Source organism: Meles meles, chromosome 10 (assembly GCF_922984935.1).
Source record: "Meles meles chromosome 10, mMelMel3.1 paternal haplotype, whole genome shotgun sequence".
NCBI classification, from domain to species: domain Eukaryota; kingdom Metazoa; phylum Chordata; class Mammalia; order Carnivora; family Mustelidae; genus Meles; species Meles meles.
Genome location: NC_060075.1, coordinates 90,846,672 through 90,918,226, shown reverse-complemented (window position 1 = coordinate 90,918,226; position 71,555 = coordinate 90,846,672). Strand labels below are relative to the sequence as shown.

The 71,555-nt window shown below is 44.5% G+C and overlaps 1 protein-coding gene and 1 pseudogene across 5 annotated transcripts; one reads left to right on the top strand and one right to left on the bottom strand.

Moving 5' to 3' along the window:
• Positions 1-23,671: 23,671 nt before the first annotated feature.
• PIK3CG (phosphatidylinositol-4,5-bisphosphate 3-kinase catalytic subunit gamma) lies at positions 23,672-56,162 on the bottom strand. Of its 5 annotated transcripts, XR_006820535.1 has the most exons (12): positions 55,880-56,046; positions 52,034-54,040; positions 48,920-48,985; positions 48,588-48,813; positions 46,707-46,810; positions 43,540-43,686; positions 42,296-42,386; positions 41,348-41,478; positions 40,251-40,362; positions 38,850-39,007; positions 26,420-26,897; positions 23,672-24,613 (listed from the first exon to the last, which is right to left on the bottom strand). XR_006820535.1 is itself a non-coding variant. In XM_046021061.1 (11 exons), exons 2-11 carry the CDS (start codon positions 54,026-54,028, stop codon positions 26,619-26,621), a joined length of 3,309 nt encoding a protein of 1,102 aa, XP_045877017.1. In that variant the 5' UTR covers positions 54,029-54,040; positions 56,075-56,162; the 3' UTR covers positions 23,672-26,618. The 5 variants fall into 5 exon arrangements, 4 of the variants coding, with proteins under 4 accessions (XP_045877017.1, XP_045877016.1, XP_045877018.1 ...); XM_046021061.1 differs by lacking the exon at positions 55,880-56,046 and adding an exon at positions 56,075-56,162 and having other exon boundaries at positions 23,672-26,897; XM_046021060.1 differs by having other exon boundaries at positions 23,672-26,897.
• A 6,737-nt stretch (positions 56,163-62,899) lies between these two features.
• Positions 62,900-64,915, top strand: LOC123952117 (annotated as a pseudogene).
• Positions 64,916-71,555: the final 6,640 nt, after the last annotated feature.

Sequence of the window (71,555 nt, the reverse complement as noted above, 5' to 3'; positions counted from 1 at the left end):
GATCATTCTTTCCACCCCAACTGTGGGGGAGGGATGATTAGCTCAGTTTTGACAAAGTGAGTTTGCAAGTGCTAGTGGAAATATTCCGTAGACCTTCCGGTATGCGCCTCCTCCTGAATTTAGGAAAACTACCTGGCTGGAGGCAGATATTTGGGAAGCATCAGCTTGTAAATAGTACTTAAAACTGTGGGAGTAGATGAGGTCACTCAGGAAGAGTAGGTAGCCTGAAAATTGAAGATGGAGGAGCTGGGGGAAGGTGAGTAGCCCACACAGGTGAGGCGCTAGAGATAGTAGAAGAAGATCAAGGGGTAAGAGAGTGAAGGGACCGAGCATGGAATCTGGGGGAGCAGGAAAGAGTGATGGGAGCACAAGAGGGGTTTGACAGGATGGAGAGAGTGGGTGGGATACAGAACTAGACGTGCCAGTCTGGTTGAGTGGTAGCTAAGTTGTGGTGATTGGAAGAACAGGATGCGGTCAGGGGGTGGGTATTTGAGTCTAAGATGTCAGAGATGGAGTAATTCTAGGGAGCAATTAAACTTCAGGTGTGGTCTTGAAAGGTCAAGGTGCTATGAGACTGGTGTTTTATGGATGTTTTCTGCACGGAGATGGAAGTTCTCTGGAAGGGAGCCATGCCACAAGGGCCCGAGTTTGAGGTGAAGGTATAGTGAGGTCAGAGGTGAGAATGACAGGGCCTGGGAAGTGTTAATGACCTGGAAGTGCAAATGGGAGAATTCTGCCCAGAAGCTGAGCTTGAAAATACGGAGCAGCTTTTTTTCAGGTGAGTTCAGAAAAAGGGTCATCCCTGGGAGAGCAGAATTTCCCTCTGTGCAAGAAAGCAGATGATACAGAGGATAAAGAAGGCAGGGAACCTCTCTGACTAGGCTAAGAACAATGAAGGCGTGGTTTTATTTTGTTTTGTTTTACCATCAACTAGGGCATGGCAGGTTAGCAGTAAGAGCTATGAAGGAGGAGAATCGTGGGAAATTGGATCTGAGGAGTGGAACAGAAAGGGGAGAGGTGACCAGAGGAGTCACCTCTGGCATGTTGATGCTGGCCAGAGAGGTTGGTGGATTCTTAGAAGTGGAAGGGAGCCCGGTTTCACATTGGTTCTTTAGGCCCGGTGGTCACCACCCCCTTCCCATGGTGCCCTTCCCACTCTTTGGCCTTCCATGGGCAAAAGTCACCTGGGATGTGGGAAACTCTGGGACTTGTGTTTCTTCCCAAAGGAGTCATTTCCCACTCTAAGCTGGAGAAGAAACTCTCTCTCTAACAGGAATACCCACCGAGAGGTAGTAAGTGTTAACTGGAAGTGTTGATACCATGAATATTTTAAACCTTAAGCACTTCTCACCTGTTTGCTTTTGCCATGCTCTGTTAGCTGACATCACATACAAATGTACTTCTGTGAGGATGGTTTTCTGAAGTTTTTATCAGTTATAATTTTATTTTATTTATTTTAAAGATTTTATTTATTTTATTAGAGAGAGAGAGGAAGTGAAAGTGGGGGGCGGGGAGGGGCAGAGGGAGAGAGAGAATCTCAAGTGGACTCTGTGCTGAGCACAGAGCCTGACATGGAGCTCCCCATCTCATGACCCTGAGCCAAAACCAAGGGTTGGAGGCTTAACTGACTGAGCCACCCAGGGGCCTCTCAATTATAATTTTAAAAAGTGTATTAAGAGCATGTTTTTTCTCTAAGAAGATACACTTAGTGGTCCCATAACAAGGAGTAAGAATTCTGTCAGTGTGAACATAGGGTCTATCTGGCCCAAGTTGGCACATCAGCAAAGAATGTTCTTCGTTGCTAAATGATTAGGAAAGACTAAAAATAGTTACCAAATGGTCAAGTCAGGGACATTTTTGTGCAATATACAAAAGGTTCGTTAGCTACCCACAATGGTTTGACATGTCTTATTCTTTGTCATCTGGACCTTTTATCACCAAGTGAAGAGAAGTCAAAAATCCTCTGGGGAAAACCCCACTTCTCTTGCAACAGGTAAGAGGTTAGTCTCCAGAGGGCTAGAGCTGAAGGCTGAAGGCTTTTGAGCTAATAAGGAAGCCTGAGGCCACTTCTAGTTTGTGAATTCTGACCCCTGGGGGTTGGTTTCTGCAAGTGCACCTGCGCTTTGGGGCGAGACACACAGGAGTTTGGCTTGCACTGCCTTTAAAAAGCACCATCTTGGAACTGGAGGGAGAAGGTGGGGCCATGTATTACCAAAAGGAAGAGAAAGGAGGTATTAACAAGGCACCTGAATGCAAAAGTGAACTCATTTAAAAAATAAAACAAAGAACTTGGGATTTTACCGGCAATTCTAATTACCCAGGAAAGGGTTTACAAAAGTGATTTACCAAATCGTGAAAATGTCATTGTGTGTCACTTTTCTTCATAAAGGACAAAATGATAAACAACAGTACTTCCTTAAAGATTCATTAAGTATTGAATGTGTGCCTTGTATATTCAAAAATATTGTCAAATGTAACATGGGGAAGAAGGATGGTGTTATTAGCTCTGGAGAACATCATACTGGTAATTGGTGGAATTAGCCAATGTCGAAATCTTAACTTCTGATTTTTTTTTTTTTTAACAAGGCAAGTTAAGTGGGAATGAAAAACAGATTCAGAATATGGGCTTAAGCTTCAAAAAATTCAGTGTTTTTCTCATTTCTTGGAAAACCTGATAATGGAATGTATGGCCTCAGAAGCTAATTCTTTACACCCCATCTTAGCCAAAAGGCTGAGGAGAAGCTAAATCTTTAGCTCTTTGAAAGAATGGGAGTTGAATTGCTACTAATGCCATGTCTCCCACATACAATTAAAATTTGAAATTAACAAAATTAATTTGAAATCGCCTTCAGCAATCAGATTGTGTGAAAGAGGATTTTGGTTCAGGAGCATCTTCTCCAACTCATTTCAGCCATTGGTTGACAGAACCGTCCCATCCCGGCCACAGCATAGAACTCTTCCTAAGCAGTGGTATTTGATGAACAGGGTTTCATCTGTGCAAAGAGAGTAGTGGGAGGGGAAACCTTCCAGTCCGAATACAACTGTGAGAAGTAGGAAACTCCTAGTATCGCTGTCAGGGAATTTTCCATTTTCTGGCTTGACCCCCGTAACTAGTGGACAACCCAGAAGACCACCATCGAAACTATGAAGCCAAGTTTATCTGTGGCTCATTCAGCAACAATTTTTAAACTTTGTTTTTCAGTGAGTACCTGACATAAGCAGACGAAGATTTTAGGGATACATGGCCCAAACCCTAATGAACCTCAAAGTCTAAAGAGGGGATCAAATAGATGACTATAAATTTTAATGAACGCATTGAAGGAAACAAGTAAGGGGGAGAGAAAAATAGGAAACATTGAAGCCGAGATCTGAAGATGAGAAGGAGCTTCAGTTTGGAAAGATCTTGGTGGGTCCAAGAATCTGAGAAAGGCCCGTGAAGCCAGAGCTTTCCAAGCTAGAGGGAGAGAAAGTTAGATGAGTGTGGAAAGAGACAGAATTGGTATCGTTCTTCCAATGATTTTCATTCCTCCCCCTGCCTTTCATGACTGAAGCAAAGGTCATTTTCATTCATTTATTTATTCATCTAACAGATAGGTCCTATAGCTCAGACTATGACAGGAGACCAAAGAGACAAAATTCCTGTTCACGTGGCTTTCAGAGCAAAGGGAGAAGGGCAGGGAGTAGATCCAAGGGCAGACAGATGAATTACCAATGAGGGGCTGAGTGGGGCAAAAAAGGAAGACAAGGCAATTCTGACTATAGAAGATGAGGCTGAAAAGAAAAGTATGTTAGAAATAAATCATGGATGGGCTCATTGGTTAAGCCTCTGCCTTCAGCTCGGGTCATGATCCCGAGCTGGGATCCTGGGATCATGAGCCCATTGCATTGGGCTCCCTGCTTAGTGGCGAAACTGCTTCTTCCTCTCCCTCCAGTCCTCCCTGCTGTCCCCCACTCATGCTCACATGTACCCACTCTCTCTCTCAAATAAATAAAATAAAATCTTAACCAGAAAAAGAGAAATAAATCATGGCAGCCTTTGGTGTGCTAAGGAGTTTGAGCTTTATTTTTGGCCACAGGGAGTCATAGCTAGATTTTTTTTTTTTTTAAGATTATATTTATTTATTTGAGAGAGAGAGAGAGAGCATGAGAGGTGGGAGGGTCAAAGGGAGAAGCAGATTCCCTGCTGAGCAGGGAGCCAGATGCAGGAATCCATCCTGGATTGTGATCTGAGCCCGAGGCAGTCGCTTAACCAACTGAACCATCCAGGAGCTCGGATTTTTTTTTAAAGATTTTATTTATTTATTTGACACACAGAGATCACAAGTAGGTAGAGAGGCAGGCAGAGAGAGAGGGGGAAGCAGGCTCCCTCCTGAGCAGAGAGCCCAATGAAGGGTTGAATCCTAGGACCCTGAGATCATGACCTGAGCCAAAGGCAGAGGCCTAACCCACTGAGCCACCCAGGCACCCCAGGAATTTTTTTTTTTAAAGGAATTAATTTCAGGGCACCTGGGTGGCTCAGTCAGTTGAGCATCTGCCTTCAGCTCAAGTCATGATCTGAAATTAATTTCTATGAGCTTTTAAAATCATAAAAATAATATATACATTCTAAAAATAATTTAACAGCACAGAAATATGTAATATAAGAACAAAAAGTATTCATTACTTTCATTTTGTAGCTTATTACACATGTATTACTATGTGTGCATTCTCATGGAAGGTGTTTGAACAGAAGACAACTACTCAAAATGAAGACGATTGAGGCAGTGATGCATTTATGGCTTGCTTGTTATTATGCCAGATCTTGTTCTAAGTGCTTTAATAGAACTGATTAATTTCCATTATGTTGTAAATGCTTTTATTACTGTTCCCATTATGGACAAGAGAAACAGAGAGTAAGGTGCTTATTCCCTTTTCCTCTCAATATTTCTTAGTTTAAATTTCCAAGAGAAAGACTCATCAACTTTCTATACCAGGACCCACCCTAGGTCACTAACCAAGCTATGGATTGGCTGGGATTCAGCTCTAGTCCTGTGAAGTCACGGTCCCTTAGAACAAAGCAGAGAGCTCCGTAGTCGGGACTGTGGGTGGGACAGGCACCACGGCTGATATATTTGGTGCATCCTCCCAGTGATATCTGTGTGCGTGCTTTCTCAGGTTCCTCTGATATTTGCTCTGGACAAGAAACCCATGTCTCTTTGGGGTTCGGAATAGGAGCAAACAAATGCTAACAAAACTTCTTCTTCTTCTTTTTCTTTTTTTCTTAATTTTACTTATTTATTTGACAGAGAGAAAGAGATCACAAGTAGGCAGAGAGGCAGGCAGAGGGAGAAAGGGAAGCAGACTCCCTGCTGAGCGGAGCCCGATGTGGGGCTCGATCCCAGGACCCCGAGATCATGACCTGAGCTGAAGGCAGAGGCTTAACCCACAGAGCCACCCAGGCGCCCCTCAACAAAACTTCTTGAGGATAGAATCAATCTGCCATCAGGGACACAGATGAATTCATATGGGTTCAGGGATTTTTTTTGCCAGACCTGGGCAACTAAAAAATATTTAAGAGGTTCACTAGATTTGCTTGGCTTTACCAGCATGCTTTGTCTGGTTGGCCTATCAAAGACTAAACTTTCAGGCTGAATAATGGGTTTGCTACTTAGGGGTAAGTAGCTGAAGCATTAGAGGAAGGTGAGAAAATATAACGGACAGGACCTATGCGGCACATAGGTGGCATGCACACCCAGAGGACGAAGAGTCTGTAGAACCTTCTTTCCTCCCATCCCCCACTTACCCATCTCCTAAAAGGAAATGTTTTTCTGTAACTCCGCCAGGGAGAAACCTCCTTGTTTGTTTTAAGAGAACACTCCATTAGTCCTGCTGTGTGGAAAGGGAGCTGGGCATTTTGCATTTGTCCATGAATGTCTCCAATATTTATGCATAACACTGGCGAATTTTAAGATGTGAGTGTTACTTGTGTTTTTGTGAGAGGTGTCTCCAGGAACGTTCACCTGTTGACGGAATCTAAAAACATCTGGCTCTTTTCAGATCCTAAAGAATTAAGTAGTTTTCCGTCGGAGTCTTTCCGGCTTACTTTTGAAAGCTTCCTCTGCTTTTCAGCCTTATCATCATCCTTTCTTTTATAGGAGGTAAATCTCCCAATGAAGAGAGACCTAAATGCTAGAGCATTGGAAGCCTTGAGTGTTGTTCTTACCAGGAAATCAAACTGGAGGAAAAAGACATATAACCGTGAATAGAAGACTTCATATTTACACAGTTGTTTATTATTTGCATTTTATTCAAATTCTCAGGAGCTCTTGAAACTAAACTAAACACAGGAGGAGAGCTTTGGGGAAGCAGGAACTAAACACCCATGCTGGTGGGTGACATTTGACTTGCTCCCCTCTGTATCCGAGTTATTTGTGCCCTTTCTCAACTCATTAGACTCCAAGATCCTTGAGAGTTGTGTCTACGTTACGTTATGAACCCCCACGGTGCTTCGTAGAGTATTTAGTAATCACTGTGCTGAAATGGACTTTCATTTAAATACAAAAATTTCCCCTCTTGGAAAAATTAGGATATTCTCAGCAGGGACTCTGAAAGGAGCACATTGTAAATACAGTGTAACTGGGGCAAAAGGCTCTCACAGGGTGACAAGCTCTTACTGCATTAAAGTAATATATATTAAAATAATATACAATTATTCCATTATGGAACTTTTGAGATGAAGATAGTTCAGCCAGAACTCTCTAGGACAGCTTCAGAGACCATCTACAGAGAGTATAAACTAAGGGCAGGTTACTGTCTAACTACGTTGGGTAGAAGAGAGAAAAACTGGCAGAACCTCACATTAAAAACCTCGTTACTTTTTCCCTTCACTTGGAGAGCTCTTTGTCGCTGTCTTTGTAGCTCTTTTTCACACACTCTCCAGCTGCTGGTTTCAGATTTTCATAAGGTTGTGGTATATTTAAAAACCTGCTGATACTAACATACTTAAAGCATCAGGCAAAGAGAAGGTAAGAACCTTAAACCAAGGCCCTTAAAAGCACACTTGGGAGAAGAAAAAGGACTTTTTGATTTGGGAAAATTATAAAATAGTAACCAGGGTCTTACCATTTTTTAAAAAATGATGCTATTGTTATTGGGTCATAATTTTCTTTTTGTGTATAAGCTCAGTTATCACATAGTAGCCCATGAAATTGATGGGCATGAAAGCAGGGAGAAAGTAACCCATTTGTGCAGTGTCTCTCTTACCCTAAATTAAGATGGGAGACTTCCACTCAGTTTTTGCAGGAAGGAACCAAACCTGAGATAAGACCAGTAGAGCAGAGGCATAATAGATTAGTACCAGGCTCTTGTTTCTAGACTAGAAACACCCAGAAAAATAGGAAACACAGTAATTACTGTATTAATCTTTTCTCCTCAAGGGAGATTAATCTTAGCCTAAAATCTGACATGCAGTTGGTCTTAGAAAAGACTCTTGTTTGTTGATTCCTGGAGTTGTTGTCACAACTGGAATGGTTTGTTGAAGTGCCTGATGGATGCTCCTTTACTTGAGGGCCTAAAAACAACAGATTTTCATCTAGTGTTATGATACAGAGGTTGTACGTAAAAGCAAGGTAGATAAGCTGACCTACGAAATTCTGGTTGGGACTTCTGGATGGCTCGCTTGGCTAAATATCTGACTCTTGATTTCAGCTCAGGTCATGATCTCAGGGTTGTGGAATGGGTCTGTGCTGGGTGGGAAGTCTGCTTGAGATTCTCTCTCCCTCTCCCTCTGCCTCTCCCTGCTCGTGCCCTTGCCCTCTCTCAAATAAATAAATAAATAAATAAATAAATAAATAATTCTTGTTGACTCTTCTGATCTTCTGGACCATCAAAGCTTCCTGGTATTGTCTCTGGCTTTTTTTTTTTTTTAATAAAAAAAAGTATAAAAGTTTTATTGAGATATAATTCATATACCGTACAATGGTATGTACACATGCCATTTAATGTGTACAACTGCAATATAGTGACAGAGTTGTATAACTGTCATCACAATCAATTTTAGTACATTTTCATCACCTCAAAAAGAAATTCCATGACCATTAATACCATTAATAGTCACCCTCTGTTTTGCACCCCCAACCACTCCTCCTGCATCCTTGCTAACCACTAATCTACTTTGTCTCTATAGATTTGCCAGATTTGGACATTTAATGTAAATGAAATAATACAATATGTGGTCTTTTGTGACTGGCTTCTTTCACATGAATTTAGGGTACTGTTGGCAGTATTCATCCCTGCGGTAGCATGTATCAATATGTATCAATACTTCATTCTTTTTTGTTGTTGTTGTTGCTGAGTAACATTCCATTGTACATTGTAATTCATTCATCAAGTAGTGAGTCTTGGGAGGGTTTCTAATTTTTGCCCATTACAAATAATGCTGCCAAGAACATTGTATACTGGTTTTCATGTAGATGTGGGTTTTCATTTCTTTAACCTAAGTGTTGAATTGCTGGGTCATATGGTAACTGGGTGTTCAGTCTTTTGAGGAAGCGCCAGACTGTTTTCCAAAGTGGCTGTGCCATTTTCCATTCGCACCAGCAGTGTATGAGGGTTCCAATTTCTCCACCTTCTCTCCAGCCTCTTTATTCTCTTTTTGATTATTGCCATCCTAGTGGGTAGGAAGTGGTATTTCATTGTGGCTTGATTTAGGCTAATGATATTGAGCATTTTTAGTGAGCTTATTGACTATTTAATATTTTCTTTGGAGAAATGTCTGTTCAGATCCTATGTCCATTTCCTCACTGGGTTCTCAGTTCTACTCCATTGATCGATATGTAGTCAGTTTAGTAATTGGGAAATGTGAGTCCTCCAACCTTGTTCTTCCTTTTTGAAATTGTTTTATTTATTCTGGGTTCCTTGCATGTCCATTTTAGGATCAGTTTGTCAATTTCTACAACAAAGCCAGCTGGGGTTTTGAGGAAGACTGTGTTGATTCTGCGATCCATTTAGGGAGTATTGTTATCTAACAATATCATCTTCTGATCTAGGAATATGGATGCTTCAATGTTTATTTGTTTATTTATTAAAGACTTTATTTATTTATTTATTTTTCAGAGAGAGAGAGTGAGCAAAAGCAGGGGGAGTGGCAGGCAAAGGGTGATGCAGGCTCCTCACTGACCAGGGAGCCTGATGTGGGGCTCGATCCCAGGACCCTGAGATTATAACCTGAGCTGAAGGCAAACACTTAACCGACTGAGCCACCCAGGCATCTGTTATGTTTATTTAGATCTCCTTTAACATTTTTCAACAACGTTTTCTAGTTTTCAGAGTATAAGTTTTGCACATCATTATTAAATTTATTCTTTGGCGTTTTATTCTTTCATGTGTTATTGCAAATGGATTTTTTTTATTTGTTTATTTACAGCATAACAGTGTTCATTGTTTTGGCATCACACCCAGTGCTCCATGCAGTACGTGCCTTCCCTATTACCCACCACCTGGTTCCTCAACCTCCCAACCCCCCGCCTCTTCAAAACCCTCTGGTTGTTTTTCAGAGTCCATAGTCTCTCATGGTTCATCTCCCCTTCCAGTTTCCCTCAACTCCCTCTCCTCTCCATCTCCCCATGTCCCCCATGTTATTTGTTATGCTCCACAAATAAGTGAGACCATATGATACTTGACTCTCTCTGCTTGACTTATTTCGCTCAGCATAATTTCTTCCAGTCCTGTCCATGTTGCTACAAAAGGAGGCATAATACTCCATTGTGTATATGTACCACATCTTCCTTATCCATTCATCCGTTGAAGGGCATCTTGGTTCTTTCTACAGTTTGGCGACCGTAGCCATTGCTGCAATAAACATTGGGGTACAGATGGCCCTTCTTTTCACTACATCTGTATCTTTGGGGTAAATACCCAGCAGTGCAATTGCAGGGTCATAGGGAAGCTCTATTCTTAATTTCTTCAGGAATCTCCACACTGTTCTCCAAAGTGGCTGCACCAACTTGCATTCCCACCAACAGTGTAAGAGGGTTCCCCTTTCTCCACATCCTCTCCAACACATGTTGTTTCCTGTCTTGCTAATTTTGGCCATTCTAACTGGTGTCAGGTGGTATCTCAATGTGGTTTTAATTTGAATCTCCCTGATGGCTAGTGGTGATGAACATTTTTTCATGTGTCTGATAGCCATTTGTATGTCTTCGTTGGAGAAGTGTCTGTTCATATCTTCTGCCCATTTTTTGATATGATTATCTGTTTTGTGTGTGTTGAGTTTGAGAAGTTCTTTATAGATCCTGGATATCAACCCTTTGTCTGTACTGTCATTTGCAAATATCTTCTCCCATTCCGTGGGTTGCCTTTTTGTTTTGTTGACTGTTTCCTTTGCTGTGCAGAAGCTTTTGATCTTGATGAAGTCCCAAAAGTTTATTTTTGCTTTTGTTTCCTTGGCCTTTGGAGACATATCTTGAAAGAAGTTGCTGTGGCTGATATCGAAGAGGTTACTGCCTATGTTCTCCTCTAGGATTCTGATAGATTCCTGTCTCACGCTGAGGTCTTTTATCCAGCAAATGGATTTTTTTTTCCTTTATTTCATTTTCAGATTGTTTCTTGCAAGTGTACAGAAATGCAATTGAATTTTGTACGATTGATTCACTTGTATTCTAAGGTAACACTTAACGCTGGTAACAGAAAATATCCACAAGAAATACGGTTCATTATAAATAGATTATGCTAATGAATAACACATTATAGCCAAGCAGTGGCTCTGTTTCATCCTAAGGACTGAAATAACTCATAGAAAAGCAGATGCATAATTCAAAGTCATTTAAATTATCATATACGTCCCATCGAGACCTTTTGATTCTTAAGTATCTCCTGGAACAGGTAAATAGCATTGTTTATTTCTATTTGGACTTAATTTTCTCCAGCAACAGCTAATAATTAAGTACTGGCATCCCGATTCTCTCTTCCTTCTAATTTTGACTCCGATGTCAACTCCTCAGAAGTTTCTTCCTGACCCATCTAAGTATGGTAGTCCTTCTGCATTTACTTGGTAATACATTACCAAGTTTATTGCCTTAATCACACCCATTGAAATCTGTAATTATCTCATTTGTTTATTGTCTGTCTATCCTACACAGTGTAAGTCCATGAGAACAGAGATTTTACATGTATTTGCTTGCTACAGAATTTCCAATGACTAACACACACTAATTTTTGGTGCAGTAGGGAATAAATGGATTTTCCAACTACAAAAGCATAGCATCAATAACTACTAAACAGGCAAAGCAATAAACAACTGGCATTGACATTGCACTTGTGAATACTTTTATGTACACACTGAAGAATTGTGGAGATACGAATAAGATGGGTCAGAAAGACTCACTCATTAGCTAAGTGCCTCAACTCCTCACATGAGCCTCAAAGCTTGGGTTCAAAGTTGGCTTCCTACAAAAAATGACCTTTGGAGTTGCCCTTCAGTAGCTGAACTCTTGGATATTAGATTTGCAAGTGTCCATGATATATTTTGTGGCTGTCTGGGTAAAGTCCACGAGAGGATTTTCTTTTAATCTGAGAATTTTGGGTTCTAGCAATTCTAGTTGTCACAATATTATTCATTTGATTAAGTCTAGTTAGAGGTCTCGAAATCTTTTATTCTCTTCTGCAGTTTCTATATCCATCCAGATTTGTATAACTTCAAAATATTCTCAAGTCAATTGACATGCTTGGTGAAGACAAAATATTACAAGAATCCAAAATGTGCCTTACATATTTCTTTAAGATAAATATAATATTTTAAGAGAGATCCAGGAAATTTGAGGAAAAGGAAATGTAGATTTAGTTATCAGTCAACAGCATACTTCATGTTATTTGCAGAAACCGAGGGTCAAATTTAGAGGGTAGGGCCACTAACAATGATGAGCCTTTATTGAGCTTTGCAGGTAAGCAGATGGTAGTTCTTACTCATACAAATCCTTCAGTTAGTTTGGATTTCTGGCTCCATTTTCCTTGTGAGAAGAGCAAAGGCCAGGAAGGATAAGAATCATTCATCTGTGATAAACATTTAAAGAATTTGAGCTCTTATGTTTTAGAAATTTAGAAAGCCAGTTGATTTGAGAAAGTTTTTCCTATCTAATATTGTATAATGATGAATTAAGGAACATTATTTGTCCCTAAATATGAACCAGAAAAAAATACAGGTCGGAGACTTAATGACTCTTTCTCTGAAGGAATTGTGTGTTATGAATTCTGAATTCCAAAGATTTCACGGGGTACCTGGCATATAAATGTTTGATAATCACAATGAAAAAGAAAGAACATTATCTTAAAAGTAGATTGGGGTCCTTTCAGTCTTGACCTCATGCAATCTTAAGTGCTGAGGATGACTTCAAGTGGAAATGGGGACACTGTTTTTGAGGCTTTGCTAGTACGGGAATCTGGAGTGAGTGTTGTTCTGGCTAACATTGCTTTTTCTTGCCTATACAAGGCTAGTCAATATTAAAATTGTATTGCCTGTCCTGATCTATTAAAAGGAATCATGCAGTCTCTTCCATATCTTTCCCAATGTGATTTGCTGGATTTGTGTCTTCTCTATTGATGTTGGGTGTGGGGGAGGATGTTGAAACCAAGATATTGACCTGATGCCTTAAAATGGGAAGAGTTCCCAAAGAAGAAATAAAGTAGACCTCCCAAGTTAAGCATCCTAAATTAGAGACAAAAGTCAAAGAAGCAGGCTGATTTCTTTCTGATAACAACCCTGGTTGTTATGGAGATGGGAGGGGGAGGAAACAGGAGGATTGTGAAATGTGCAGTGGAAGAAGGGGTTACTTATATAAGCTGGTGGCTCATAATATTCCTTTAAGCTAGGTAGGAATCATTCTCAACCTGGCTCCCATGGCACTTTGGGAATCAAGGTATCAATAATTTCCAGAAAATTCTGCAAATCCGATAGGTTTTTTTTTTTTTTTTTTTTTTTTTTGGTAACCTTACCCCCAAACTCTTAAAGACCAAAGCTATTGAAAAAGGCCCTGAACCTGATACTGATCTCCACTGCTCTTCCCCAGGTCATTTTAATTCGAATCTGAACATGACTGCATTGAGAATTCAGATTCAAATCACTTATAATAGTTGGTGAACTATCTCCTCTCACTCCCTGACAAATCCCTATCACCCATTCTGATATACACGATGGGACTTCCTCCACTTCCCTCGGATAAGCCAGGACTTGGAAATGTTTTTAAAGATGCCAAAAGCCACCGGAGCTTGTTTTTCTCCTAAAAGCAGGTAGTGAAGAGAGACTTGATACTAAGTAACTCTAAGTAAAACAACGTCAGCCGTTGCTCCTGCAGCTCCAGCCAGCAGAGCCTTGGCCTTGACCTTTAGTGAACTGCCCCGGTGGGGAAGAATCCTGCTTGTGGAGAAGGTGCTTGTGTGAGTTTCTTCAGAAAGCGGTTTCCAGGGAAACCATATAACTCCTATTCTTTTTTCTTAAATGTATTAAGCACTGAACGTGCCTGCTCGTGCTTGGAGTTCTCATTTGAAGTCAGGAGCTGCTGAAGAAGAGTGTTTGCATGAAACACACCTACATAGCCAGAAATCATTTTTATGCTTCCTTCACTAAAATGTCAGCTGCATACTCAGCTGGGGAGAATTAAGTGACCTGGGTTCATCTCTGGGGTGAAAGATAGGGAAGATTAACTCCAGTTGCTTGAATTGCTTTTCTTCTCTGTTAGTATGATGGGTACTAAGAAATGATAGTCATGTTCGGATTCAGCAGCTGTGTCTTCGCAGTTAGATCCTCTGTACATTAGACTATGTAGACAACAGAATGTCTTTCTGTATATTGTCTAATACACAAAGAAAAATTTAAGCAAGGAAAAAAATTACAGAAAACTTGGCCGAAGTGTTTCTACACCTACAAATCCTCTTTCGTGGCCAAAGATCTTCAGGAACTCGGTGTACTACCTTGCCCAGGTTTCCAGGGTAGTGGGGGGTAGGTCCTGGCAGCCATGTTTCCACCACATGGCCCCGCCTCCCTGGTCGCAACTGATTGGCCTAGAGGTGGACAAGCTGAGCCAATCATAACCTTCAGTGTAGTTTAATTGGAACATAAAGATGCTGGAGGTTTAAATTAGATGTTCCAACCAGAGGAGGGCTGAGATGTGATCATGCTTCACTACCTGCTCAACCAAGGAGAGGAGAGGGGGTCCGCAGGGAGAGAGGAAGGCACAAGCACACAGAGGAGAAAAGGTAAGGACGAGGGAGCGAGGGAAAGAGATGGGAAAGTCTTTTTGATGCTTCTTAGTTCTCATTTTTTTGGGAAGCTTGGATGTACTTCTTGATCCAAGGTTTTATGAGACAGATTTATATCCTTAAAATAAATCCCACTTTGTTCTTAAGTTAGAGTGGTTTTCTGTTCCTTGCAATTAGAAGGCCTCTCATAAAACACTCCGCTTTTCTAGAATCAACTTTTACCACATGTCTCTCCCTGGTCCGGGTTTTGGGTCTTGTCATTTCTGACAGCCTGGGTGCTGTGATAGTTGTCCTTTGTGTGGTACTGCAGGGACGCTGACCTCCTCCACTGGCCATCTGAGCGGTGGGTGTGTGGCTTTAGTCATGCGCTTACACGGGGTGTGGCTGGGTGATCCGCACAGAAATGTTGCTTCATGCCCACGTGATGGGCTCTGGTGGAAGTGTCAGTGAGGCTTTTTATAGAACTTCCACCCAGCAGGCTGATCAGAAAAGGTCTAGCGTTGAGGAGATTCAGAATTGTCCCCAGGAGGGAGCCTTATGGGTGTAGGGGAACTTTCTGGTTCAAAACAAAACAAAACAAAACAAAACAAAACAAAACAACACAGCAGAGTAGGTGGAGAAGGAACCTTATGCAGAATCCAGCTCTAACTTTTCTTTGTCCAGATGAGAATCCTGACCCCTAGAGGGGCTGATTGCTTTGCCCTGGGGTGGAATAAGGACCCCCCCCATCCCCCAGCCCCATGTTCTTTCCCCAACCCCACTCTGCCTCTAGCACTTTCTTCATGAAAATCATATTTAGATTCCTGGGTAGGGAAGGAAAAACATTCTCTGCCCTCTGAGTGTCTCCAGCTGGGCCTCGGAATTACAATGACATAAGACAGACTAACAGGTGAGAAGCATCCAAGTTTTATTAAATTTTCACAGATACGGGGAGAATGAGGACCCAAAGAAGTGACCAGAACAGAAAGCTTTTAGATCTTTTAGATAACGAAACGATACATTTGGGAAGAAACGGCAAGATGAAGGGGTTTGGGTTAAGGGCAGTACATTGTGGGGAGGTTACTAAGAGATACATTGGTGAGGGAAGCTAGTGGAAGAGAAGAGTTATTTTCGTGTATTCGTCCAGATCCATTTGGTGGTAATTCCAAGTCTCTGGTGATAAGAATGTACTTTTCTTCCTGATGCAGGGAAGACAAGCACCTCTCTCATGAAATCTTTTATAGAAAAGGGGAGCTCAGAGCGTTCTTGCATCTGCTGGTTCTTAAGTGCTTTCAGTTAAAAATAATCAGTATGCCAAAGTGGCATATTTTGGGGTGCACGTGTGAGCTCCTTCACCCGAGATCTTGTCTTCTGCACTGTTTTGTTTTTTTTATTTGAATGTATCTAATAAAGTACTTACACCACATATATGGCTAGGGATTTTTATGGTGCTTGTAATGTAATTAGATAATTATTTTAATTTTTAAAGCAAATTGAAGAAAAATATGAGTCCACAGGTAATGTGAACAAGTAATTTTTTTTCCCAAAGTAGGCTTGTATGTATGGTGTTTGTCTAACTTCAAACTAAGTTATCTTAGCCTCTGTTTGTTCTGACAACAAATAAGCCACGATAACCTGAACTCATTTCACATGGGTAGAAACACAATAAAATCTAAGTTTTGTCTTTGTACCGTAGGACCCCTTAAATCACATTGATTACACACATGATTTCCAGATTCACTTAAGACGTTTCTCTCTGGACCCATCAGTACTCTGTGTGAGGTTATGAGCCACTGTTTTATTCCTGTCTTGCCTGTGCTGTTGTGTCCTGGTTCACACCATTGTCTTGCCTGGTCTGTTGCAGAGGCTTTCTGGCCTCGGGGTGGCGTGGGGGGGACCCCTGTATTGCATTTTCTCCAAAAGACTGTCTCTAGAATTCCTCTTTTATTTTGCAATGGACATGGTATTGGTTTTCAAGTTGTTGTGTTTTTTTTGTTTGTGGTTTTTTTTTTTTTTTTTTTTTTTTGGTCAGCTTTACACTTATTTCTCTTTCTTTTGAAAACAGCTCTTGGATATTCCTGAGGATCCAGCCCCCTTCAGTGAATAGAGTTTGGATAGGGCCGACCCTCCCCCACCCACTCCGTCTCCAAAGATGGACACTACATTCCCCTGGCCTAGCATTTACGTTGGTAATGGGTGATGCTGATTATCCAGAAAGATTCAGCTCCCAGACCTTTGAAGGAAGGGTTGGGGAAGAAGGGCTCTCTTTGCACAGAGGACCCTACGCCACTGGGAAGCAGGTGTTAAGCTGTTGACCACCATCTTTGCGGCAGTGTGGACAGACTCCCCGCGAGAAAGAAGTCAAGAAGGGGGAAGTAGTACTGAGAGGTGGTATCACTTATTCTTTGGCACCAGCTGAGCCTGAAGGCAGATGGACCTCTTCACTTTCCAGTCCAGTGAACCAATACACTCTTTTGCTTAAGCCCGTTTGAATTGGTTTCAGTCACTTGCAGCCCAAAGCATACAGGCTAATGTGTGGCCAAATTCCTACTGTCCTTAAACGGTATTCATGCTTTCCTGTTACATGCAGGATAAATCCAGCCTCTTTCCTCCGGGCTTTAAATGATCCTTCCCATTTTAGCCTTTGCTTCCCACTCTGCTGCCATACAGCTGATAGTCCCATGGTGACGCTGTCGTCGGCATTTCTTGACGTACCTCCTATTTTCCCACCTCACTGCCTTTGTCTGGGCCGCACCTACCCTCACCCCATCTGGAATACTGTTACCCACGTGGTAAGATCCTATTTATTCCTCAAAACCACATGCACATGTTACTTTCATTAAGTAGCCTTTCCTGGGCCCTGAGTCAGAATTAACTTTGGGCATCTTTGTATTTTCTTGACTGTTTGCACCTCTATTACAGCACTGCCACAACCCGTCTTGGCTCTCAAGAGGTCAGCCTGACCTCCCTGCCCCTACCCCCAAGCCTGCGGAGGAGCCAGCGCAGTAGATGATGCTCCGCCCCGCCCCCCCCCCCCCCCCCCCCCGGTTTCCTGGATGGTCAAGCGTGACTGTGCCTGTTCCCATCCACCAGATGGCGCTTTACCTATTTTTGTTTCCCGGGATCACGGAGGGGTGAATGCCAGGCTCACACGGAGGTCACTGAATAAAGGTCTATGAAACAGGGTGGACTTGGTCTCCCTCTGAAATGCTCTCACACGTTTCACAGTGATTTTCATCATATAGTTTTGAGCTTCCAGTTCTGGTGAAGGGCTCTGACGGCTGTTGGAGTGTAGGTTCTGGACCTGGACTGACTTCCCGCACGTGGTTCTGAAGAGTTTCCGTTGGCTGGACGGTCACTGCTGAACTTGCGTCTTTCAATCAACTAGAAGCTAGGAGGGAGAGGAGAGAGAAAAAAAAAAGAGAAAAAAAGTGGGAATGCCACCCGGTGCCCATGGTTTGGTGGGCGCTCCCCTTCTCTCCTCCTCTTCTAGAACGAAATTCTGTTCTAGAAGGTCTCTAGAGTCTCTGATGACCTCTGATGTCCCTGTGCCCCCTTCTCTCCTCTTCCTCCCTGCTGGGGTACGTAAGCACGCCCCTATGATCCATGAAACAAGCTTATCGTACTGCATAAATATGTAAAACACACGTGGCATGAGTTTTGTCTTTGTATTTATTTACAGGGATGCGTCCAACTTCTGGACGTATCCTGCAGGTTCCCTGACAAGGCTGAAAGTAGCAGAATTTATACCCATGGATTATTCTTAGATTAGTGGCTGCTGCTGCTGTTTACAGATCCTGGTGATGTTTATGATGCTGCTGTTTTTAGAGTCAACAAACATTGCCAAGCAGATACTCTGTGCCAGGCACTGTGCTAAGTTCTTTCACTTACATTAATTCTTTTGTCCTTTTTATCTTTGAAACAACTCTGAAATGTATTAATCTAGTGCCACATGATAAATTACTCAAACGTTATGGCTTGAAGCCATAACATTTATTATCTCACCGGTGTCCGTGGATCAGGAATGTAGGCACAGGTTAACTGGGTCCTCTGGCTCTGGATCTCTCACAGGCTTGACTTGCAAAGACCCCTCTCCCAGCTCATTTAGGGGGTTGCTGGCAGAATTCACAGCATCTCACACTGTGGGCCAGAGGCCTCCCTCGGTTCGTTACCACATAGACCTCTCTGGAGAGCGACTAGCAACATGGCAGGTGGCTTCATTGAGCTGAACAGGTAGGAAAGAGTGAGCTAGAGAATGCTGGCAAGATGAAACTCACAGGCTTTTGCAGCCTCGTCTTGAAAGTGATGTCGCATCATCTTTGCTCTGTTTTATTTGTTAGAGGCAGGTTTCTAGGCCCAGTTTGTACTCAAGGGCAGGGGATCACACAAGAGAATGATGCCAGGAGTCAAAGATCACTGGAGACTGTACTGGAGGTTTACTTAGTTTAATAAGTAAATAGTTTAACGCCCATTTTACAGATGAGAAAATTGAGATGCCATTAGAAAAAACAGAGATGATTGATGATGTATATATATATGTATTGATGAAAAATCATGTCTCTGAGCTGTATTTCTTGAGCGTAGGTTGGTACGTGTTTTCAGCCTCCTTATAGCTTTGACTTTCCCCGCCAGCCCACAGAATCTGCCTCTGGGACCTTGCTATGTGAAGTGTGGTTTGGGGCCAAGCAGCATTAGCTATCCCTGGGAGCTTGCTGGAAGTGAAGACCCTCCAGTCTTGTCCCAGACCTGTGGAATCAGAATCAGCATGCCTGGTGAACCGCATGCACAAGAACATTGGAGAAATGTTGCTCTAGAAGGTCCCTTTTCTAGACTGTCTGGTGACCTCAGTGTTCCCACACTCCTCTGTCTGCTGGCGCTGCTCCTTGCTTGCCCCTCAGCAGTAGTGGGGAATATTACCATCTATCACTGGCAAAGAAGCCCTTGAAATAAAGGCTTCTTGTCACCTACTGTCTTGTATTACCAATAAGGGAAGAGGAATGAAGGGTCTCTGTCTGTAATTGAAGGTAGAACAGGAACCACCGGCATGCATTGTCAAAGATGGTGGACGAACGTGAAAGTTGGTGTTTGGCTCTGGGGTGAACTAGTGTGAATCTGTCCAGCAAGTGAGCCTTCTTAAATTTAGGCAACCTAGATGAATTTCCAAAGCATTATGCTATGTGAGAGTAGCCTGGCAGAAAAGACCACTTATAGCATGGTTCCTTTTTTTTTTTTTAAGATTTTATTTATTTGACAGAGACGCAGTGAGAGAGGGAACACAAGCAGGGGGCGTGGGAGAGGGAGAAGCAGGCCCCCCACCGAGCAGGGAGCCCGACGCTGGGCTCGATCCCAGGACCCCAGGATCATGACCCGAGCTGAAGGCAGACGCCTAACGACTGAGCCACCCAGGCGCCCCTGGCATGGTTCCATTTTTGTGCAGTGCTAGGAAAAGCAAAACTGCAGTGACCCAAAGCATTTTAGTGGAGACAAGGGCTGAAACTTACTGCATGGAGGCCTGACAGAACTTTTTGGGGCCGCGACCAGACAGCCTCTTGACTGTGGTAGTAGATACTGCGTGTGTACATTTGTCAAACTCATCACATTATATATTTAAATGGCTGAATTTTATACAAATTAACTTTCTGTAAAGTTGATGGGGAGAAAATGTTAAGTAGGAATTAGTAGCCTTTGGGTCCTTGTTCCTGGGTCCTGGGATTAGGACCCTCATGGGGCTCCCAGGGAGCCTCCTTCTCCCTTTCTCTCTGCCACTCCCCCTGCTTGTGTACTCTCTCTCTGTGTGTCAAATAAATAAGTAAAATCTTTTAAAAAATAAATAAAATTTGCTTTAAACAACAACAAAAAGAGTTAGGAGTCTTCTGAATTGATTCTGGGTCCTCTAGCTTTCTGTAGGCCCAGAGCACTGATTAGACTAACTCGTCAGAGTAGGATGTTATTTAAAAGATATCCTTGGTATCTGACATTGACCTAGAGTGGAAGTTATTTCTCCTTTGAAGTCCTTCTGGGAAGACGTCATATTGAGAACGTTGTTCAGCTTTCCATCAGTTAGTTAAAGAACTCTGAGAAGTCACATTTCAAGTGTGTTGCCTTCGAACTTTGTGTTTTGATTTCTGGAGCTTCTTCAGCCTTCCTTGAGAAGGAGCATGGAAACGATGGCTTTCATTCATTGAACAATGACTTCAGACATTCTAGCTTCACTTCGATGATTTCATTTAATCCGCATGGCAGTTCTGTGAATGAGGCACTATTGTCTGTCTTCCCAGTTTACGGAGGAGAGCGCTAAAGCTTAGCGAGATTAGACAAGTCTTTCAAGTGGAAGGCTGTACCGAATCTGGAATGATCCAATGCTGTGTTCACTGCCTCGCCTCATCTAAACTGCTCCTATGGCATCTGGCCTAGACTCTGATGTGGGTTACCTTACATCTCCGGCTTCCAGTCCAACTCTGCATCTACAGCCACACGCATACTTACCTGCATTTCCATCAGGTTATCTCAGGTCTCAGACTCCTTTCAATCTCTGTAAATGAAAGGAGTCCAACTCCTGCAGAATGTGCTTTGTCACAATGAGCGATTATTAAGCAACGAGTTGCTGCAAAACTGAGGAATTCTCTCCTCTGGTTTCCAGAACCATGGACTGAGGAGAGCACAGCCAGGGAGAGGTCAGGGATTTGGCAGTGGTTTGTGGCCATGGGATTTTCCCAGTGGAGGCCCAGGCTGGTTTATAGAACAGGTGTTTGGTGATGATGCAAAAAAAAAAAAAAAAAAAGACATGGGGATGCTGGGGACCATTGTGGCTTTGGCTGCCACACACATCTGGTAATGGGAGGTGCTGTTCAGCCACAACCTTGCACGTGGCTGGAAATGCCAGGGGTAATCGGGGGTGGGGGTGTGCATCTCTGACGAGAGGAGGGACCCGTTTCAACACATAAGTGTAATCCAAAGAATTCTGAGGTTGAATCTCTGAGTATAAAACTTCTTAGTGGACTGTCCTTCTGCCGTGAGGTCAGAGAAGTGTCGCTGGGGGGCTGCCGATGGATTCTGTATTCCTGGCCGTGTCCCTGTCCCTGTTATATCCTCCCGATCAGGTGACCTGTGCATTCTGAACCCAGACCCGGAGGCTGGGTCCTAGAAGGAAAAAGTCCTACAAAGGAGCAGGCAGGGAGATTTGACTTGTACTAATGAGTGCATGTATAGAAAAAAATTTGACACTCCGGAGAAGAAAATGAGGCGGTTTGCACCTCCAAGGGGACCTCACGTGTGAGCTAGAGAGTTCGGTGTGGGCAAAGGGGCAAAAGATCACAGTGAGGTAGGAAACCTTGACAGAGTCGTTTATATGCCAGAAGGTTCTGACAACAGCTCGGACGTCACCACTCGATAATTATTGATTTCACATGATTTTTTTTTTCTTTTAAGAACATTTTCTGAGCTTTTAGTGAGGCTTGGTATAAGCGAAAAGTCAGGATTATTATGCAGGTAGTATTGTTTTTCCAAAATTAAAAGACTTTTCCTCCCCCATTTTTAAAAATTCAGGGGCACCTGGGTGGCTCAGTGGGTTAAAGCCTCTGCCTTCCACTCGGGTCATGATCCCAGGGTCCTGGGATCGAGCCCTGCATCGGGCTCTCTGCTTGGCGAGGAGCCTGCTTCCTCCTCTCTCTCTCTCTGCCTGCCTCTCTGCCTACTTGTGATCTCTGTCTTTCAAATAAACAAATAAAATCTTTAAAAAAAGTTAAAAACTCAAATACTATCAAGTCACGCTCAAGAGAAAAAGAAAAAAAAAAAACACAAGGTTAAAAAAAAAATCCATGATTGACAGTTTGGTGTGAATATATTCTCCCAGCCTTTTAATGTTGCTACAAACTTTCATTTTTACTTGATTAGGACTGTACCGTAGTACTGGCCTATAACCACCTTGTTTCATTCCTCAGTAGGTCACAGACCTACATGGACATCAATACATTTTCATCTATCTTATCTTTTCAGGATCTTCACTGTAGTCCATTATATGAATGTGACTTAATTATCCAATCCCCTATTGAGAGACTTTCAGGCTGTTTCCAATTTGGGGTTGTATTACAGAGAAGGCTGGTAACTAGTTCTGCCTCTAAGTCTTTACACATTTGTCCAATAATTGCTAAAGGATAACTTCTTGGATGTGGACTTGATGGGCCAGAGAATAGATAACTTCTTAATTTTGATAAAATTTGACAAAATGCCATGCATAAATTTATCAACTTGCTCTGCTTTCAACGTGTGATAGAGCTTTCTTTCTCCCCAAGTATCACCAACTCTGGACTTTGCCGATCTTTGTTAATCTGATGGTGAAAAGAAGCTCTAGTTATCTTAATTTGCATTTGTTTAATCCACAGTGATTTGGGGTCCACAGTCATATGCTAATTGGCCACATGTATTTTTTTGGTGAATTCGATATTTTTTCTGATAAGTTGCTTATTTTTTACTTATTGAATTATTAGCGCTTTTTATATATTAAGTATATTCGCACTTTGTCACGTATTTTGCCTGAAGTTGAATCTTTTTGGTAACAGCAAAAAATATCAAATATCAAGTTTACTTACATGAACTGTCTCTATTTCCCTGGCCCCCAAAAAAGAAACCCCCACAAAACTGATGATTGTTGATACTCTGTTAGTTTCCTAGGAATGTCATAACAAAATATCACCAATTGAATGACTCCAAACAGTAGAAGTTTATTCTCTCATAGTTCTAGAGGCTAGAAAGGTGAAGTCAAGGGGTTGGCAGGGTCGTGTTCCCTTGGAAGCTTCTAGAGAAGGGCCCTTTGTTTCTGTTCTCGTCTCTTCCAGCTTCCGGTAGCTTCAGGTGTTCTTTGGCTTAAGACACTGTGATCTCTACCTCTGTTACAGTCTCTCTTAAGTGTACCAGTCCTGTTGGGTCAGGGCCCACCGTTATAACCGTAACTTTACTACATCTGTAGAACCTATTTCCAAATAAAATTGCATTCACAGATACCAGAGGTTCGGACTTCATATCTTTTGGGGGGACACATTTCAACCCACAAGAGGACCCCCCCATTTTGAAGTGTCTGCTATTGCCAGCAAACTATAGACCCTGGAAGGACTGAGGCTGGGTTGATTTTGTTCTATATTCAAATTCCCAGTTCTTAGCACAGAGACTAGTATATTGTGGGAACATCATGGGTTTCTTAAAGAATTTAACTTTCAGGAATCTCTGGCCTTTCAGAAATTTAAAAGATGTGTACAGAGAACACAAGATGTCAATTCTTTCATTTGAATTTACATTCAACAATTAAGATGCAAATACAAGTGGGGAGACCTAGACCATCTGGAAGAGGGAATGTTCTCAACTTTCTGAATGAGTGTGTTTGCCAAGGAGCATGCTCTAGGTTTGCCCAGCATCTGTCCTAAAAATGAGTCCTTGCAAATATGCAGACAAGTATGCAGACAAGAACACAGACTAGAACCACTTTTATTGACCGGAATTATTAGGTTGGGTTAAACAGAAATAAGATAACAGAACCCTTAAAAATCACCCCATTTTTTTCTTTGTATCATAAAACACAATTGACAGTTTCTTTCATGGCCGTGGCAAACAGAGCCTAGGTTTACCAAATGCCAGAATTTGCTCCAGGAATTTACTTTCTCAATCATTTTTGGCTCATTTCCAAAAATATGTTCCATTTACAAAGGACTCACAGCTTCTAAATTTTCCTGCAAATTTCCTATATCTAATCTTTCTTTAAAAAAATAATTCATTTCCTGTAAAATATATACTTAATATTTTTTTAAAAGTCAAGAGTTTTCTCTCGGGGTTTCCATACTTTATCTATGATGTCTCCACTCACTCACACATTCACCAAAGCTATCAAATACAGTCCTACAGGGCTAGGGCTCGAACACCTGCTTTGTGCTACTTTTAGTGGCCATGGTTCCAGTCCAAAACAATGGGCCAGTGTTTGAAGTCCTAATATACAGCCATAGAGATGAGGTATTTTAATTAGAACAGAAATAACATTTTCATCTGGGCACTTTATCAGAACTCGCACATAGTCCAAATGGAAAAGTGAGCACCAAAGCCATCATTCAGATATATACAGTTTCAGCTTCATGGGCTTGTGACCAGTCTAGTCCTGGGCTTGTTTCCATGCTCTCTTGCCGTCTTGAACTTCTTAACAATTTTGGAATGGCAGGCCCCCACGTTTTCATTTTACACTGGGCTCTGCAAATTATGTAGCCAGTCCCAGACTCACACAAAAGCTGCTTTGGCCAGAATCCTCTGACTTATAATCTCTGTTTTCATCTGGCAGGAAGATTGAGTGGTGGGTAGTTCCCAGGAGGAGATGGCCCTCGTTCTAGAATGTTTTCAAAGATCTAAAAGTTGTGGATCGTGTGATTCCCTGGGAGGAACGAAGCAAGGAAACACATAAAGGTGATTTTTATCGGCAAGTCTGAAGAGTTCAAGTTCGACCCTCAGTGAAATACGGAGGAGTCAAGCCCAAGGTGATGTGTACCAGCATAAGAACCTGTTCGTTTGATGTGAAAATAGGTGTGCCCACGTGCCAGTAAGCTAAATATAAACACATTCCTCTGTGATTCTTCTATCAAAGACGATTATTTCAGCAATTCAAATAAAAAGCAGAATCTGTGGCAAGGCCAAGTTTGTCTGTTCTTTATAAGAATAATGAATACAGCCTCTTCTGATTAGAAAGCATCATTCTTCCTATTCTTCTTCAAAAGAATGGTGGGGAATCGTTGTTGGGAAAATGCCATAAAACATCTATCTTCCATTAAGACAGAGGATTAAACATTTCATTACAGGGCATGGTCCTCTCTACAGGAGGATAGAGTGTGACTTTAAAAGGATAACTTGTCAAGGAAGAGATCTTTCTAGACCCCTCATGAGCTGGGCAAAGGCTCAGCGGGCAAGGGAGCGTGTTACCTATACCTTCTAAGGGCTTTTGCATATACAAAAAGAAAAGTTTGGGCTACACTGAAGTCAAAGAGGCATCTATTCAGAAAAATTTTAAATTAAATATCTATTTAGATGTGATCATGTGACAATGTAGGCACTGTGACCAGAGTTATTTCTAGGTAAAGTACCAACTATAGGTAGTTTTAAAATATTTTATAAATAATTTAACGATCTTTCTCTATGGGTAAACGCTTCCAGTACAGAATATTTAGGAGATGAAAATAGTTTTTAGAGAAGACATTTCAGCTTCTAGGAAATCTGAAGAAAACGTCAGAGTTTCCAAGTCCTCTAAACTGAGAGATGGCCAGAGCACGTAGTGTTTCCTAACTGGATGTATTGTTTAGAGCTCAAAGACCTTCTTCCATTGAAAGAGAAGAAAAAAAAAAACTGCTTAGGCTAAAATTTAAAATTAAGGCATTTGGAAACGAACCCCTATTTCCTAGAATGTCCTCTTTAATAATATACTTTAAAAAAAACAAAACAAAACAAAACTCCAAACATTTCTACAAAGAAGTACCTAAAATTTCAGTAACCCTAGAGGAGAAATTGTTTTTCAACTACTGTTTGAATTCTAGGGTAGATATGTTCTGAGGATTTCACAACTTGGGTAACAAGTTGTGGGAGGGTTTAGCCATTAAGGAAGAAGGGAGGCAGGGAGGAAGATAAAAAGGTTTAAGAAAATTGAGGGGGTCCCTTTAGTTTCCTCCTGTTTCTACTAGTGAAGGCTGGAGTAACTGTACTTGACCGTTGACTCCTGGGTGGAGTTGAAACGAAGGGTCTTATCTCTGCTATTCTCTTCGTAACCCTGCAGCCAGACCCACAGGGGAGGGCCAGGGTCCAACCGTTCAGGTTTTCCAGAGTGTGTCCGTTTGTTCATCTCCATTGTATGCTATAAGAGACCCTAATTACAAAAGACCCTGAAAAGGCTAACTTGCCTTTGCTTTCAGCAAATCACTAACCTCTACAGACAAGGAGGGGGTGTTTGGAAGTGTCCTTTGGGGAATGAGAGAAAGGTTACAGTGATAACATCGTTTTCTCTCAAGGGCTTGAGGAACTCAAGAATAACCAAAATTGAGGGTAAACTCAGATGAAAAGACATGTCACCAATTATTCTCGAGAAGTACTCAATGACAAGATAATCAAATCAGCAGGCACCACAAGGAAGTAATTAGTTTGTTTAAACTTAGACTGTTCTCTGACATCACTGAGGCGAATGAGAGAAAAAACAAACCTGGGCATAAGCCTAAAACCTTAGGCAATCTGACATGCCAGTATTTTCCTCCAGCAAAGAGTCCAGCTAGGAACAGGGCTGTCTTTCTGAAATGCCAACCTTCACGATGTCCTGTTACCTTTCAGATCCGAGTTTGATGACGGACGTGCTGACCTAAAGCTCTAGGACCCGAACTGGTTTTGCGTTCTAGCCTGGAGAATTAGGCAGAATGCTTCTCTCCTTGTTTGATGCCCAGAACAAGATGCAGGAACCAGTTAAACTGCACCGTCCATCCTTTGTCTCTGCAAACTTCGATCTGATCCAGGAAATACTTCTTAGCTTCCTCCTCGTTCTTCCCCACTGTTAGGGCGTCCCGAATATATTCGATATCTTCTTTGCTGGTTAACTGTGGCATTCCCGTCATCAGCATCATGGAGAACAGGATGATCAGCAGGTTGGTGTGGTGACGAAGGGCGAGGTAAGCCTTGACACACACGTCCTGCATAAAGGGAAAAGGGAAAGACAGTGCTGTTAGCATTGTTGTGGTAACTGAGTGGGCGGAAAGCCACGGGGCTGTCCTGGAATTTACGCGGCCTTATCCTGTCTTCTCGGATGAAAGCTGTCACAAAGAGGGCAGGTCCCCCACCTCAGATGGAAGCCTTGATGAGAATGTAGGACTGTGTTTTTACCCTCTGAAGCATGTTGGTGTCGTCACCCAGGTTCCGGCTGGGCTCCAGAAAAACTAACTGATACGCTACGTTTCATCTTTTTTTCTTACTCTACCTTTTACATCCATTTCTGTCCTTGGACATTGAGGGTAGAAATGTCTGTAGGCTCTGCATGGGGGTGAGTCAGTTTTTGAACACCACACTAGAAGCAGTAAACTTGAGGTAAGCCTAGGTGTTTGCCAGCGGCTCACGGAATCCCGAGAAACGATGGCAATGTGGTGTTGGGAGATTTTTGTTTTCATCTTGATTTTACAATTTGTCCTGGTCTAAGAAAACAGATGTATTAGCGTTTTGCTGACGCTCAAACTGTTGAATAAATGTGGGAATTTTAGTACAAATGCTGGATACTGAGTGAGAGAGAGGACCTTAAGCCAATGCTTTGGCTGGACCTCCTCCAAAAGCCTTCGAGCAGATGAGATAGGTGAGTTAGGTCCACTTGGGAAGCAAGGCTAAGGGCTTATGCCAATTAAATGGTTCCAAAGTAGAGAAGAAATTGCAAGGTTCTCAATGTTGCAGTATGAGAACCACCCAGCACTAATATCGTAACTTGGCAAAGATAGCGTGTTAAAGAAAACGGGATTTAATGATTACAGATAGAAATATTTCAAATAAAATACAGAGTAAATGCTAAAAGAATAATACACATCTCCAAAGACTATTTATTCCCAAATTGCAAGGATCATCATGAGGTATTGTATTAAAACCCACTTCTGATTTTTTTTTAAGATTTTTCTTTTCAAGTAATCTCTAACACCCAACGTGGGGCTCAAATTCACAACCCCGAGATCGAGAATGGCATGCTCGACTGACTGAGCCAGCCGGGTGACCTCTGCTTCTGATTTCTTAAAATTAACATGTCACTTAATATGTAACTAAAATGTAACGTGAAAGGTAAACTTGTTAGTATTTACAAATAACTTCACTGTCTCCTGGGAACACTGAGGGGAAAAAGCAAAAATACCATAGTAACTAGTTTTTATCAAAATAGCTTTTGAGGGGCACCTGAGTGGCTCAGTGCATTAAACCTCTGCCTTCGGCTCGAGTCATGATCTCAGGATTCTGGGATCAAGCCCCACATTGGGCTCTCTGCTCAGCGGGAAGCCTGCTTCCCCCTCCCTCTCTGCCTGCTTCTTTGCCTGCCTCTCTGCCTACTTGTGATCTCTGCCTGTCAAAGAAATAAATAAAATCATTAAAAAATAGCTTTTGAGGGGCATCTGGGTGGCTCAGTGGGTTAAGCCTCTGCCTTCGGATCAGGTCATGATCTCAGGGTCCTGGGATTGAGCCCTGCATCAGGCTCTCTGCTTAGCAGAGAGCCTGCTTCCCCCCCTCTGCCTGTCTCTCTGCCTGCTTGTGATCTCTCTCCGTCAAATAAATAAAATCTTGAAAAAAAGAAAAAATAGCTTTTGATAAAATTAATACATAGGATGCTATAAATTGGAGCCACCAGTTAGAAAGTAGAGTGAAAAGATAAACGCTGTGAATAACGGCAACAAAACCACCCCCCACCCTATGACTCCTGGGATAAATGCATACACAAAACCTGCAGAGCCTGTTGTTTTTAAAGATGTGAAAGTTTACTGAGAAATAGAACACTTGAACACGTGGAGTGATGTAGCATGACCCTCAGAGAGAAGACTCCTTATTATAAAGACGCAAATTCTTCTCAAGTTCATCTACGATGAAATTTCAACAAAAATTCCTATTGGATATTAAAACCTAGATATGGTTTTAAGTTTGTCTGGAACCATTAGGCCCAGAGAGAACATTTTGAACGAGGATGTTAATGAAAACCAGTCCTTGGCATGCCAGATACTAAAACATATTCTAAAACTATGGTATTTAAAACTGTGGGAAATAGCGACTATTCTTTTCCTCCGAAAAAGAGAAGACATTGTGTAGACGAGAATGGAAAAGTTCAGCACACGGATCTGACGAAATGTCCGTGTAATATATATCAAGGTGATTTCTCCAGTTAGTGAGGAGAAGATCTATTATTGGATAAATGGGGCTGGTACAATCAGCTCAACATTTGGGTGACAAACTAAGCTCCCCCTGTGTGATATGCGAAGAGAAATTCCCGATGCGTTAAAGATTAAATATGCTACATTTCATCTTTTTTCTTACTCTACCTTTTAGGTCAATTTCTTTCCTAGGAAATTGGCAAACATTTAAATAATCACGGAGTGGGAAAGGCCTTTATGAAGATCACTTTCCAACATGCAGGCTCTAAGGCAAAGGTGGCGAGATTATGGAAATGTTACTGGGGGGGGGGGGAAGCTATAGTCAACAACAGAAAAAACAAACAGCAAGAGAAGACACATTTGCAACACGACACATCACTTCTTCCGTTACCGGCCCTCAACAGCTCTTATAAATAGGTAAGAAAGAGTGGAATTAAGTAGTTGGCAGACACATAAGCCAATGATATAAATGCGAATTCACACTACAAGACATAAAACCAGAGAATAAACACAAAAAAATACACCATCTTGTTAGTAATCAAATAAATGTAAGGAAACAAGATGGAAACATTCACCTACCAAATTGGGAAATCTTAAATTTTTTTCTTTAAAGAATAAAATTCAGTGTTCACTTTCTATGGGCTGACAGAAGGTGGGAATAGGTGTAAATTTACTAGCGAACAATTTGATAACATGCATCAAAAGCTTTAAATTACTAATAAGTGTTACAGAACATCACTGCAGCGGTGGTCAAGTGACTGATGCCATTCATCCAAAATCAAAGAAGTGTACACGTGAAAAGGCCCAGCTCTGCTGTAGGTGAATTATGCCTCAATAAACTGGACTTTAAAAATGTGTCTATCCTTTTACCCAGCAATTTCCATGCTAGAAATTTACCTTTAAAAAAAAAATCGCATCACTTTTGCGGTGCTTGGTCTACAAGAATATTCAGCAGAACGTTATTTAAAAACACAGGAGCTTGGGGTGCCTGGATGGCTCAGTGGGTTAAAGCCTCTGCCTTCGGCTCGGGTCATGATCCCAGGGTTCTGGGATCAAGCCCCACATCGGGCTGTCTGCTCAGTGGGGAGCCTGCTTCCTCCTCTCTCTCTGCCTGCCTCTCTGCTCACTTGTGATCTCTGTCTGTCAAATAGATAAATAAAATCTTAAAAAAAAAAACCAAAAAAAAAAAACAAAACCACAGGAGCTTAAAGGGGACCTAGACATCCTACAAGTGCGGGTTGATAAAAAGGGTGGATGGGAGTCCCTCCAGCTGTGTGCTCTGTAAGTGCTGGACTGAGAGAGACAGGAATGCGGAACGACCATGTAACAGCGTCTGACTTAAAAAAAGCGGGCATCGGACAATACATGCAGCGTAAGCCCGTGTTGGTAAACGGACAGAAAATATTTATAGAGAAAAAAGACTAAGGTTAACAGGCCAAAATGTTAAGGTAGTGAGTTTCCTTTTTTGCTCTTGGATGATCTTAACTGTGTCACTCGCACGTGGCTGGCTGAGAGCCACGGTAATGGCGGTCACGCCTGTGTCATTCTGTACAGCAAGACTGGACCATGGACACATCACCCCGTCTAAGCAGAAAAGCCCATGGATGATTCTGGCATTAGGCAAGAAAATATATATAAAATGCCCGGTCCGGGGGGCGGTACACAGCGCTCCTTCAGTGAATGTTCCTCACCTCCTGTCCCTGTCCGGAGGGGCCATCACTCTGTGTCTCCTGCCTGCCTGCTTGCCCTGGAGCTGGAAGCTCCCAGACCCAAGAGCCTGGGCTGTTCTGCCTCGGCCGCGGTGCTTTAGCCCTCTTGCGTCCTTCGTGACTCCACTCATGGCCGGAAATCACTACCTTCTGCTCATTCAGAGGACCCACCGATGTCACCCTCATTTCTTGGTAATTACACAGGTGGAGGGCAGACTTCACCCCAGGCAACTGGCTCATTAATTTGTCAGCTCACACGATTTTCACAAGGGCATCGATGGGGATGCCTTTTGGTTTTGGAGTATATTCTGATTTTTAATTATTTCCCAGCCTTCTGTACACGGGGGGCTGCAGGCACACCCCTTGCTGTCGGAGCTCACTGTGCGGTCCAACTCCTTAGTAGAAAATCTTTGAGAAGGAAAATGAGCGTGGGGCCAAGGTATTTGAACACCAGTCCATAGGTGCTGCGTATGTTTTAAAGCGGCAGCCCCCAGGGTCACTCCTCACTGTGGCACACAGAAAAGGGGTAAAGGAAAAGAACTGTCCTGTGTCTGTCTGTCTGTCTCCCTCTCTGGCCAGCTCCTCTACATGAGGCATCTCCACTGGCTTGAGTTTACTCAGTTCTGATTGTCACTGTGTGCGAAGGGTCACGTCTGTGAGGAAGAACTCTCACCTCCCCGTTGCATGCCCCATATGGGGCAGACATGGTGTCTACGCTCTGACTGGCGGAGCAGACACCCAACTTTGGTTAGAGATTTAATGGCCTTTGGCTTAGCGACCGTGCGGAGTAGGGGTTAGACGTGTGGTCGCGCTTCACAGCCTGGACTCAAAGTTGGCTTGATTACAGACAAACTCTTTGTCATGGGAGAAATCACTTAACCTCCCCAGAGCTCAGTTTCCTCATCTGTAGCATAAGAAGAGGAATACCCAGACCCATTTCATAGGGTTGTGGTGAGATTTAAGGGCAGTGTGGGTGGTTGGCGATTATTATTAACAGAACGCCAAGCTGCACTCTTGAACGTCCACTTCTCCACGCGGAGGTGAGGAGCCAGTCGGAAGCAGTGGCCTGGCAGCTCCTGCAGGGGGTTCTCGGTGGGGAAGGGGCTTAGGAGGGCACTAGCCCCACCCCCTCAAGTCCCAGAAGTTTCAGTTCTGCTCTTGTACTCAGCCACCGGGTGCGTGTGAGAGAACCCTGGCTATGGGCTGCCCTGGGCCGGAGGCCTGTGGTTTGAGGGACTGAGGATGTGGCCTAGGGAGCTGGGGGGAAACACAGAACACAGAAGTGACTGGCTGGAGCAGCAGAATTTTCCCTTCCTCCCAGGCTGCTTGGCACGACCTCAGACATCCTCATTCTCTCCTTCTCAGCTGCCTGGCGAAGGCTGTATGATACTGAGTGGGGAAGAAGGGGTAAAGAAAGAATCTGATTTGGGGAACTTGGTGTGATGCACTTGTTAATGAGCACGAGTGTGGGGAACGCTGTAGTATTGTTACTGTGAGCCGGCACACCATCCGGGAGCCGTTAACAGATAGACCGAGCCTACACGGCACCTCAGCTCCTAATTTCATAGTTGATTCAAGTGCCTTAATTATAGCATCTAGTACCAAAGGAAAGGCTTGTTTTTACAAAGCTACCACTCTCGGAAGCCTTGGGAACAAAGGACTTCATTACCCTTTCAGGGTTAAGACTTAGAGTCATTTTGCTAACTGGGCCCAAACTCGTTCATTAAACCGAAAGCTTTCTGTATACAGTCTACTAATTTCTTCCTTTTTTTTTTTTTAAGATTTTATTTGACATGGAGAGAGAACATGCCGGAGCGAGCTCAAGCATGAGCTGGGGGAGGGGCAAAGGGAGAGGGAGAAGCAGGCTCCCTGCTGAGCAGAGAGCCTGATGCTGGGCTCCATCCCAGGACCCCGGATCATGACCTGAGCCTACAGCCTTAACCGACTCAGTGCCCCAGTCTACTAATTTTTTAACCACCAATGGGCTCTGGCTGCTTTAGGCTGTCCAAGGTCATTGGGAATAGGCCTCCTTTTTCTTAAAACAAACTCCTCCATTTTCCTCTAAAACAAAGTGGAAGTGAACTAGTACTGCACACACATACTGACGAAAATGAGGAAGCGAGCCCAGGCCTACAAAACCGGAACTACAGGGTCGAGAGGCGAGAGAGGAGAAAACCTCACAAAGATTCATCAATGAAAAGCAATGTCCGCACCCACTGACTTTTTCTAAATAGTAAGGCTGCCTCCGTCCCCTAGAGGAAGGAGACGGTGGAGAGAAAAATATTCCTGTCAGAGAGGATTTTATTTTGTTTTGTATCAAAAAAAAAAAAAAAAAATCTATGAATTGGCCAGGCTATGCTTTTAGAAGTTATTTTGGCAAAACGGAGAGACACCGGTTCGCAGACCTAATAACGCAGGAGGATGCACTTTCTGGGAAATCTGAAGGGAGAGTGTGTCTGACACTTGGCTGTGCATTTGTTGAGTTTGAATTAGGAATCTTCTCTCTAAAATGAATCTCAGGCCAGCTCCGTCTACCAGACGAAGGACTGTGTTGCCAGGTTCTCAAATACTTAGAAGCTCGTTAGAAACCCACCGGTCACAATTACACTGTCTTGCATTATTAGTCAGATATTCTAAATGGACTGTATGTAGGGGTATGTGTGTGTGTTCTAGCCTGTTCCAGAAGGGACTGAGGTCGGATTATCTGGGTATGCAGAAGTCAAAATAACATTAATTTGAAGTGAGCAGAAAAAGGAAAGGAAGGACAAAGGACACGATCACAGGGGGTTGGGACAAAGACCAGTTCAAGGCCATACATCACAAATGCTATGTACTTGCCGTGGGCCATCTTCAAATGTATCTATCTGTAGCCAAAGGGAAAATCAAACCCCTTACTTTACCCGAAGGTCAGAAGATTTTAAGAAACTCTTTGTGTAGGAGAAACACAGCCTGTCTGGAGACTATGACCTAACAGAGATTTTGCAAGACTAGATGTTTAAAAGTCACGGGGGTCCAAAATCCATGCCCATGAATCCAAAAGCCTACAGATGACTGACGCAGGACCCTTCTCTGAGGCTGTCTTCCAGTGGGTAGTACAGAACTGAGCACCTTCAGGCCGGGAGAGAACAGGCTGAGCTTGACCTCGTTACGGTCCAGGGTGCAGATCCCAGGAGGGAAACCTTTCTCAACTCAGTGTGTTCTGGGCCGTTTGACAGACAAGCTTGTCGTCTCCCTATTGGCCTATAATAGGCGTCTATTACAGGAATGTGTGGTTCATTAATGAAGCTCCAAGTGACTCCTTTGCTTTGCTCTCTAACCCCCCACCCCCAATACACCTCTGGCACCGCTTCAAACTAGATGCAGATTTCTTTCCTTGACCCAAATTTCACCCCACATTCCCGTCTATACCTGTGTGGCTTTGATACCGGATGCCTGTACTTTTTGTTCCTAAATATGGATATTAAATACGGACTTCAGGCCCCGGCTAATGCTATTCTTTCTGCCTGGATGTTCCTTCCCTCCCTGTATCTGCCCCGCAGAGTGCAATGGATCTTATCCATCAGGGCCTGGTGACCACGACAGGGTGGCGCAGGAGGCTGAGAAGGTGCAGGCTGGCAGCTCGTAAGTACTGCGAGTTCTCAGTATAGACAAATGCCGGGTTACCACACGGGGAAGGGTGTTCAGAGAGCAGGAATGGGGAATACCGGCGAGGAGGCCACAGTCCTCAGAAGTGTCGGGCGCTAGGGTCCCTGTGGCAGGGGTTAGGACAGGCTTGAGTTTCCAGCAAGGCAACTGGCAGGTGAGGGCAGGGCCCTGCTGCTAGAGGCAGGTTAACAAGCAGGAGGCAGAGGCAGTTAAAAGAACCTGGGATCCAAGAGGAGAGAAAGATGACAGCCGAGATCATTCTTAACCGAGGTCAGGACTCTGCACGGAGATCGGGCGCAGGGACCTCACTGCCAGGGGTGGTAAAGCCGGCCCCCAAGATGAAAGTAACACAGCGAATAAGTTCCAGAACTCTCTCCTATAAAACGCTTCTTAAGAGTGACATCTAGGGGCAAATGCCTCTTAAGTGTGCTCCTTGAGCTGCCTGCTTTGCATAGATGTGACGGAGAAGGTGTTATCTGGCTCCCCTGCTTTCTTTAGCTTTATCTAACATGCATTTGCTCAGTGCCTGCTGTGTGCCAAGAGCAGGCAGGAAGTGACCCCCCCGCCCTCTCGTCTCCACTCTGCAAATATCTCCTGAGTGCTCACTACGTCTCAGGCCCCACAGGAGGGATTCAAGTCAGATGGGGCCCGGCTGCCACAGCCTTGCACAGACGGTGACATGCGGTCCCAGGTGCCATGAAGGCACCGTGCAAGGAGGGGGCAAAGCATACGGCCGGGGGCCCCACCAGTGGGAGACTGCTCTGTTGGGAGGTGAGAGAGTGGGGGGCGCGTGCTGTGGGCTTCCCGAATGGAGCCTCGCTGGGCAGGCTTCAATAATCAGATTTGATTCAAAGTGAGGTGAGAAGCTGCTGAACAGTTTAAAGGGAGTAACACTGTTTCTATTGCTTCAGTTCGGGTTTTAACCAAATTCTGATGAGTTTACAATCTTCTCCGACGCCAAATAATAGAATGAAGGGAAAACACTCAAATGTGGACAGTGTTCTTTTTGGAAGGTGGGTTTTTAGTATCTTCCTGATATTTTTAATATTTCACTGGCTTTAAAAAAAAACACATTTACTACACTTAAAATTAGGAGAAAGCCCCCACGTTCTTAGATTAAAAAAAGAGGGAGCCAAGTTTCATTTGCTAATGATATAAATGTATCTGTAGGTCACAGAGGTTCTAAAACCATTTAGTGAAATTTAAAGCGCAGTGGTTCTCAAATCAATTGTCTGTGAGTAAAACGTGGTTTTCCTTTTCACTCTTCAGTAAGGGGGAGATTTTTCCAAACGAGAATTTATTTATCAAAACCGTCATCTTTGAAATGTTTCTGTTTAGCACGTGGCGTCCAGGACGCTCCTCTGAGGGCCAACGGGGGTCCTTGGGTTCAAACAGTCAGCATGCCTTGGTTTTGTGCCTTTTTGTGTGATCACAGCTTGCTCCTGAAGTCGACCCTATTCTAGAAATAATTTATCAAAATGGTCCTGGGCTCAACAGTATTTTGGAAAAAAGGGAGAGGGGCAATAAAGCAGTCCCTTCCTCTTTCAGTTTCCGGCCTTTGAGCCTTCAGCCAGGAGCTAGGTATGTTTTTACATCTTCATGGAGAAGGCTCGCCTCACCCTTAATGAAAAGTGGGTCAGCTTCTCTCCACCGTCCCTAACAGGTTACTCAAACGTGCTGTGTGCATTAATTAACCTCACCATTCTAAATTAGCGGTTTGCTGGAAATGAGGACACCTTTGATTCAAAATGTAAATATATACAACATTTTCTAGCCTACCTAAAAACGGTGGCTTTATTATACAAGATCCTGCAGCGCTATTTCGAGAGCTTAGAGACATACTCTCGAGCCTGAAGGACTTTGTCTCAAAAAGGGAACATAAAACTAAGAAACAGAAAAAGTTCTGGAAGGCGTAGTAGTATGCTAAAAAAAAAAAAAATTGTCACAAGGCCTGAGTCAAATAATGAAAACCTGCTGCTCATCTTGGTCAAGCTGAAACTTCAGGAAGCCTGGATATGAGTTAATCGTATACACACGTGTCTGTGGCCAGCTTTTTCCCTGTTGTGAGTGAGGTATGGGGGGGTGTGCAGATAAAGGGGCAGGATTGGGGGGCAAGCAGGCAGAGCTTGGACCCCCACCGCCCCCGCTCTTTCCCCAGAACAAAGCTACTCTTTTGTGTTTTGTATGTTGCTGTTGTGCTTGTGGTCTCATGTCTAAGAGGGCTTCTCAGCTTAAAAGCTTTCCAAGTAAGCAGACCCCTTGCAATATACGTCACACTGGGGGCCGCCGGGTGTTGGATTTCGGCTGCGGTCTCGGCACTGGGAAGAGCATTCTACCTATTCCACTTAGATAATCCCTTTCTGCTCCCGCTGTTACAGAAGAGGAACGCCAGGTTCTGAACAGATGCGTGCTCTGTATCACACGCAGAGATATTAAGTAGAGGCCTGGGATTCAAGCTCATTTGTCTGCTCCAAAGCCATCCTTCAGCCCCGGTGCTGTTCTGGACCTGGGTTTAAGGCTCGCAGGTACTTAAACCGTAGGCCAGTACTCTAGAACACAGATACGTAAGTTCTGTAAAATTTACGAAGGTGTGTTTTTAGCAGTGCACACTGCCTAGAGGTCGCTTTGGTGAAGGAGGTTTTAGCAGTTTGGGAAGACAGCTTTGGTCACAATGGACAGCGCAGTGGTCCCAGACCAAGAGACTAGTGCAAAGGCTCCCTGCAGAGTTTTGTTGCTTTGGGTAGAAGCTGCCGGGGACTAGGAGGGACCTTTCCTTGGCCTCCCGTGTCCCAAATCTTCATTAAAGAATATTTTGAAGCATAACAATGAATAAGAGTAAAAAGGGAAGTCCTGCTGGGATTTTAGGGGTGGCACAGGCCCTGTGGGGTCCATAGGAACAGCAGAGACGGGCAGTCATTTTGGGGAAAATCACTGACCGAGAGAAAGAGAATACACACAGAGACTGCAGGAAAGCCTGTCAGAGAGGACGGACTCCTGTGTGCCTGACTCTCAGTGGCATGACTGCGGCTGTGCGTGAGGCCCCTTGGGTGAGCCCCCTCCTCTGGGGTCCCTCTCTTCTTTAAATGGTAAAGTTCTTCCAGGTTTGGGGTTTTTTTGGGAACCATTTTTCTCTTCCAGGAAGTTGTCAAAAAACATGATTTTTCACTTTAAAGAAAAATAGGACTGAAATGTGTCAAATCCCTTGAAATAGTCTGAAACCCGGTTGAGTTTACACAGAAACACACACACCCACCCCAAAAATCCTAAGACCATCTGGCCGCAGAGATCCCAGTCTCTCTGACGACACTCCTGGAACCGTGGGAGAACTAAGTCCTGTAATCAGATCGAAATCAGCCAGGAGAACGAACAAGAACAGACACTTTTCAAAACAATGCGTATCTCCCAGTTCCTGTTGCGCTGAATTGCAGGGCCCGGGCCACCTCCCAAGGATCCCAGGGGACTCAAGGAGAGACTCCGGAAAAAAGATTTGTTCCTGAAATGCTAATTGCAAACCAGGCTGTGCTGAAGAGGCCTTAGGGCTGGGGGTCAGGAACGGGGGTGGGGTGTCTAGAGGGGACCCAAACACAGGTGCCGGTCACGTCACACTCTTGACCTCCCCCGGTCTGTTTCGTGTTCTTGGGGGCACCGTGTACGTATTTCATCCAGCACGTCGGGTAGTCATTTTCACTTCTATTCCTTCACAGTTACTAAGATTGCAAGTGCCAAAATGTTCCTCCTCGGGTGCTTGAAATATTTGCTAGTCAAATGTGGATGGAGACCAGAAAGGAATAAAAAAGCAAGGAGGACGTGAACGCCCCGGGGAGACGGGCTGACCCGTGTCAGAGCCCAGTGACCGGTGAGCAGGCCGTGTCAGAGCCGGGCGCACCCCCTGCACACACACTGACAGGATTTTGAATGAGAGAAGGGACTGTCCTTCACACACATGAGACAAGAGTCCAGGGGTGCGGCCACCATGCCTTCTGTCAGTAAAGTGAAAAAGACACACCTGTCGCAGACATCAAGAGAAGCTCACGATTGTTTGAGAGTCCTGAAAGGGACAGGCAAAATTTGGATATTCTAGGCCCTGGCTTGAATAGAGAAAGAAATATCCGGAGGGGCTCCCCGGTCAAGCCCCCCTTCAGTACAGGGGCCATCCTGGTGTTCTGGATCTGTCTGTCCCTGGATTACAGAATGCTTTCACCTGCCATTTGGTTTGAGGTGGGAGGTGACGGAGGAATGGGATTGTGTACGTGGGGATGGAACGGAGGAAACGGGGAGGACTGGGTGTCTCTGCCGGAGAGGGTGGGCAAAAAAGCCTTAGTGGAGCTCAGGGGAGGCAGGGCTGCTGGGCCCGGCAGGCACTCTCCGGTTGGTGTTCCCGGAGGCCATGCAGGAGGAGGCCAATTACCTGAAATTTCTGGAAGTGTAGGCTTGTCTTCTTTCCAGAAGTTCCCATCACAAACAGGAAGTCTGGGGTTAGCACAAACGGCACTCTCTCTTTATTAATGCCCAGGAAACTTTTGTAATTCCCAAGAATGTGTCCAAAGTCAATATGAAATAGGTTTCCTTCAGAGAAGAAAATGTCGGACATCATTACACTGGCACAATGGCTTGTAACAACACTCTGGTTTGTTTATTTCCTGGAGTATTTTTTCAAGTTGCCTGAAAATGAGCTATCTTGGGTGAGAGAGCTATTTTTACCCTGTTTTAGCGGCTTGTGATATTTTTTGGCTTAGCAGGTGTGCGTAGTAGTAACCACAAAGCACTCTTTGAACCAAGTGTGTTTTTGATATCCTCTGGTGTTCTTTAAATGACAGCCAAATGCCATTAAAAAAAAAAAAATCCTTGACTCGTCTCAGAATTATTCTTAGAAATAGAAGTCTACACTCTCTGGCTAATCTGCCGTCGTTACGCCTGGGGCCCTCTTATGCCCTTTATGGGACTCAGGAGAGAAGGCGGGTTGGCGCTGCTTGAGGGAAGGGCGTTCACCCTTTATTTTGGAGTAGCCCCACAGAAATCAACCATTTTGAATCTCCTTTGGGTCCATTTCTACCACTGTCACTATTACCACCACGATGACCACCATCTCTTCTCGTTTACGCAGCCCATATCGCACGTCTGGTCCAGAAGTACGTGATGTCTTTTGCTTCCCACAGAGAGGAAGCAGTTTACCCCCATCTGGTGCTTTTTCCAGGCTCTACTCTTAAACTAGTCCAGATTTCTTAGAGAACCCTTTCCTGGCACGGTAGCCAGTACTGACCACGGTCAGGGAGGTCAGCGAACTGGTGACGAGGAGTAGTTTAGGAAGGCAGAGCGTTTCCGATGGAAGGACATCTGGGAGTTCTTGTCGTCACTTCCCTGCCGCGTCTAGCACTACTGATCACACACCCGCTGTCACCAGCTTCTGGGATACGTCCCTACCCAAGCTTTCAGCTACTCTCTGGCTTTTCCTTCTGAAGTCTCATTTCTGGCATCTTCTTCCGTTACTCACTTCTGGGTTCTGTCTGGGAGTGATCACGGCATCTATGTCCCTGCACGGTAATGACTTCTAGATGTGAGCTCTCACATGGACCTCTGGTTAAATATTGCTCTGTGCCGAGGGGAGGGGAGAGAGGGAGTTCGTACTAGTCCAGTGGGCACAGTGTTTCCGCTGGGGAAGGTGAGAAGGTTCTGGCGATGGGTGGTGGTGGTTGTGCAGCAGTGTAAATGCATTTAATGCCGTTTAACTGAACACTTAAGACTGGTCAAAACGGTAAATTCTGTGATATACATCCTACCATGAGAGAAAAATGATAGTAAATAAACTCACCTGTCTCCGTGATCATAATATTGTCGTTGTGCCTGTCGCCTATTCCAAGAACAAAGGTGGCCACACAGTAGCCAGCGCAGGAATAAACAAATCTCTCCACGGCTGCCTGAAACTAATGCAAAGGCATCCGGGCATTAGCTGTGTTCTAACCACAACGAACAGCGCACCCCAACGACAGGCGACTCCCAAAAAGGACCCTTCTGGGAACCGTTTTCAGAGAGCAAGTGGGTTGCCCCCGATTTCATGAACATTCTATCAACTGCCGACTTCGTCACCGCTCTCCTTACAATTTCGGTGAAGATTCAGTGAATCACGAGAGCGGGGAGAGGAAACAAGAGTCAGGGAGCAACAGTTGATCAAAGGGTTCATTTCCGCACCGCTTGCCAGCGACTCCACAGAACCCATAATGGTTCCTCCTTCATCGGTGAACGTATGTTTTGCTTGTGACCGCTTCCAGGAGGCACGGGTGCACAAATCCACGTGTGCAGCTGCCTAATAAGTGCTGCTAGTTATATTTCCTCCCCAAAAGGCTGCTAACCATGCAAATGAGAAGGGCTAATCTGGCGCAGCAGAACTTGAAGCGACAGCCAAGCAGCCCAAGCACGCAGCTTGTGAAGGATGCAGCATATGTCCTTCAGAAAGATCTGGAACTGACAATTGCCGCATCCATAATTCACCGTTTAGATGGGAGGGCGGGGGCGGGTGTGTAAATTACAAGTTCGCTGATAGGATGGGTGGCGTTTCCCAGGGAGGAAGGGGTTGATAACACAGTGACTACATGTTTCTGCTGAACAACAACAATGGACTGTCCTAAAAAGTGCCAACACATCATTTCATAGAACCAAATTTGATGCAAAGTGTGCCTGATAATCAAAGGAGAAACAAATGCTCACAACATTCTGAATGGAGCATTTGACACCAATCTGCCGTGTCCCAGGGGAAGGCGCTTAAAACCCTCTTGGCCTCACGAGGACAGGATTTTGCCCAATTTCAGGAGGTGTGACACCGGTAGATGCTTTGAAAATGTGAACCCATTATTGCTACATAAATGACCAGCTGGCAAGGAGCCTTTGGCGCTGCAAAAAGCAGGAGCTCACCTTTTCTTCAATGGGGCATTTTTCTTTGAGCCAGTGATTCAGGACCTCATCTTTGAATGCGCCCGTGTTGCCCACCGTGCTTTGCTGAATTTTGGCAATTGTTGTGGCATCTTTCACGATCTCGATCATTCCTACAGGAGGCACAGAATCTGATATAAACCGGGACCTGGTGCCTGACACCGGGGTGAATGGCTCTCTCTCTGTTGATGGGGGGGGGGGGGGGGGGCGCTGCAGAGGGCTTTACAACCAGGGGGCTATTTTCCAGTTTTGTGCTGTTGGTTTTCTTAGGAGGGACAGAAAATAAAGAAGGAGGATGGAGGAGGTTGTGTGGGACCTGCTTTCGGTGTCCCTGAATGAAAAGAGGAAAAGCTGGTTTTGAAAAGTCATAAGCAAAAAGCACTTATGTGCTGAGCATAGGAGCTTGGCAAATGGTGCCTCTTCCTTTTTTTAATCCCAGGGTCAAATGGAAGTGGTTTTATACAGTTCTCAGATCAGAAGCTTGAATAAAAATATGAGTGGCTGAAGCAAAAATGTTAAATGTCTATAAAAGCACCAAAGAGATGACTATATAATCACTCCAATAATGTGAATTCTAAGATACTGAAGTAAGTGACAGATCTTTCCGTCTATTTTTAAATGTTATTTGTGAGAGAGACGTTTAATGTGCAGTGAAACGAGTTACAGTTTAGATGTGGAGAAGTAGAGAGGAGGGAATAAGTTCTTACTAAAATCATTGCCATGTATAGTCACAGGACTGGAATCCCACACTTGTGTATTTCCAACAGATCCACATTAACTCGAGTCACGTGCACCAGCCTTGGAACACTGCCTTCCTTTTTATATGGATTATATGTGTAATTTTTCAGGTATTAAATGCCTACACAAAAGGGCTTAGGATCCCTGGAAGCGAGCTGAGCGGTACATTCATTTCCCGAGGTGACCACATACCTATTTTGTCTCCAGTTGAAATGCAACCATATGGCAGGAGGCACAGATCCAAAGATTCAGTCTCCCAAATGGATTCCATGATTCGTAGAATCTGGACAGCGAACACAAAAAAAGTCTCCATTAGAAATCTGTATTTGCTTAAAAAAAAAAAAAAAAAAGAAATCTGTATTTGCTTAATGTCTTTTTCTTCTCCCTTGAAAAGCCCCACAATCTTATCTGGTAACACGAAATACGTACGTTAACGTACACTCTATAAATAACAGCCATACTTTATTTATCAGTGGGTGCTCTGAAATTCCCCTTCCTTGGGAGCCTCTTAAGTTCGGTCCCTGAGATGTCCTCTGGGGAAGAGGGTGAATGGATTTTGAGTGGGGAGACGTGGTAATCACGGTTTAGCTATTCTGAGGTTACGGTCTGCTCTGCTGTTCTTATGAGTTTTTATCCATAAGGCACGCTTGGGCTAACCCAAGGCAACGGGAGCAGTGCTGAAAATGCCAGCAAATTGACTGAGTGCTGTTCTAGGTCTTTCCTTTGCATGTACCCTCTCACGGGAGTATGATTATCATTCCCGTTCTGCAGGTGGAGAGACTAAGGCTTCCTGAGCTCTTGTAAGCAGCATGCCTCAGAATCAAAACAATACATAAAAGGCAAGTGCAAACCTCCCCGCCAATTGAGAGGAATGACACAGTGATGCAAGTTCTTGTCTTCGAATAATTCAAAGGAGTCTGCAGATTTATGGGAAAGGCAACAAACCTCCAAAAGGTTTGAAGGATTTCTTTTTATTTCTTTCCTTTGAATACTTCTGAGACAATACACCTAGGATTCTCAAAAAGAGAGCAAAAGGTATTATCGCTTCCGTATCAGAAATAAGTACGAGCAGAAACGGAGAGAATGGAAAACACGACCAGTTTTTAAGCAGGCCACATTTAGCTCAACGAGGCCTGCCTATTTTAAACAAACCAGACTAAAGATTAGAACTTATGTTACTTCTACAATGTGAAGCTAGAATATGGAGAACATTACTTTACTGGTTTGCAAAGCTAAAGTTGATCCAGAAATGTTAGACGAACAGTCTGCAGCCATGTTCCCCCTGTGGAAACTCTGTTACGGAATCCTGGCTCACCGTGTGTGGAAGGGAATAGGAGAGTGGGAATGGAACATTCCCACTGGGGGGCATTTTTTAGCTCTAACACGGAATTCTTTTCTCAGGCAACTGAGCAAAAATTTCCTTAGCGGTGGCGTACCTGTAGAATTAGCATGTCTTGGCGCAGGTCATCGCCGTGTTTAAAGATAATTCCAATTGTTTCACTGGATAGGGCTGTGGGGTCGGCACATTTAAACTCAAGCCACAGCGGCTTCTTCTTGGAGGCCATCACTTTACATTTTTCAATCTGTAAGGGAAGGGTCACGTGTTTCCAACACATCATGAATACGTGTTGTGGAGATACAAATCCTCTTGCAAGGTGCCACTACAAACAATCAGTACGGCGTCCTAGCTGGAAAATGATGTTTGACGATTTGGGTGAAAACACAGAAAGGGTTCCAACCAAATCTGGAAATGCTCTACAAGAGCAAGTCACAGTACCTGAAAGCAAGGGTTCTCAAACTGTGTTCCAAGGAACCATGAGTCTGTGGAGGTACCCAAGAGGCAGTGGCAGATGCCATCTGCATACACCCCCCCTACAGGGCCCTGGTCTCCTGTGTGCCTGTTAATATCAGAGCAACTCTGCCGTTTATCCAAGCTCAACAAACGCTAGTAGACGAAATGTAACGAAAACCATACCAAGGCCCATCTTCATCTGGAAACCACGGTGCTAAAAAAGAAAATCTTAAAAGCATCTTGGGGAAAAAAGACATGTACAGAAATCAAATATAAGAATGATAGGACGATTACTGTCAGAAAATATGCAAGCCAGAAGAAAATGCTGCTGAAAGGGAGAAAAATCACCCTAGAATTCTATATTTAGGGGAAACGTCTTCCGAAAAAATGAAGGTGGGATAAAAAGGTTTCCTAGACAAACATAAGCTGAAAGAATTCCTAGCCAGAAGACCTGCATTATAAGAAGTATTTAAGGCTGAAGGAAAACGATGCCAGATGGACACAGGAACCGATACAAAGAAATAGAGTCCTAAATGTGGTGTGTGGGTAAATATAAAAAATGTTTAATCTCTTAAATCTGCTCAATCTATTCTTAACTATTTAAAGCAATAATAACAATAGCTATTTTATTATTGGGTTCTATAACATATGTGGGAGTTAAAGCATGACAAAAATAGTGCCATGGATGGAAGGAGGTAATGGAAACATACTGTTGTAAGATTCATAGGCAAATATGGAGTGGTTGATCATCTGAACATAACCCAGGGCATGCGGTATTGATATAAGGATATCTATTTATTTATTTATTTTAGAGCAAGTGGGAGGAGGGACAGAGGGAGAGGGAGAGAGAGAATGCCAAACTCCTCAGTGAGTGCAGAGCCTGATGCCAGTCTTAATCTCCTGACCCTGAGATCATGACCTAAGCCCAAATCAAGAGTCGGAAGCTCAACACATTGAGCCACCCAGGCTCCCCAAGGATAGATATTTAGATCAATGAAGTGGACTGGAAAATCTAGATATAGACCCTCTGAAATATGGTCAGTTGATATCTGACAAAAGTGCCAAGGTATTTCAACAGGAAAAAGTTAGTCTTTTCCATGGATGGGGCCAGAAAAGTCAGATATTTGATTCTAAAAAAACCCACACCTGATCTTTACTTCCAACTCCACACAAAAATTAACTCAAAATGGGCCAAAGACTTACATATAAGAGTGAAAACCATGAAACTTCTAGGAAAAAAGGATTTGTCACGTTGAATTTGGCAGTATTTCTCAGCTTTGGCCCTGCTGCCATTTTGGGCTAGATCATTCATTGTTGGGAGGCTGTTCTGTGCGTTGTAGGAGAGTAAACAGCATCCCTGGTCTCTACCTACTAGATGCCAGCAGCATTGTTCCAGTTGTGACCATAAAAAATAGCTCCAGACATTACCACATGTATGTGTTTTTGTTGGGGGGGGTGTCACCCCTGGTTGAGAATTACTGGATAAAGCAGATGTTTCATAGGACACAAAAAAACAAACTCTAAAAAAAGTGACAAGTTAGGCTTAATCAAAACTAAACCCTCTGCTCTTTGAAATACACTACTAAGAAAATGAAAAGGCAAGCCATGGACTGGTATTTGTAAAATATATACCTGATAAAGGATAAAGGATTTGTATCCAGAATATATAAATAACTCAAAAGTAAGAAGGCAACCCACATTTAAAAAGAGAATGAAAGGTGGGAACAGAAACTTCTCAAAAAAAAAAAAAAAAAAGCATATGGACATTGGGGAGGATAAGTGCTATGGTGAGTGCTGTGAAGTGTGTAAACCTGGTGATTCACAGACCTGTACTCCTGGGGCTAATAATACATTATATGTTAATGAAAACCAACCAACCAACCAAACAAACAAAACTTGGGGGAAAAAATAAGCACACGAGAGGATACTCCACATCATTAGCAACAGCTAACCTAAAAGCATTTGCTTTTATGCAAATAAAAGCAACAGTGTGATACCAGTTCACCATTGGAATGGCTAAAATTAAAAACTGGTGATAGTAAGTGTTGACAAGGATGAGGGACAATTGGAACTCACAATGCTGGTGGGAAAATAAAATGGTACAGCCACTTTGGAAAACCAGTGTGGTGGTGTCTTATAAAATGAAACACACATGTACCATGACTCCACTACCTTCCTGTTAAATACTTCCTCAAGAGGTGAATGGAAAACAAGTCATAGTATATCCGGACAGGGGAATACCACTCAGTCATAAAAACAGGAAGAGACTGTTGACACACACAGTGACGTGGATGGATCACAAAAGCACTATTCTAAGGAAAAGTATCCAGAAACAAACACCACACAGTGTATGATTACACCTCATGAAGTTCTAGGAAAAGTAAAACAATGTGGCAGAGGCAGATCTGTTGTCTAGGACGGGGGATGGCAGGAGGGAAGGACTAATTGCAAAGGCACATGAAAGGACCCTTCCTGTGACATCTCCTTGGAAATGTTCTCTATCCTGATCATAGTGGTAGTTAAATGATTTGTCAAAACTCATTGCACTGTACACTTTGAATGAGTAAGTTTTATTGTATATGAACGATTCCTTAAGAGAGCTGATTTAAAACTAAGTGGTTGGGAGACTGCCTGGTGTGGAGGTTTTGAGTAGCTAGGGCGTAGAGAACACCTTGACAAGAGCACTCTCGGGGACTTTCCAGCTTCTCTGTCTCTACATACATGTTAGCTCTGACCCACTGGGCCCTATAAAGCAGGCACAGACAGCTTCAAGACACAAAGACCACTTGGGGACATCAGGGTGATACCTACCACTAAGGCTCCCGCCTTCAGTCCAGGATCATACGGCACTCTAAAGCTTTTGGGGAGATTCGCATTCTGCAGGTTTTCGAGCTTTTGCTTCAGTTGTGAAATAACTGTAATTGTCAAAATCACACAAAAGTTATGTAAGTTCAGGGAGTCACCGATTTTATCTAGAACATTTCCTGAGGCCACATCTCTCTATAACATTCTATCCATTTGGTCTGGTGTGGAGCCGGAACCCAGGGCGTTGGGTTTCTGTCTTTGAGGAACTAACCATAAGAGGTGGCGGGCTAAATCAGGCTTTTTTTTTTTTTTTTTTAAGATTTTATTTATTTATTTGACAGACAGAGATCACAAGTAGGCAGAGAGGCAGGCAGAGAGAGAGAGGAAAGCAGGCTCCCCGCTGACCAGAGAGCCCGATACGGGACTCGATCCCAGGACCCTGAGATCATGACCTGAGCCACCCAGGCGTCCCTAAATCAGGCTTATTGTGAGCAATGTGACCATGATGCGGGATACAACAGAGGACAGAAGTGTGGGAGTGCATCTGTGGGATCCCAAGCCGGTCAAGTAGGGGAGGATACCTTGAGGGTAATGCTAAGGAATGAATATTGTAGTTTTCGTTCCAATGTGAAACTCTCAACTGCCATGTGGTTTGGGGAACAGATATTTGAAGACTGTTTGAAATGCCATTCGGTTAGGGTTCTGTAAATTCTTTTCAAAAGAGGAAGTTAGGTTATGTGGAGACAACGTGATAGCCTCAAAATTCAAGAGTTCTTCAGAATTCTAAAGTCTAAGGTAAAATATGTAGATTAAAAATGACTTCCTGGATACCATACTGGAGGCCAGAACAAGTGTTTCCCTTTCTTATTGGCAATGCAAAAAGATGATTATTACCATTATTATGTTTTAGGGGAGAGTACTATTGGTGTATTGGAAAAGAATCAAAGGGAAAAAGCGGAAATTTGGAATATTCAAAAGTTTAAAATACTGGCTGAGTACGTTAGAGTGTGTCCACCTGGGGCCATAGTGCTGGGTCTAGGTATACAAAAATGAGTAAGAAATATCCCCTTGTTTCAAGGCTCATGAAATTTACCGGACCAGAAAGACATGTTAATGACTCTAATTTAATACAGTGTCAACCCAAACCTATGGGAATACAGAGAAAGAGTGATTAATTTTCCTAGGGGCAGGGGCAGGATTTCTTAGGGATAAGAAGATCATTTTGGAAATGACTTCAAGAGAGGAGATGTATAAGTCCACTGACATAAATAAATAAATAAATAAATAAATATGTGTGTGTGTGTGTGTATATATATGTATATATATGTGTGTGTATATATATACATATATATACACACACATTTTTAAATGTGTGTGTATATATACATATATATACACACACATTTTTAAATTAGTTTCTCAATAATTTTTTTAATTTTTTAAATAAATATGTATGTATATATATGTATATATTTACACACACATTTTTAATTAGTTTCTCAATAATTTTTTTAAATGACTGAAAATTATGCACATATTGAAAGAGAGGAAATAGGTAAGTATTTGCAAGTAACTAATCTTTGTGTGTGTGCAAACAATTGTTCTTAATACATCTTACATCGGCATAATGCTTTTTAAAATTTTTCAAGGAGTTTAATGTCTATTTTCATAAATTCATCCTTAGCACGTATATGTGTGTATGAATATGAACTTGTAAAAGGAGAGCTTTTAATTTGCTTACTCCACGGAGATAGGGGATTAAAAAAACCTGTCCTTGGCTCCCTTTCGGAAGGTGCGACTCGCCTTCCTGAAGAAGAATCACAAGGATGATGGCACTTGGAGATGAAGGCCTTTGGAAAGGGAAGCATGAAAACACCACCACTGTACCTTGGGAACTGACATCATACTTCTCAGCAGAGAGAGACTTAATATCAATGGTGACCTTCTGCAGCGTCTCGATCACGTGAACTTGTTGGGTGAAGTCGTGGAGCATAGCCGTGCCGCAGCCCCTCAGGTAGGCTTCCAGGATCACAGCAAACCTCTGCTGATAGTGCCTGGACTGGGCTATCTCGCTTCTCAAGAACCAAAACAAGAAATGACCGATTCTTTTGTTCTGAGGGTGGGAACGAGAAGGGTGAAATTATCATGACTCAGGCTCCCGCAGCCAATTCTCGCTAACTTTGGAAATGCCCCACTATGATCAAAGTGGAAGGACTTACTCTTAAGCCTCGCTTCAGCAGAAATCGGGCCAGGGCGCTGTCATGATAGGGTTCAAATTTCACAGCCTGAAGGAAGAGCACATGGGCACTTGTCCGATTGCATTCTGTGTTGGTTAATCAGGAAAGAGGGGATGCAGGGAAAATGGTCTGCCTTCCTGGGTCTTTCTGGGCTGGGTGTGGAGACTCTTACCAGTCATTGCAGTTAGCCCTTTCTTTTCAAGGACATGTTGGGCCAGAGTGAACCACTTGCTTAGGGCCTGGGATTAGAAGCCAGAACTCTCCATTCATCGTTAGGTGCTTTTGATAACCTTAAAGGTGAAGCTGTGAGGCTTTAGCTCCCGGTAAGGGCTTACCCGATTTACTGGAAAGACAGACGGGACACACGGGGATGGCTATAACAAATCGGCAAAAGTGAAATGTAAAAGAGGTTGTTGGAAAGGAAATGGACAGTGGCGATAACAGTACGTAAAAGGAGAAAAAGATTAGATGTGGAAATCCTAAAAATCCTATCGGTTCCCTTTTGCTCAAGATTTGTGTTTGGCATCTCCCCGAGCTGCCTCATGGGCCTTACTGCAAGTAAATAGCAGGCCTGGACCGTCCACACAGAGTGATCACTACCCTTCTGCCATGGAGCAGTGTAGACAGAGCTTTTTGTCTGAAAAGTCTCTGATTTTAGAGGCTCCTTCCGGTTTAGTCATTTTCCCATCCCTTGGCTATCACAGAGATATTGACTGAGGTGGCAGACTGCTCTATGACAGAAGGAAAAGCACCAGTAAAGTGGAAAAAATAATTAAGAATGGTGGGTGTATACATTTGCAATATCATTCTCTGTATTTATAGTAGCTCATCTTTTTAATAGCTGCACGACTATCAAATAAGATGGGTACAAAAAGAGGGTGGATATCACATGTATGCATAAAGAGAGGCTTAAAATGAAATTCGCAATACTCTTAGTATTTCCTTTACAAATAGAAATGGTCTATCTTCTTTCTCCCAAGGAACCAAAGAAATTCCCATTCTGCTTTAATGTTTGCAGGCCTGTGGGTTTCTTGGTACAATATCCAGTTCTTACTCTGGTTTTCCAGTTTGGAAATGATCAATCCTGACACGATAATCTCTCTCTTATCTCCATGCTGTCAAAGGCGCCCCTCATGTGTGGGCCAGTAAGGTGTCTGTAGCTACCACGAGGGTCTGAATTCTGAGAATGTGGTTACTTAGCCACGGTACCAACTTGAGAATCAGTTGTATGTTTCTGGCTCGAACGTGAGTCTTTTTGACCTTATTCGTGTTTCACTTCTGTAAACATGATGCTGATCTCAACCAGGAGACCATTTTCATCAGGAATGAGTCATTCCGCCATATCGGAAAATGTCTCAGATAGTTTTACAAATGACAACTCTTTTTCACATGTACGACCACAAATTCAATGGTAGCGTTACTTACTGACCTCTTTCATTTAAAACAGTTCCAAGAAGAATGCCATTCATTTTTCAATTTTGCACAATTTGCTTGTGAAAATGACAATGAAAGATAATTCATCGGTGAATTAAATTTCATTAATTTTCACTTGTGTTATGTCAGGATCTGAACTAGTCGGTTGAGAAAAAGATTAGGTACATTTAATCGATGAAAGCAAAGGTCGAGTATCGTATTTCAAGGATCTGCCGAATGAGAAGGTGAAGATTCAGAGTTAAAGTTGAGAATATCCAGAATGCTCATCAGGGGCCTTCCTCTAATGGTTGTTAATGATTTGACAGTTTAGTGTCTAACACTCAGCCTGGCTAGTGTTAAAGATCTCGGGTCAAAACATCAGTTATTCAGAACTGTCCCTGGTTTCCTCCAGCTACATTAAGTATCTCCAGGACCCCTGGACTTTCTCATAATACTCTGCAGTCTTCCCCCAAAGCATGTGCATAATTTGTTATTAAATATCTGTTTGTATGTGTATGCATTCGCTGTCAATCTTCTCCACAGCGCCACAAGTTATGGGGAGGCAGAGACAGACCGGTTGTGATCACTGCTCCGTATCTACCGTCCAAAATGCGGCAAACACTCAGTACATGTTACTGAATTAATGTAGAGACATCTCTGCACTCTACACAAACATTTCTCTTTCAATTCCTTTACTTCCTCTTCCTTGTTAAGCAGCACAATACCATCTGGGAACTGCTGTGGTGTGTGGAACCATGCCTCCTTTTTTTTTTTTAAGATTTTATTTATTTATTTGACAGATAGAGATCACAAGTAGGGAGAGAGGCAGGCATAGAGAGAGAGAGAGAGGAGGAAGCAGGCTCCCTGCCAAGCAGAGAGCCCGATGCGGGGCTCGATCCCAGGACGCTGGGATCCATGCCTCCTTTTTTTCAACTTCCTAGGTAAACCGTAATCATATCGCTTAGCTTCTCTGGACTACAGGGAAAGGTGGGAGAACCGGAGCGGCAATCCTGGACCAGACCTGTCTAAAGAGAGGGGCTTTCAAGGTGCCACCCAGATAGGAGATGTTATTCTATGGATGGTGATGGGTGTGATCAGAGAGGCTGACCTTTTCTCTCCAGGACACACTATCCTGCCATGGGATTGCTGCAGGGTATTGGAGGCCGTGCAAAGAGCAGGGCCTGGAGTTGGATTTCTGGTCTGATTCTTTCCCAACTATGTGACCTGGAACACATTCCTTAGACTCTCCGTGCCTCTGTGCCCTCACACATACAATGCAAATGTTAATCTGACCTCTATCATAGTTGTCGGGAGAGTTCAATGTGAGAATACAGGAAAAGCATGCAAATCACTTGGAGCCTCCGAGTCTGGGCACAAGGGAGCATTCAAGAAGTCGGATCTGTCACTCATACAGTAAATGAGAACAAAGGACTCCTGTAGGGCCAGTTTTCCTAAAAAGCAAAATTGCTCAGGACTTCAAAATGCTTACTGGCAGCCCCTCCAAGAGAGTACACAAGTAAATGGGACAGTTTGCTGCTTTTTGATGTGGCTTCATCAGATCTACCGTGACTGACTGTGACACCACAGACAAAAGGCATTTGATGACCACTGGATGGGGAGACTGTGTACGTGCAAATATACCCTCTAAGGACAGTGCTCCGGGGAGCACAGTAGCAGCCCTACCTGGACCAGCTGTAGCAGGTAATGCAAGACGTCATCGTCCTCCAAGCTCTCCAGTTTCTGGACTGCGATGGCTCTTACATTTTCATCCGAAAAGTTGCAGTCCAGGAGCTGCATTGTTAACCCAACATCCAAAGCACTTTGGTCCCAGACCTCCCGTCTGGCTAACAGCTGGTATGTTTTGGCTACAATTTCTTGTTGTCCCCATTTTACGGAGCTAAACAGCTTAGGATAGGCCTTTGGATGCTTAAGACTTTCGTATCTGAAATGCCAGAGCAGTTCTTTGTCCTCTGCGGTGAGAGGGTTCAGTGGATCCGTGGCGATGATTGCCTCCAGTTGCTTGCGAAGCTGGTTGGGCATTTCCGCCCGAACCCGGTCCCCTTCAGGGTCAGGTGTGGGCCGATGCTTAGGCAAGGCGATGGGGTGGCAGTAATTGTCCAGAAGAATGGAGATGGACATGGAGTTCTCCTTGTCTGGGTTGGTCGCCGACGTGAGCTTGTCGGCATTGAAGCTCCCATGGTCTTCTCCCTTCCCGGAGATCTGCCACATGTGGAGCACGTACTCCCCGTGGCGCAGCAGGAACCGGTGGTCTATCAGCAGCAGGTTCACGTAATAGAGAAGCTGCGCTTTGCCTTTGGACTCGGAGCTGGGGCTCTCTGTGGCAACCTTGCCGGACAGGGCTGGAGCTTTGCTGCAGTAGATCTGGAGGTTCAGTAGAGCCCCTCTGGGCAAGTCTTTGATTTTGATGCTGAACTCGAGCCACACATTCCAGAGCACCTCCTCGGTGAAGGGTTTGGGGCTGGTTCTCCTTTGGCAAAGGACCTGCTGCCCGTGCTGGATGTTGGCCTCCACAAAAACTGTGAGGTCAGCGTTCCGGGGCAGGACGGGGATATCAATGCCTCTGATTTTGACCCTGAACTTCCTGTCGCAGTCCCAGAGGGACACGGTGAACACACTCTCGTGGTCCTTCCCGTGGATGGTCAGCTGCTCGTGGTAGCCAGTGACGCCCGTGCAGTCGTCCACCAGGGGCCACTCTTCTTTCCTCACCTCGTCCAGGGCGGGGTCCGGAGGCGAGTCCAGCACCAGGTGAATCTCTTCTCCGTTCTTGAGGCAATGCCTCACCCACTGGAAGTTTCTGAGGGGCGTTTCACCCACCAGGTACTCATCCCGGCCGCACACGCGCAGCACAAAGTCCTGTTCGTTTTGGCTCTCGGGGATATCCATCAGAGACTTCTTCTTGGCCATCTTGGCGAAGAAGCTCTGGAGGATGGTGCCTGGGGTGTCGTCGGCCGAGACCTTGATGGTCTGGCTGGTGGTGCTGCGGTGAATGACGATGAAGATGCAGTTGTTGGTGATCTTCTTCAGCAGGTACTCCGGGAGGGGCTTGGAGGTCACCCAGGGGTGCATGGCATAGAGCTTGGGGTCGCGGCCCGCCACCTCGACCATGCGCGGGGTGACCAGGCGGCGACGCGTGAACTCGAGCTCGTTGTCGTGCACGTTGCTGACGTCGGTGACGTCATAGCCGATGAGGGCGGTGAGCTGCCGCTGGAAGGCCAGCGTCTCCTCTGACGGCGCGCGCCGCTGCACCACGTGGATCTGGCCCGGGCTCCGGTGCAGCACCTGCCAGTAGCGCAGGCAGTCCAGGGTCTGCACCACCTGGTGCTTATCGTAGATCTCGTACCACTGACCCTTCTTCTGGTAGAGCAGGAGGAAGTGGTCCGGGCCGAGCCGGTGGTAGAAGTCCGCCGCCGCGCTCGTCTCCAGCGCGCGCAGCCACACCTGGGCCTTCATCTGCTCCACGTTGCCGTGGCCGGCCACGTGCAGCAGCGCCGTCTCGGGGGTCTTGCTGTTGCGCTGGCTGGTGGGCAGCACGAACTCGATAGGGATGAGCTCCATGGAGGACAGGCTGGCCGCGGAGCTGCGCGGCTTCATCCTCCGGCGCCGGCGGCGGTTGTCCTCTCTCAGAACCACGGGCTGCTCATAGTTCTCCAGCTCCATGCCCTACGCGACCTGGGAGCGGGGACACAGGAGGTTTTGTCATGGGGAAGGCACTTTTTTCCCACGAGGTGGCAGAAGAAGGGAGAATGGTAATGACGCGCACGAAGGGACGTGGGGGCGGGGGTGGCGTTTGGAATCGGGGCGGGGCGCGGGAATCCTGATCCCACCCCTGGTATCTGGGGGCCCTGCGCTAGTTCAGTGATCTCTGCACCTGTTTCCCACCTGTCAGTTGGGATTAGGAACCCCTCAGAGGGTGAAAGGGATGATTAAATTAGGTGATATTCTTGTTCAGCATGGGCGATAGGCGTATGGGGGTTCATTTATCTTGTACTTTCATTACGTCTGAAAATCACCCAGATAAAGGGCCGAGTTCTAATTTACAAGGTGCAATGTGAGATGTTGAAACCCCCCCACTTTGAAAATGGGCCTTCGACTTGTTTCGTCTTTGTTCAGTCTTACACTTCTCCTTGGGACCCAGACACCTCACCCAGCCACGCTGCACATTCTTGATTTTTCAAACTGTCTGGATCAGGTATCTTACTTCCTAGCCAACTTCCTGTCTGTCTTTTTCTTTTTTCTTTTTTTTCCCTTTCTAATTAGAAAAGGTAGTAATTGCATTGATAATATTCAAAACCATCAGATTGGGTGATATTGCAGAGTAAGAAGGTTTGCAAGTATTTAAGTTTTTGAATTGTGAAATGGGTTCACGTTCCCACTCTCATTGCTACATTAAGGCAGGATCTTAGGGGAGTCACCCAAGGCAGTACTCTTGTAGTAGGAATGGTCATATGTTTTTGACCTTGCACCAATTCATTCCATCTGCTCTACCTTCGTTAGTGGAGAAACCACAGGCTGGAAGGATTTCTGGATTCTAGTGACCTGCTAGGTGGACCCCAGTCAATTATTTAACTTTTTTTTTTTTTTGCCCTCATTTTCTCATCTCTGTGATGGGAATTCACAAATTCATTTTCATCATTTCACTCTTCCTTCAAATCTTTAATAAGTACCTCCCCTTCAGAAAACATTTGAGTACAAATGTGACAGAATGCAATAGGAAACACTTCCAATAAATAGTAAAATTATTAAAATTGAAATATAAACGAGGTGTTTTGATTTTAACATTTAGTATCACCGCATTGTAAGATACATTCTAAATAAGAATCAAATATCGAAACAAAAGTTAGTGTTTCAGAAAATACCATTTACTCTCTTAAATGACTAATGTTAGTGAGACTCATAAGTACTTATTTCCTTAAGAAAGATCAGACAATTTGATATATACCGAAAGGAGTTCGATTAAAAGATAAGCAAGACAAGTTTCATTAGATCCAAACTTCTATTCAAATCTTGACCTGAACTTACTTTTAAAGTCAATATTCCCTCTCTTCAAATATGATGAAGTTATATTTAGTAAAAACATGAAATCAACTGTCCCAGAGCATTCTCTCTCCTAGCTTTTAATTCACTCTTTGGTCTGTGCCTGTGTCCTAGATTAATGGTGGAAGAAGAGAACCATAAGGTACGTTTATACTGACACGGAGTTGAAATAAAATAGGTCCACACTGAGGCAACAGACACACGCACAGCAATCACTTCTGCCTCAGTGATACCAAACCATCTCACGAGATACTGGACGCAGAAGAAAACAGGCTGGCTAAGTACTCACTGCTCTCCTTCATGGCCGAGGCTACAGCTTTCTCCTCTTAAGGGAAGGCGTCAGAAACACCCTTACGCGCAATAAGCAGTGAGCATGCACTTGTAAGACCGTGAAGCCCGGCGGGCACAAGCCCCCGCGCCCTCCCCCCTTCCTCCCAAACAAAAACAAAACAAAACAAAACAGGACAGATGCACCTGCAAACGCTTTGGCCGGAACCTTGTGAATATCCACGCGTCTAGGCTGGACTAGACAGTGAACCGGAGCCATTCAGCGGTGGTATCATCTCGAGAACCGACAACCCTTCCAGATAAAAATATCCGAGCCCAGGCGGAAGTGTCACTCTTCCGAGTCAGACCCGACAAAGGGCAAAAAATAGAAGGAAGTAATACCTGATAAAGCCGCCGAGCGAGGCGGAGATGCTGAAGGATCATTTGTTTAGTTTTTGCAAACAAAACGAATTCGCATCGACCCCGTGTGTCTCTAAGCTCTTCCGCTTTTCTGGGTCTCCCTTCGTATCCAGATGCAGAGGAAGTGTTGCAGTTACCAGGAAGGAAGTTTTAACCAAGTTGATTATACGTGTGATTGCTCATTTTAAAAGTGTCAGAAATGCATTTCCTGTTATAGCACAGAGGGAAGCACGAGCGTGAACGATGTTTACCATACATACATTCTCCCCTTTGAACGAATTCTTCAGAACGGGAGAGACTGAGACAAAATACACACTCGTAAGACATAAACACGTGAGACAGAAATAGTTCTTTCTAGATAGTTCTGAGAAGGAAAGGCCTAACAACCACAGTATTAGAGAAACAGTCTGGTAGGAAGCTTTTTAAGACCCCAGTTAAGCCCATTAGCCCTGCAAAGCTCATTGAATTACCCCCCCCCCCACAGGAATTCAAACGAACCCTTGCTCATCAGCTGTAACTGAGGGGTGGAGGGTGCGGAGAAACCTAGTGATCTAGGGGCCCGAGTTACCAAACTGAACATTTTCAAAGATGAGCTCTGAGAGCTTGCTTCTTTACCTTGCTAAGATATTTCTCTATATTTTCAGAGCATTCCGGGTCCAAAACATCACTAGTGTGTATGTGTGTATGCTCATATCCATGTGTGCTGTAGGGGGAGACTTACTGTGAGCGACACTGGCTACAGAAAAAATAGTTGTCATGGGAAGATTGGGGAGCTGAGCACTGACACACCATCAGATAGACAGTCACAAAGAGATAGCTTCTGAGTCCCATGAGAGTAGAGAATCCATAGAAAAACCATCCTAAATAATTTTTAGAGAGTTCTGTATTTTCCAGGTGACCTCAGTTCTTTCTGGAACCCCTAAGTCCACTCAGATCCTGAAGCAATGTCCCCTCTCCTCTGCCCCAGGGTTTCCTATACTAGAACTCATCCCCAGTCTGGGTTTTCCTGGACTCCAGCTGAGCCCGGGAACAACAGGGAGGATGGTGCTGGCCTCAAAGCTTTCTTGGAGGTATGTAATTGAGAGGTTCTCTGAATTACTCTGACATCAAGATACATTATCCTTGATCTGATCAATCTCCTTTCACATTGAGCCCTTGGGTCTTAGCTTTCTGCAGATAGTTTCTACAAATAGTCAAATAGTACCTGTAATCGTGGAGAGCAGCAGGCAAACCATTTGATGCGAGGACTGCCTCCCCAAAATTTAGAGGGGCCTCATCAGCTTCTCAAAGTATATTCCTACTTAGGAATCCTCCCTTAGGAGGATGATGGATTTAGAAGCCTCAGAGCTGGTCCTCCTGGTGGATTCTGAATGAGGGGAATGTGCTTCCCACCGACCGTTGAAGGGGGGCTAATGGAGCCAGGAGAGCTGACCACAGAGGGACCGTGAACTTGGCCAGCTCTGTTCCCAAACTATTCAACAGATCCCCCTCCTAGCCCTGGCTCAGTCACACTCGGGGGGGGGGGGTCACATCCCAACCTGATTAACCCCCGCATCCCCCACTTCCCATATACATACATTAGTTATTCCGAAGTGCTAGACGCTGGCTCTTGGGTCTCCTTGCCACTGAAGGAACTACTCAGCTAAGTCCAATTATGCAAATATTGTCTGTTCTATGACTAAACTTGCAAACGGTTCAGGCTTTATTGGTGGTTTGAGATTAAAAATACTCTGCCCTTCCCCAAATCCTAATATAGCTGCTAAAATTTGACTATATGTCATAAGTGTTCCAAGGCAGAAGTCGTGGTCAATGTCTCCTTCCTTTCTGTGGATACTTCCTCCTTGCAGAAGAATCCTTTACTAGTTAGGGCCTCTTTCATCCTCAGAAGACCCCTAGACTTCATCATTAACCTGCTTTATTGATATGTTTCTCTTTTCTTCTCCCCCACCCCCTTCTGTGGATCTCCACGCATCTAGGACCATGTTTTTCTTATCAGTAGACCTACACGACCTTCTGTATCACTTCCAACCATCGCAAGAATGACAAGGTAGGACAGATGAGAAAATAATCCAGTAAGATCTGTCAGTTGTTAATGAACAAATGAAGAATGAATCATTTTCTATGAGGAAAGCTCATTGTGATAGCCTTCAGAGAGTTTATTTACGGTCTAGTTGGAGAGATAAGATGTGCAGAAACAAAGCTAAGATGTACAATATGATAGTATGTATAGTTACGATTAAGTACATTATATGATGTCTGTTACAAAAAATGCAACAGTTTGAGGGAAGAGATCACTTTGGTGGGCTTTCTGGTTTAGGAAAGCACAGGGTGAAGGAAGCTTTTCTCTCCATTGGTAGCATCCCAAGAATAACAATACTATCATCACCCACAAGAACAAACTCTCCCATAGCACTTTCTATGTGACTTACATTGTTCCAAGCACTTGGATACATTACTTTATTTAATCCTCATCACATCCCAAGGAGGGCACTCCTGTTATCCCCATTCACCGATCATGAAAATAATGCACAAAGTTGGGTGACTTGCCCCCGGGTCCCACAACTGGGAAGCGGCAGCTGTCACAGTGTTTATTCCAGGGGACCATAGCTGTTTTACTGGGCTGTCTCCTCCACTGGACTGTGAGTTCTCGTGGACAGTGACTGGTCTGCTCATCGCCGAATCCCCCAGGGCCTAACACAGTGCACATTCAAAGCAAGGGCCTTGATAAATATTTGTGGAATGGATAGTTTGTGTAGGATATCTCTGTTTTGAAAATCAGTGGAGGGACGCCTGGGTGGCTCAGCTGGTGAAGCGTCTGCCTTTGGCTCAGCTCATGATCCCAGGGTGCTGGGATCAAGTCCTGCATTGGGCTCACTGCTCAGCGAGGAGTTTGCTTTTCTCTGCCTGCCACTCTCCCTACTTGTGCTCTCTCTCTCTCTGACAAAAAAATAAAATCTTAAAAAAAAAAAAAAGAAAAAGAAAAAGAAAAAAATCAGTGGATCCCTTTGCATTTACAGGAAGCGACAGGAATATAGAGTGATCCCCTTTTAGTCTCCCAAATCAACAAAAACCCACACATCCCCTCCCTTCCATCTAACCATGTAACCCAAAGCCCTGCAATTTGCCTTCTCTGGAAACTTCAGAACAGGAAATATGGGAGGAAACTGTTGTGCAGACTGTGGCAGGTGGGAAGAAACCCAGTGTAAGATTATAAGGAACTGTAATGCTTTAGAAACATCCCCTTTATAGCCCCTCTGCCTGATCCAATTTATTAGTTCTCTTTGTTGTTCCCTTAATATAAGGAACTGAAATATAAGACCCCAAACTCCCTGTACCACCCATCCTTGTAAACAAGAAATCCACTCTCCCCGCCACCCCCCCCCCCCAACACGGATGTCCAGACCCAGCCCTGGGACCTCGCCTGCAGAATTACCTGCCGACACTCTCGAATTTTTATCTACTTACACACCTATCTACTATCTCATCACATGATTGTCTCTATCTCATATACGGAGATCCTGACAGAGACAGAACTGCAACAGGGAGTGAGGCTTCCAAACCAAAAATGGTGCCTGATTTCCCTGTTCTAGGGCATAGCAGAGACGTACAACGGGCTTAAATGGAGACTGCTCTCAGAGCTCTGGTCCAGTCCTGGAGCGATGGCAACAGAAGCTGCTTCTCAGGCCTTTACGTGGGACTTTGATCCTTTCAAAGCCCTGGGTTCTCTGCTTAAGAGTTTGGCGGAGGCACAACCCGTTGGAAGGAAGCCCAGAGGATGCCCTGCCTCTTCAGGTTCAGAAAAAGAGCGCAGGATTGCGGGCGGGGGGTGGGAAGTGGGAAGGGAGCGCGGACCCCGAGCCAAGCCCTGCGGGGCGGGGGACGCGACGAGGCCACCGCCCTGCACCACCCTTTGGGGTGGCGGACTGGACTTGGGGCGTTATGCCACCTGCCCGCCTCCCCGGGGCCCCCGCCGCAATGCAGCGTTCGCCGCGGTGCGCGCGGGCCGGGCGGACCCCACAGCCTCGCTCCTTCGGGTGCCTGAGGGAATCTTCTTCGCCTTCAAAGCCCGGCCGCTGGCTCTGCGATTACCCATTTCGTGGTTCTGTTTAATCCGGTGAGAATTTTCGGCGGGTCCGGAAAAGCCCCAGTGGGCGTGGCTCCACGGGTGTGAGTGCCCTCCCCGCCCCCCCCCCCCCCCCCCCGTTTCTCATTTTCTTTTTAAGTGGAGATCTGCCCCCTCCCTTTCCTTCCTTTTCTTTTAAAATAGTATTTACTGACTTGAGCTGGGGAGGGGCTTCTGGATTGTTGAGAACACTGTTTCTCGATGACGTAGGGGCGGCACGGAGTGACCACTTTGTTGAATATTCAACGAGCTGCACCCTCGATGGTCACTTTTCTGTGTGTGTGTTATACGTCAATATGGATCAACCACAGTATTTACCCAAAGTCATTTTTACTTTAAAAATGTCTGAAATTTAGGGGCGCTTGGGTGGCTCAGTGGGTTAAGCCTCTGCCTTCGGCTCAGATCGTGATCTCAGGGTCCTGGGATCGTCGGGCTCTCTGCTCAGCGGGGAGCCTGCTTCGCCCTCTCTCTCTCTGCCTCTCTGACTACTTGTGATCTCTGTCAAATAAATAAATAAAATATTTTTTAAAAATGTCTGAAATTTAAGCAACTTCCCATACTTTCTAAATTAAGAGGGTTTTCCTCCGCCTTCTTGGCAGACCCCTTGCCTTGTGAATCTGGATGTTTCCGGTGTGGGCAGTGCCCGACCATCCTGTCTGCTTCCCACGAAGCAAGCATTCGGTTAACGTTTGTCATGGACAGTCGTCCGTGCGCTGGCAGATGGAGTCCCTGTCTGCAAGGAGCCTGCCCCTTAGCAGGCCAGAGATGGCCACCTGCTGTCATCACACACAGATGACGCGGGGAGCAGCAAGGGTTGTAGGAGTTTAGGGCTGTCTTTGCCATCTGAGCCTTCCAGAGGGAAAGCCTCGCTCAGTAGGGGTGGGTGGCAGGGAGAGCTGGGCAGGGAGAGGCGAGGGGCAAGAGCATTCCAGCGGAGGGCATAGTATAGGCAGGTAGAGTTCAGAAGACTGAAATTTCCTTAAGTAGCCTAGAATGCCGGAAAAGGCCCAGAGAGCGCAGGCTGTGGCCAAGCGCGGGTATGCCCGACTGGCGGGGAGCAGCAGTCTGTAGGAGTTGTTGCATGAGTGGGAAGAGCCAACCTCAACAGGCTGGGGGGTGGGGCAGGAGCAGAGGCGGGGTTGGCATACAGCCGTCGGGACCCCTGGACTTTCTTTCATAAAAAGTAACGGCATTACTGAGGTATACTTTACATACCATCCCCTTTAGCTTTAACCTTGCTCCTGGTTCTCTGGGGCCAAGGCCACAGTCCTAATATAGTGATGAGGGTATCCTAACTGAGCTAATCGCATAACAAAATCTCAGCGGTTTACTGCTTTCTCTCCTCTAGAGCTGGCGGGTTCCAAGCATTCACGCCAGAACCAGCTCCCTCCAGCTAGAGGTTCTGCTCTCCGCTTGGCCCTTGAGGCCTCCACTGGGTTTGAGTACTGCCTGTGGCTCTCATGCCGTCACTTCATTGGTCAGAACTCTGTCACGTGACCCACCGACCCGCCCAGGCTGGGGAGCAGCATCTCTGGGTGCCCCCCCCCAGGGGGGAGGGGAAGGAATGGAGCGTTCTGTTGGCAGCAACATAGTAGCGTTGATAGCGCTTTGAGGAGCATGATAAAATGTAAGTAGCATCATCTATCTAAGTTCACGTGTGGCCCATGGGCGTTAGACTGTCACTGACGTGATTGTATCTCTTCTCTATGCGGTAGGGTCAGTGATGAGTAAAGGCTTTCACAAAACCAGACACTGGCCATCCCCTCTGTTGCCTTTTCCCAACCTTGGAGAATAGTGCAGTTCTTCCTGCTTTTGCTGGGAAATTGTCTCGTCCGGTGGCACCGTTACCCAGAGAATCTGCCTTAGAGCACGGAGATTCCTAAATAGCTGAGCAAGTACATTAGTTGATCTTGTCAGAATCAAGGCCAACCAAAACACTTTTTAAGTCACACTTTTAGAGTATTTTGTGAATTATTATACTACCCCATCTCAAAGTTTATCAGTCCTAATCCAAGTTTATTTTAACGATCTTAAAAAAAAACTATTTTTAGTAAAACATACGTATCAGCAGCAGTGTAGAGCACTGAGGGAAGGCTTGGGTCACATGGTCCCTTGGAGACCAGGATGAGGGAAGCTCTACCATTTTCAACATGTGGATTTCTAGATTGCTGCCCACATCGGCATCCAGCCAGAAGGTGCGAGTGGCATGTGATGCAGGCGATTTTTATGGGCTGGTCCCGAAAGTGGGAAATGACCTTTCCATCTACATTTCATTGACCAGAGTGGAGTCTTATAACTACGCCTACTGCAAGGGTCTGAGCCTCTGTTACAGCTCACCAGTGACCACCCAGAGATAGTGATGGGGTTGGTGCAGGGCTGGTCATCTCTGCCACAGTAGGGCCAGCAACTCCTTTTTTTAAAAAATGAACCTACCTACCCTAGCTCTACCCAAATGTGATACACTAGGGATGCTGGTTTTAAGAAAAAAAGGAGATTTTGCTTTTAATACGATGGGTCTAAAAGGATGAAATATTTTTGTTGGAATTGATAATATGAGTCCCAAAGGAGGGACGTGAGCTTTCAAGATGGCGGTGGCTGGGTGGCTGATCAGTACAGAGGTGAAGGCCCCTACGAGGTTTTTCTGGTTTTTTTGTTTGTTTGTTTGTTTGTTTTAATGAACAAGTGAACCATACAAATGGTTAACATGGGATGGAGATCGACATCATCCACCAAGAGTGGAAAATTTATGAACCCCACAGACCAAGCCCGAAAAGAAGCCTGGAAGAGAGAATTAAAGAAGAACAAAAAACAGTGCATGATGGTACGAGCTGCAGTTTTGAAGATGAAGGATCCCAAGCAGATTATCCAGGACATGGAGAAACCGGAGGAAATGGAGTTTAATCCGGTGCAGCAACCACAGTTAAACGAGAGGTGCTGAAAGACAAGTGTAAAAAGCTGCGTGAAACCTTTGAACGTAACCTACGACTCTATGAAAAAGACAATCCGGGTATTTACAAAGAACTGAGAAAACTAGAAGTAGACTATGAACAAAAAAGGGGCTCAACTTAGCCAATATTTTGACACTGTCAAGAATGCTCAGCATGTGGAAATGGAGAGCATTCCTTTGCCAGATATGCCACATGCTCCTTCCAACATCTTAATCCAGGACAGGCCGGGTGGCCAGCCACCCTCTATCCTTAAAAAGACTTCAGCCTATGGACCTCCAACATGGGCAGCTTCTATACTTCCTCTTCTTGGACATGGTGTGCTACGTTTGCCCCCTGGCAGAAAACCTCCTGGTCCTCCCCTGGTCCACCACCTCCTCAAGTCTTGCAAATGTATGGCCGCAAAGTGGGCTTTGCCCTAGATCTTACATGTTATATTGCCCGGAACTTGCTCGGCGGGGTCATGATGATGATGTTTCCAGCACCAGTGAAGATGACGGTATCCCGAGGACATGGATCACGATAAGCACGATGACAATACTGATGACGCGACGCTGACCAATCAGATGCAGAAAGTGAAGGGGACGAACTGGTGCACCGGGATGATAATGAGAGAGACAACAATGAAGGACAAAAGTCAGGTCTGAGTGTAAGATTTGCAGATATGCTGGGAAATCAAGGAAGAAAAAGAAGAACATGAAGGAACCGACTCTCCTTCAAGCCATGATGCTTCGAATGGCAGGCCAGGAAATCCCCGAGTAGGGACGAGAAGTAGAAGAAATTTCAGAGGATGATGACGAAGATGATTCTGTGATTCTGAAGCAGAAGAGCAATCACAGAAACAGTTACATAAAGAGGAATCTCTTTCTGATGGCACATCTATTGCTTCTTCACAGCAGCAACGCCCCCCCCCCCCCAACAGTCTGTTCCTCCTTCTCAGATTCAAGCACCTCCCATGCTGGGACTGCCTCCTCTTGGACCACCGCCGGCTCCACCCTTACGGTCCCCTGGACCTCCCATGGGCATTCCTTCTGGACCACCTCTCGGAGCTCCTCCATTCCTGAGACTACCTGGAATGCCGGGACTCCGAGGGCCTTTACCCCAACTTTTGCCTCCAGGCCCGCCACCAGGCGGATCTGGCCTTCCCCCAGGTCCACCTCCAGGTCTGCCTCCTGGCCCTCCTCCTCGGGGACCCCCACCAAGTCTACCTCCCCCTGCTCCTCCAGGTATCCCTCCACCTCGTCTGGGCATGATGTGCCCACCTTTGGTGCCTCCACTTGGACCTGCCCCCTCTGGGCTTTTCCCACCAGCTCTGTTGCCGAACCTAGGGGTTTTACGTGCTCCATCCAACTTGGTTCAGCGACCCAAGGTGGATGATACAAGTGCAGCCACCATTGGGAAGAAAGCACCAGCAACCATCAGTGCCAAGCCACAGATCACTAATCCCAAGGCAGAGATCACTCGATCCGTGCCCACTGCATTGAGGGTACGTCGGGAGGATAAAGGGGCCACTGCTGCTCCCCAAAGAAAGTCAGAGGATGATTCTGCTGTGCCTCTTGCCAAAGCAGCTCCCAAGTCTGGTCCATCTGTTCCTGTCTCAGTGCAGACTAAGGACGATGTTTATGAAGCTTTCATGAAAGAGATGGAAGGGCTCCTGTAACAGCTTTTAATGCAGAGCAGGTTTCTGTTCGTATCAGTGGTTGGTGGGGAAAGAGGCTCTTACTAAACTTAGTGAAAGAGCGACTTTCACTGTCAGGGTATCTTTAAATTCAGTTCAAGGAATATCCTAAAGTTTAGACTTGTTCAGAATTTCTTGCATATAAGAGAGGATTATTTCATTCAGAATAGATGGGTTATTGAAGTGGTGCTGCTAATATCCATTCCCTTTCATACCACCGTGTTCATCCCGTTTGTTCCCCTTCTCCAATTCTTTGGAAACTTGTGATCGGGGGGATCTTTGTAACTTACTTGTTTCGATTCTCTTCTTGTGTGCAGTGGGCACTGGCATAGAGATTTCCGAAAAAAACATTTATTTTACCCCATCTTGCCTTTTGTGTTTGAGTTATTTTAATATTTTCTTGAAAATATTTTGTAATATTTTAGTGAAATGGATCACAGTGTCATTTCCTAATACAAAGAAAGATATGTGGGAAGAAAATGTATAATTCGGGGCGCCTGGGTGGCTCAGCTGGTTAAAGCCTCTGCCTTCGGCTCAGGTCATGATCCCAGGGTTCTGGGATCGAGCCCCGCATCGGGCTCTCTGCTTAGCTGGGAGCCTGCTTCCTCCTCTCTCTCTGCCTGCCTCTCTGCCTACTTGTGATCTCTGTCTGTCAAATAAATAAATCTTAAAAAAAAAAAAAAGAAAATGTATAATTCTTTGATTAAAATTTTTTCCCACTCACCTAAAGAAAAAAATGAGTCCCAAAGAGGGGGATAGATAGTGTGGATTGTTACCTGGTGCCAACGTACAGAGGAGTAAGAAGCAAGGCAGAAGTGATACCCAGTAGGGTTGGTGACAAATTCTCCAGTTCTAGAAGGCAGGCGTTTAGACAATATTCTCCAGCCCTCTTTGAAGTTACAATGATCGTTGATTTGGTTTGACCAATGAAAGGTGAGCAGAATTGTGTCACAAGCTGTCATGTTTCCTCCCCTCTGCTGTGGGAAACTTGAAGCACTTGAGCCCATGTTGAGATGTCAACATGGCCCCTGAAGGTTCTCTTTGAAGAAACAGGCTGACGTAACATTCTGGATCAGATTTTAGAAGATTAAATTTCACTCTAGGGAATTTGAAATGCAGAGCTGTTTTGGGTGAAAGATTTTATTGATATCAACTTGAAGTGGTATAAACCCTTCCTATGTATTCATTAAGATACAATATCCAACTTAAAAATACTTCAAGAGATGTAGTGAAAAGAAGGGCCATCTGTACCCCAATGTTTATTGCAGCAATGGCTATGGTCGCCAAACTGTGGAAAGAACCAAGATGCCCTTCAACGGATGAATGGATAAGGAAGATGTGGTCCATATACACAATGGAGTATTATGCCTCCATCAGAAAGGACGAATACCCAACTTTTGTAGCAACATGGACGGGACTGGAAGAGATTATGCTGAGCGAAATAAGTCAAGCAGAGAGAGTCAAGTATCATATGGTCTCACTTATTTGTGGAGCATAACAAAGAACATGGAGGACATGGGGAGATGGAGAGGAGAGGGAGTTGAGGGAAACTGGAAGGGGAGATGAACCATGAGAGACTATGGACTCTGAAAAACAACCAGAGGGTTTTGAAGGGGTGGGGGTGGGGGGGTGGAAGGTTGAGGAACCAGGTGGTGGGTAATAGGGAGGGCATGTACTGCATGGAGTGCTGGGTGTGATGCCAAAACAATGTTATGCTTTAAATAAACAAATAAAAAAATAATAAAATTAATAAAATTAAAAAAATACTTCAAGAGTGATGCTATAAACTTCTTTATTATAAAGAATACCATAGAAAGAGCATTTTATCTAATGCTTTTAAAGTACACAATTATAGAAAAATAACCTTTAACTTCTTTTTCCAGCAGTTTTTAAAAGAGATCTAATTTTCAGAGTTGTAGATGTAGAGTTTATTAAGTAAATGATATATAATTTTTTTTTGATCTTTGTTCATAAAACTGTTCCTCTTTTTCTTCAGGGATTTTTGTGTGGCTTTTCTTAGAACTTACTCCTTTTTAATTTTTTTTTTTACAATTTTAAAATTTATTTTAGAGAAAGAGAGAGAGAGAGAGTGCGTGTAAGCTTGCATGTAAGCAGGGGGGAGGGGCAGAGGGGGAGAGAAATTGCCAAGCAGACTCCTGGCTGAGCACAGAGCCCTGCTCTATCCCATGTCCCTGAGATCACGACTGGAGCCAAAAGCAACAGCCGGACGCTTAACTCATTGAGACACCCAGATGCCCCCAAACTTACTCTTTCTTAGTGGTATTGAAATGACTGGAATTAATACCAGAGGCTCTTCTTCTCCTTTTATTTCCTCAGTTCCGCTTTAAAAATTCTATGATTACCATGTTTAAATTACAGCATCAGTGTATATTACCACTAGTGCCAAACTCACGTGGAAACCTTATTATCCTCTGCCCCATATCCATATGCCTCATGGTGAATAAAGCCGATGGCAGTGCTACGTCATACACCTCAGCGTGAGACAACAGTCGTGAGTCTTTCCTACTTTACAGTATGGCAGGAAGTTCAAAACTTGGTGGGCAACTAGACAGACCACGCTAGCATTTCCCAAATGCCGGGCTTTGCTCTGGCTATGTCAGAGCCCTCTGGGAAACTTGTTAAAAACACAGGTTCTTGGTTTCACTCCATTGTCCCCGAATCAAAACATCCAGAGAGAGGACCTGGGAATCTGCATTTATATAATCTCTCCAGTCGATTCTGGTGGACAGCGGGGCCTACCTCCAGTGGGCAGCGTGCCCTCTCCATTCTTTCTTGGCCTCTGGGCCCCTAAACCACTTACGATGTGAGATGGTGAGATCCTTTGAGGGAGAGAAACTTCTGATAGAAAGTTTGAACTTTGAGTTAACTAAATATGTACCCCAAAGGAGAGAGAGTGCAGAAGGGAGCGGCAGAGGCAGAGAGAATCTCAAACAAACTCTGCGCTGAGTGGGGAGCCCAACTCGGGTTCATTCGCACGAACCTGAGATCATGACCTGAGCCAAAACAAAAAGTCGGTCACTTAACTGACTGTACCTCCCAGGCACCCCCAAAAGAGACATTTTAAAATTGACAAGACTGGGGCGCCTGGGTAGCTCAGTGGGTAGAGACCTCTGCCTTCAGCTCAGGTCATGGTCTCAGGGTCCTGGGATCGAGCCCCGCATTGGGCTCTCTCCTCAGCGGGAAGCCTGCTCCCCCCCCACTCTCTCTCTGCCTGCCTCTCTGCCTACTTGTGATCTCTCTCTCTCTCTCTCTGTCAAATAAATAAATAAAATATTTTAAAAAATGAAAAAATTGACAAGACTGACTTTTAATTGGGAAGTGTAATTTTTCGTGGTTGGTGAGGATAGAGGCTCAAGAACAAGAGAAGTCAGAGCAAATGGACACCTTTTTGTCTTTGCACAACAGAATCATGGGATGTACACTAGACCTCTTTGTCCTTGAAGCAACCCAGCTCCGAATTTAACATTAAAAAATTTAATTTGACATTAAGGTGATTTTTCAAGCAAAATTTATTAAAAACCATTCCCTGGAATGTATTTTGGGAAATGTTGACCCACGTCATTTTGCCGCTTCTCTGTGTGCCCGTGTACACACGTGCGTTTACGCAGTCTTATAAAGCATCATCATGCACAATTTGGTGGCTTCGCCCAATGGCAGACTCAGACCACTGGGAAGTAGGATGCTGCATGGATTTGAAGATTGCTGCTGTAGAAACTGAGACATAGGAGTGAAAAAACTGGGAATGGAATGTGGCGGCCAAGAAAATTAAGGCCATCCCACCTCGAGTTTAGCATTAGCACAAGTACAGCCATCTTAGCTTCGGCAGCCATCTCAGGCCCCTGTGACCAAGGGCTGAACTTTTCCCTACTTTACTTTAGTTCCAGGGACCCTCACCCTGCTTTAGTAACAGGAATACCTAACCCTGTAAACACTTCCAAGAAAGTACCTAACCCTGTAAACAGCCTGGCAACAGCTAATCAGTTTACTGCAGAAAAGTCTGAAACTTCTCCTCCCCCTGCCCCACAGCCTCTTGCAATGACCCATAAAAACCCCTGATGTCAGGGTCCAAGTCCCTACTCCGCTGTGTAGGGTATACTTGGGCCCAAGCTTAAGCTTGTCAAATAAACCCTTGTGTGATTGCATCAGTGTTGGTTCCTTGGTGGTCTCTCGGACGCGAAAAGTTGAGCATAATATGGAAGGCTTGGTGTCTTCGTTTATGTTCCTCCAAAACCACAGCCTCCAAACTGAGACAAAGGGTTTGGGTGCCAGAATTTGATTTGGGAAATGATCCCAGGAAGCATAGTGATAGAATCGGATGGAGACACAGAAAATGGGGGAAGGTCAATGACCACTGTGGGCACAGGGGCTCAATCCCTCTGGAATGCTTCCAAAAAAATATATGTGCAGCAGCCCCAGGAGCATCCTACTGATGGGAGCAGGAAGTTGATGACTTACACTTCACTGGTCCGGGGTTACTCCTGACCACATAAATCCTTCCACGTTTCTGGCCCTTGTTAGGCTTGGCCCAAGTGTGCCCTTCCGCAGAGAGACACAAGTGCTTGAGGCGGGAAGCTGTCAGTATTGTGGGAACCCAGGTGGTGGTGGTGGGGGTATTGGGCCAAGGGCAAACGGATGGATTATTGGCAGATCTGCTATAACCTGACAGGTCATTGTTTCTGCCCCTGTTGGCAAATAGTTAACTCTTTTTCTGTGGTTGTGTCGCCAGCTGGAACTGCCTATTTTGACCTCAACTGTATGATCAGTCATAGTGTGTAATGCACTTTTTTTTTGGACTGATTGAAGATTTTATTTATTTATTTAATATAATTTATTTATTTGAGAGAGAGAGCATAAGCAGGGGGGAGGGGCAGAGGGAGAAGCAGATTCCCCACTGAGCAGGGAGCTCAATGTGGGGCTCAATCCCAGGACCCTGATATCATGACCTGAGCTGAAGGCAGATACTTAACAGACTGAGCCATCTGGGTGCCCTTATTTACTTATTTTTTAAGAAGATTTTATTTGTTTGCTTGTTTATTTATTCATTTAGAGAGCGTGAGTGGTGGGGGCAGAGAGAGAAAAAGAAAATCTCAAGCAGATTCCATGCTGAGCACAGAGCCGGATGCAGGACTTGACCTCATGACCCTGAGATTATGACCTGAACTGAAATCTAGAGGCAGATACCCAACCGACTGAGCCACTCAGGTGTGGCACTGATTGAAGATTTTTTTTTTTTTGAAGATTTTATTTATTTATTTGACAGACAGAGATCACAAATAGTCAGAGAGGCAGGCAGAGAGAGAGAAAGGGAAGCAGGCTCCCCGCTGAGCAGAGGGCCCAATTCTGGCCTCTATCCCAGGACTCTGGGATCTTGACCTGAGCCAAAGGCAGAGGCTTTAACCCACTGAGCCACCCCGGTGCCCCCTAATTGAAGATTTAAAAAAAATTTTATTTACTTATTTTTTAAAATTGAAGTATTATTATTATTAACATGCTGTGTTATATTAGTTTCACGTTTACAGTATGATTCAAGAATTCTGTACATTACTCAGTGCTCAGCATGGTAGGTGTACTCTTAATCTCCTTTATCACCCATCCTCCCATCTACCTCCCCTCTGGCAACCACCAGTTTGTTCTCCATATTTAAGAGTCTGGTTTTTTCTTTCTTTTTCTTTGTTTATTTATTTTGTTTTTTAAAATTCCACACGTGGGTGATAGCATATTGTATTTGACTTTGCCCGACTTATTTCCCTTAGTATTATACCCTCTAGGTCCATCCACGTTGTAGCAAATGGCAAGATCTCATCCTTTTTTATGGCTGAGTAATGTTCCAGTGTACGACATCTTCTTTACCCATTTATCTATCTACAGAGACTTGACTTATTTCTGTATCTTGACTATTGCAACTAATTCTGCAGTGAACATAGAAGTACATACATCTTTTTGATTTAGTGTTTTCATTTTCTTTGGGTAAGGGCTTCCCTTACACACCAATTCTGGAGATATCTCTTCATCCTTCTTTGCAGGAAACAAATGATGTTCAGTATAATCTAATCGCATGGGACTTATAAGTCTAAGAATAGGATGAAGTGTAGATAGAGAATTTGGTGGCCATGTCAGTCCTGTGATCAGAACCTATTGTTAGTGATTTAGGAGCTCAGTCAAACCTAGTCCCCCACACTCACATAACCTGACCTGCCATTATGGTAAGGAAACGGAAATTAACTGAAAAGTAGTTGACTCATTTTAACAAACATTCAGTGAGTCCTTATTGTGTCTTCTAATAAAGAACATACTGAGTGAAGGTGATCTTAGAATTAAAATCATAGAATTTTAGAGCTGCTGGGAGTTATGCAATATGTATTTTGAGTCTCCTTTGTGTAGTGGTTAGGAATGTGGACTAAGCAGGGCACCCGAGTGGCTCGGTTGTTAAGCATCTGCCTTTGGCTCAGGTTATGATCTCCAGGTCCTGGGATAGAGCCCTGCATCAGGCTCGCTGCTTGGCGAGAACCCATCTTCTCCCTCTCCCACTCCCCTTGCTTGTGTTCCCTCTCTCACTGTGTCTCTCTCTGTCAAATAAATAAATAAAATCTTAAAAAAAAAAAAAAAGGAATGTGGGCTAAGGAACCAGGCTGCTTGGGTCCAAATGCTGATTCTGTTGCTTGCAAGCTAGCCCTGGACAAATTACTTTGTATTTCT

Excerpts from the sequence above, each read along its gene's own strand:
- PIK3CG (XM_046021061.1), bottom strand. The coding sequence starts at position 54,028 with ATGGAGCTGGAGAACTATGAGCAGCCCGTGGTTCTGAGAGAGGACAAC. Across the intron at positions 48,814-48,919 it reads TGCTGAAGCGAGGCTTAAGA|AACAAAAGAATCGGTCATTT; the intron begins GTAAGTCCTTCC and ends TCCCACCCTCAG. Across the intron at positions 26,898-38,849 it reads TACACTTCCAGAAATTTCAG|GACGTGTGTGTCAAGGCTTA; the intron begins GTAATTGGCCTC and ends CCCTTTATGCAG.